At 42.8% G+C, this 72089-nt stretch overlaps 2 long non-coding RNA genes across 2 annotated transcripts; both read left to right on the top strand.

Annotated features, from left to right (window-relative positions):
- The first annotated feature begins 17740 nt into the window (after window positions 1–17740).
- On the top strand, window positions 17741–20838 carry LOC309340684. The gene is made up of 3 exons (XR_014156069.1): window positions 17741–18085; window positions 19814–19913; window positions 20331–20838. It is a non-coding gene; the product is annotated as an uncharacterized lncRNA (long non-coding RNA).
- A 20214-nt stretch (window positions 20839–41052) lies between these two features.
- LOC309339684 lies at window positions 41053–42928 on the top strand. The gene is made up of 3 exons (XR_014155533.1): window positions 41053–41284; window positions 42063–42140; window positions 42659–42928. It is a non-coding gene; the product is annotated as an uncharacterized lncRNA (long non-coding RNA).
- The last annotated feature ends 29161 nt before the right edge of the window (window positions 42929–72089 follow it).

The raw sequence follows: 72089 nt of genomic DNA on the forward strand, positions 1-72089 counted from the left end.
TCAGTTAAATATAAGAAAAAACCTGTGAGATTAGACCAAGGGTTCACCCAGCCAAGCATCTTGTTCTCCACCCAGACGCCGGTGAGAAGCCCATAAGCTGAATCTTCGTGCAACAACCATCTCCCCACCTGTGAATCCCAGTTACTGGCTTTCAAAGGTATATTGCTTCTGAAAACTGAATGTAGAATTTAACCAACTTGACTAATGGCCATGAGTTTGTCAAGTCCTCTTTTTAAAAAAATTGGTGGCCATCATCACATCTTGTGGGAGCAAATTTCAATGATGTCTTGTGTTAAGAACTTTGTTCTGCCCCCCCTCCCCGAATCTCCCAACATTCAACTTGATTAGACAGCCTGAGGTCCTAGTATGAGAGGAGAAAACTTCTCTGCTTTCTCTACAGTGTACATAATTTGTAAACCTCTGCCATGTCCCCCCCAACTTGCACCCCCCCTCAAAAAAACCCTCCTAAAAAGTTCCAAGTATCATAGGGGAGTTAATGAAAAGACAACACGGACACTACCCTTGAACAATTTGCAGTGACAAGGTAAACCTTTTTTTTTTTTTAAAAAAAATGATATTTATTTAAATTTCCAATAACAACATGTAAATACAAACAACAACAACCAAAACATACATAGACAAAAAACAACAAGTATAATTTCGAATCTTAATTTCTCGACCTACTTTTCTCGACTTCCTCATACCTCCCCGTTCTGTATTCTATTTTCATTATCCGAACAGTAAATCCATTCCCTTATTTCCCAAAGTTTTTTAATCAATTCCATTCCTTTTCTTAATCAACATCTGTGAACACCATATTATTTTTCAACCCATGTCATTCTAGCCTTCGTTAATTTTATAATATTTGTTAAGATAGTCTTTGAATTTCTTCCACTCTTCTTCCACTGTCTCTTTCTCCTGGTCTCGGATTCTGCCCGTCATCTCTGACAGTCCCATGTAGTCCGTCATTTTCAACCGCCATTCTTCCAAGGTGGGTAGATCTGGTGTCTTCCAATACTTTGCAATAAGGATCCTTGCTGCTGTTGTGGCATACATAAACAAAGTTCTGTCCTTCTTTAAAGGTAAACCTAATTTTGCACCCATCAACAGTTGAGAGAAATTTGAAAGAAGTACTAAAACTCATTGTGAATGTGGGAGAGAGAAAAATAGAAGTCTCTTTTGCAGGGAAAGAAACCCTTCAATAGATTATGGGACAGACTTTGGCACAAGACTATTCCTAGTTTCTCGCAAGGAATAAAGTCAATCTAACTTAATCATGACTAACTTTATGAGCATAAGGTTCTGTGTATAACAGTAATCATCCACATCATATTTTTATTATTTATATGCCACCCATTTGACTTGGCAGCTCCCAACAAAATAATAAAAACACACCAAAAAAATCAAACATTAAAAACTTTGAGGCTGCCTCCAGAGTTTGGGCAGCAGAAAAGTTACTGGAAAAAATCTCAACAGTTGTATTTCAGTTGCTCTGTTGATTCCAGAACGTTCCTTCTAGAACACCTGCAACGAAAATAATGTATTTCATTTTTAAAAATCAATACAATTCCTTCTGGAGTTAATTAAAATGAGAAATAACATACTCTGTTTGTCTGGGGACAAGCAGGTATTATCAGAATATCTACAGATAATCCCATGGCAAATTAAAGAGCTGAATATTTCGAGGATTGTAATCTAATTGACAGAATCCTTTAATGACAAATAACGTGGAAGGGAAACTACATTTTTATTCAGCAGTGTTCCTGTGAGCAATAACAGCACCTCAACTTCTTGGAGATGGCTTCATAAGGGACTTGCATTGTATGAAACAACATCTTCATAGTTGATAGGGTAAAGCAGAAAGTGGAAGAGCACAGTTCTGAACTAAAACTTTCTCCAAAGTCACAAAACTTGGAATGCTTGGAACCTGCTCCCCCCCCTTTTTTTAAACGAAATGTGTTAAAGCCTTGTTCTGCACCCAATAAGTGCAAGACACCATTGCCTGGTGGTGCTGTGACCCAATGACTGCAGCAAAATACCGTGCAAGGTTTTGACCAGTATTTTGTTGGTGTGGTGGCTTCGTGGGGAAAAGCTGTCCCATGAAAGGGCAAGGGCAGGCATGGGCAAACTCGGCCCTCCAGCTGTTTTGGGACCACAACTCCCAACATCCCTGACCACTGGTCCTGTTAGCTGCGGATGATGGGAGTTATAGTCCCAAAACATCTGGAGGGCCGAGTTTGCCTATGCCTGGGCAAGGGGAAAGCCTATATAATGCTGCTTGCCCTGGAGCTCAGGACCATCTTGCCTCAAGAGCTTCCTGCCCGCCCACCCTTGGGTTGGAGTCTTCACTGAGCAATTTGGGGTCGTTGGTGGACAGGGCCAGAAATGATTTTTTCCCCCTCAACCTGATTGGCACTTGGTTCCAGAATCAGAAATGGAGTTGTTGATGAACCTTTGGTACAACAATTTATACAAGCACTGCATTCCCATGAGGATCTAATATTTTTTGTCATTTGGGCATATCAAGGACCTATGGAACAAGCCAAAAAGATTATTTTGCAGAAGGAAACCAGATTTATTTTTCTGCTTAATACTTTACATCCAGCAGGCTTGAACACTGAACTAGATTACAGCTATTACCTATGAGTCACAATGTGTTAATTCTTAAAGGTACATCATAAATTTCTTTAAACATGAAAATATGGTCTCTTTCTTTAACATTTACAGAAATTGTAGTCACCTGTGTTAGAACTGATACTGCCTCTCTGTATAAAAAGGAACTTTGGCCAGTGATTGGATTAACTGAATTTATTTTGTTCCATGTTTCCATCATACAAGAATTTGGTATGCAAACTTGTTGTTTAATTTGTATGTTATGTTACTTAGTTTGTATAAGGATTGTGTTATATCATGTTTGTTTAATTTAGAGTATGCATGGCTGACGAAGCCCAGTTGGGTGAAACAAGGTATTATCCCAGTATCCTTGTTGTGCCATACCTTCAAGTTTTCCATCTGATCCGATACCTACATACAAGGAACGTTAGAATCCTCAAAGCAGCAATATGTGGAACACAATAAGATAAGCATATCATATTGTGGTTATTGCCAATATGCCAATTTAGGAACTGAATGGACTTTATCTCCTGACCATCCATTGGACTTTAATTTTTCAAGATATGTTCTGTTTACAGGATGTGCTGGTCTATGGAATTACACTTTGTGAGATATTGTATGTTGAATTGTGTTTGAAATAGAAGTTACATAGTCAAATACAGCCTGTTACATTGTGTGTGTTGTTACCACAACAAGGTTCGACATGGGCTGATTCCCTTGGAATGGATTTGGGAGCTCCAAACCCAGCAGATCTATTCCAACACACTGATCTTGCCCCTGGCACCATGCCAACCCTTACCATTTCTGCAACTGTCAATAAAAATTTGGCCTGGTTTTATAACCATTATTTGTCAGAATATTGTACAGTCTGGTTAGCTGCTGCTCTCGTGACTCATATAATGCACCTGCCTTGGCAATTCCTCAGATATTTAGTTCAAGTAGGAATCTCCTAATTTTCTTTGCATTTCACTTTAGGTGAAAGGCTGCGACCAAATAGGGCTGACCTGAGTGTTCTAAAACGAGCAAATTTTGACTTGAAAAGGCAGCAGAAGGTTTCTCGGGAGCTCCTTTTGTTCAGCTTTTTTGCCTTTTGTTTACCTTTCTGCTGCAGTTCACACCATGGTGCAGTATCCATGTTTCTTCCTTTGACTGTGGGTTAAAGCAGTAAGCACGCCCTTCCTCTGAGGGCCAAACTACCTGTGGCACCCTTCAAACAATTAACAAATTTGTGAGTGGCTTTTTCAAAGTATATTGCAGACTTGGTTGGTGGGTGGGGCTAGGATGCAGACTCTGGTGTGGGGACCATGAGGCTTTAACCTAGGCCTGGGAACATCCTCTTTCTCCAGCCTCCAAAAAGGAAGCTCCAAAGACAATGTCTCCAAACAGGGATTCTCCCCTATGGTCTCTGAATCAGGGGACATTCAAACAGTGTTAGATTATTTTTGTACTGCCAAATGTTGCTGGTTAAAGAATTGTCAGCTGGAGTGACAAGCCAGTTTGGGTACAGAGTTTGGATTTAATCTTAAATCCAGAAACTAATGGACTTCTCCCAAGATGCACTACATTGAATGAATCATTGAAACAGGACAGATATCTCCTCTCTTCACTTTTTTCTTTTTCTTTTCTTGCAGTATATTCCTATATGTTGTAGGAAGTGAGCTCAGGCCCTGGGAATACAATCCTCTCTAAAATTACATCACTTGTAAGCCAAACATCCAAATACACATGGGTTTGATTTTCTCGGTTTCTGTGAAAGTGTTTCACCCACTTAGAGGAGGGGGAAGGCTAATAGAAGCCTGAATAAGGTGTTAAATTGTCCATTCAGCCACCCAACTCCCAATTTGCACCTGTGAGGACACACATATACATTTTCTCCTTCGCTTTTGTGGCAGAAGATGCATCTATTCACGTGCTTCAGTTAGGTTGCTTAATGTTCTTGCTGTTGTTTTAATATGATCCATAAGGCCAGTTGGATGGTGGGGGGGACCAGGTCATAAGAAGTATTGTGAGTGCTGAGGGTTTTGTGCAGTCTTGGCAACTGTTTCTAAGGGAACTGGAATGCTGGGAGACTAACAGTTGGGGGCAACATTCAGCCATGGAGAGGGGCACCACTGTGGTGAGTTTGTGGAGACAATGGCAGATTATGCTCAAGTTCTTGGAGAAGCTGAGGTAGACTGAAGAGAACAGTGATGTGAGAGATAAAGGTTGTTGGAGGCTGGAGATGAAGCAGCCTGCAACCACCAAGAAACAGTGTGGAAGCATTGCCTCCCAAGACCATCCAGGCAACTCCATTGTATCCAAAGGCAAATAGGAGGTGCTGCTAATCTCCTCCCACTCCTAGGGAAGAAATGGTGGGGCTGCCCTCTGGGGTCTCCTGGGAGCTGCACCCACCTGGTGAAATTTTAGTGGGCCCCTTCCCTCCAGTGATAACCTTTGATTTCAGCTTCAACAGTCAAGTAAGTTTGATTTGACCCCTCCTCCCCCTTATTCCCAGTGTAGATTTTCACTTGCCCTTTCTTACCTGGTGTTAAATATTTTGAAAAAGTCAGGAGTCCAAGGCAGTATAAGTTCCTCAACTAAGTTTATTCAACATTTGTCAGTGACAGCAGCTCACTCATAGGAACACAAGAACCAAACTGACTGGACAACACAATAAAAAACCCGAGCATGAACTGACCGTTGACAGTTGAAAGTACATGCGCATACTTGCCATTAGAACGTTTGTCTACCAACGCATATACAACTGGTTAGAACGTGCCTTGTAACATAAAATGTGTTAAACCCAATACATAACACTCCTCCCCCCCAACTTCCTAACAAAAGGAACAAACATAGTCATCAAGGTGTGCCAGCCTTTTCCACTCCCGCTGGGACTGTCGCTGTTCTTGTGCCCGAGTGGGTGACCCAGGAGGTTCCTCCAGTGCCCGCGATCTGAGTGGGGCGATCAGTGAGGCCGGCTCTGAAGGGGTCACTGCCGATGGAGCCACTGAAGATTCCGGCCTGAAGTCACCCTGCTGAGGTAACTTAGTCACTGGCAACCCATCTGGTTCCCACCCTGGCCTGGGCACAGAATCTCCTGAAGTACCCATTTCTCTGTCCTCTGGTTCCACTTGAAGTTCCGTGTTCGGAGGTGCCCTGGCTCTGATCTGGTCGAGGTGTTTCTTCCAAACCAGTCCCCCCTCCAACCCTACCTTGTAGGAAACCGGACCTGTACAGTGGGCAATGATACCAGGGATCCAACCCTGTCCGGGCCCATCATTTCGGATGTACACAGTGTCCCCCGGGGAGAGCCCAGTCAGGGTGCATACGAACAAGGAGGGTAGTGAGCCTCCTCCCCATAAGCAACTCCTCCGGGTTCTGGCTGGTCACTGCGCTTAGGGTGATGTGTTGGGCCAATAAGAACTCTGCTAGCCAGAGAGTCCAATCTCCATGCACTATGCGCCTAAGCACATCTTTGGTAATATGGATCATGCGTTCAGCTTGGTCGTTAGTGGCTGGGTGAAAAGGAGTGGAATGAATATGGCGGATTCCATTCCTGGTTACAAATTGTTTGAATTCTGCCGAAGTAAAAGTGGTCCCATTATCACTCACCAGTGTGTCTGGCAAGCCGCGTGTTGCGAATAGCTTCCTGAGCACGTTTGTAGTTGCTCTAGCGGACACAGTTGAGGTTTGCACCACTTCGAGGCACTTGGACTGAGAGTCAACCACTATTAGGAAGTGTTGGCCCTGAAAAGACCCCGTGAAATCCACGTGCACCTGGGACCATGGGAACTGTGTGGACTCCCAGGTCTGTACTGGTGCCTTGGGTGGATCCAGCCAGGAGACGTGGCAGGGCTCACAACGTTTCACCCAGCCCTCTATCTCTGCATCTATGCCTGGCCACTACACATAGCTACGGGCCAATGCCTTCATCCAGATGATCCCCAGGTGAGACACGTGCAGCCCTTCTAAGACTTTTTTTCTTAATGGAGGGGGACTATAACACAGCTACCCCATAACACATAACCTCGGTGAGTAGACAGCTTGTCCTTGCGGCCTGTGTAGCATGAAAATTCTGGACCCGGCTTCCTGGGCCACTCCCCACCCAGTCCAAGACGCGGGACAACAGCCTATCCTTCACGGTTGCGGCAGCCACATCCTTCACATGCAAGGGCTGGTCCGGTAAGCCTTCCAGCCGCAGGATCTGGTGGGCAGGAGCAGGGTAAGGGCTGCTCTCTGACAGCAGCAAGCGGATGAGTACATCTGCATGACCCATGGCTTTCGTGGGTCGGTGCTGTAGCCAGTATTGGTAACAGGTCAGGAAAATGGACCAGCGCAATACTCATGGTGAAAGCACCTGGGGTGTCTGGCGGTCAGGTGCAAAAAGTCCTAGGAGTGGCTTATGGTCGGTAATGATAGTGAAAGGCCGACCATAAAGGAAGTCATGACTCCCTTAACTATTGCCAAACCCTCCTTGTTGATCTGGGAGTAGTTGTGCTCCGCCGATGTGAGAGTTTGGGAGAAGTAAGCCACTGGAACTTCCCTCCTGTGCAGAAGTTGGTGGCCCATTACTGTGCCCACTTCATAAGGGGAAGCATCGCAAGCCAGCACCACTGGAAGCTTTTCATCGAATTGTGCCAACACTGAGTTGGACACAAGCAAGTCTTTGACCCCTTGGAATGCCTTGGTCTGTCAAGGGCCCCAGACCCACGACACTTTTTGTCCAGGAGCGTGTGCAAAGGCTCAGCTACGGCTGCCTTGTATGGCAGGAACACATGGTAAAAATTAAGAAGTCCCAAGAAGGCTTGTAACTCTGCCTTGCTCTTTAGGTCTGGGAAGTCACAAATGGAGCACACTTTGTCCTCTGCTGGATGGAGGCCGTCCGCGTCAACCCGAAACCCCAGGAAATCCACACTGCTCACTCCTAACAGGCACTTTTTCTGTTTTACCTGTCCTGCTGCCTGCTGTCCTGCTGCCTGAAAGCGTTGGAGCACTATCCGTAATCCGGCAGCTTTGGAGCACTATCCGTAATCCGGCAGCAAAGTCCTCTCTCGACGATGCGGCGATCAGCACATCGTCGAAAAACGGTGTGACTCTGGAGATGCCTTTAAGGATATGGTCCATTAGGCTCTGAAATAACCCTAGGGCCACGCTAACTCCAAACTGTAGACGTTTGACCCTGAAAGCACCCCTATGAGTCACGATTCTCTGGGCGTCTGCGGTGGCCTCGTCAACGGTTAGTTGCTGAGCTTGTGCTAAATCCAGCTTCCCGAAGATCTTGGCTTCAACCAGGGTTGCTAACACGTGGCTCACCACAGGAACCAGGTACGCGTGGTCCTGTAAGGCCCGGTTCAGGGTGCATTTGTAATCGCCACAGATACAGACTGAGATGTCCAGCTTAACTGGTGTGACGATTGGGGTTTCCCAGGTCCCTGAAGCTACCGGCTCTAAGACCCCTTGGGCAACTAAGTGATCAAGATCCTCTACGATCCTGGGTTTAAGCGCAAATGGGACTCTACGGGCCTTAACCTGAATGGGTTGCACCGTGGCGTTGAGCCGTAGGGAAATTGAGGGGTCTGTTGTACAGGCTTACTGTGAGGCGGCAGGCAGCGGTGCTGCGGTGCAGTCTTGGGCCTCTGGTAGCCGGCGGGAGCTCATGTATCCCATTCTCATCGCCAATGTTAAATGTTCGGGAAAAGTCAGAAGCCCAAGGCAGTATAAGTTCCTCAGCTATGTTAATTCAACATTTTCAGTGACAATGGCTCACTCAAAGGAAAACAAAACCCAAACTCACAGGACTACACAATAAAAGCCCCAACAAGAACTGATGGATGACAGTTGACAGTTGAAAGCACATGCGCTTACTTGCCATTAGAACGTTCGTCTACCAATGCTTATACGATTGGTTAGAACACACTTTGTAACATAAAAAGTGTTAAACCCAATACATAACATCTAGGTACCCCATTCCACTCCCTCCCCTGCCACAATTAGTGTTTTGTGTTCATTAAAAATAGAGGTAAAGGTAAAGGACTCCTGACCGTTAAGTCCAGTCGCGGACAAGTCTGGGGTTGTGGCACTCATCTCGCTTTACTGTCCGTGGGAGCTGGAGCTTGTCAGCAGACAACTTTCGGGTCATGTGGCCAGCATGACTAAGCCGCTTCTGGCGAACCAGAGCAGTGCACGGAAACATGGTTTACCTTCTCACCGGAGCGGAACCTATTTATCTACTTGCACTTTGACATGCTTTTGAACTGCTAGGTGGGTAGGAGCAGGGACTGAACATTGGTAGCTCACCCTGTCATGGGGATTTGAACCGCTGACCTTCTGATCGGAAAGCCCAAGAGGCTCAGTGGTTTAGACCATAGCACCACCCGTGTCCCTTGTGTGTTCATTAGGCATGCCCAATGCTTACTGAGATTTCTGCCCCCCCCCACTTTAGAGTTTTCTTCTAATGTTTTGTTGTACCTCTGGAGACATTGGAGTTTCCCCAAGGCTGCTGACTCTTCCCTCTTCTGAATGGGTGCTACTGTGTTGGCTACACAAGGTTTGGCACTCACAAAATGAGTTTGATATAAACATATAGGAAAGGTGTCATCTCGGAGATCTAGTCTTAACTTGATTCCGCTGCTGCCATAAAGGTGGCACTGAAACACATGCAAAGAAGCAAGGGACCCCGTTCTGTTTGGAAGAAAATGTTCACAAGGCAGATCCATTTAGAGGCTTCTTGCTTTTGCTTTCTTCACAAAAGCACCCTCATCTGCCCTGAGTCTTCTACCAAGCCAATATATTGATACAATGAAGAAAAAAATAACCCCAGTTGTAAAAGAATTGCCATAGCATGGTCTGCCATGTTTAAGCATTGATATTGCTTAGAAGAGTATTTCACCCAAATTAGCTATTTTCTCATGTGAAAATACTTAATTAATTAATTAAACACCAACTATTGTTGCAGAAGGAAAATTTGCCAATGTTACTCATGCCCATTTATGTGGTGTTGTGACGTGGGGTTTGTGATTTCAGCTCTCTTGACATAATATGCTGGAGACAGTTCTCTAGTAACGCTTTATTAAAAGCAACAAGACTAAAACCTGAGGAGGGGAGAGCTACATTTATAGGGACAGGGAACTAGCTAGAAAGGATACATTTTGGAGGGAACAATATCAGGCAATCACAGTCCTGCCTTTTGGAGGCAACCAATAAGACAGAGGATCCAAATACAGCAGCTTAAATGAACCAATAGTAGCTGTACCCTCTGGAACCAAAAGGCAGTTACTTTACTCTAATGCAATTACAGACAATAATAATACAGATATAAAATCCTTTGACTCAATACACAACATGTGGCGCAAGAGAAACACTGGCGGAAGAAGAGGGGGTGGGGGGAGCGTACCGCTCCCAGCAGTGCAATCCCTGTGGGGCTCCATTGCGGCTGCCCCCCACCCGCGCAGGTTTCCCCACCCCCACAGGTGGCGTGCCATGCCCCCAGAACACATGCCCCGCCCCTTTGGGTGGCGCACCATGCGCCCAGGATGTGCGCCACCCCGCCCTCGCCTGCTCTCCGCCCCCGGTGCTGGAGCGTGAAGCTCCGCCACTGGAGAGAAAGAGGGATTCTAGAACATTCTCTCTAAAACTGTCCTAGTCACATGATAATCTGAGATCGCTCAGTTGGTAGAGCATGCGTCTCTTAATCTCAGGGTCATCGGTTGAAGCCTCACATTGGGCAAAAAAGATTCCTGCATTGCAGAGCGTTGAACTAGATGACCTTTGTGGTATCTCCCAACACTATGATTCCACGAAATGTCTTCCCGAGTTTCTGCTTGGTAAAGAAACATTTATTATTAAGCAATAAGTGTCTGCATATTTTAAAAGTCAGCAAACCTTATCTTGCTGTTCTTGACTCCCATGATGTGAATTGCCATCCCAATGACTATGACAAAAATAAATTTATCAGCACCTTTTCCTCCCTTACTTATTGGGACAATGTTTGTGAAATGGATTTTATTATTTTATATCATTCAGTATTGTATATTCTGTTGTGGGCCATAGCTAATGCAGGAGTAAAATCGAATTCAATTGGCATTATGCCACATTATATAACATAAAATGCCTTGCTGCAATGAATGCAGCCAGCAATAACTGCCCATGGTCAAAATCTTATAGGAGAACAAAGCATAATATCAGACAATAAAACTATGGGGATTAAGTGCCCTCAGTTTTCATAAAGCCAATGTATTTCCCTACCACCTTGATTTCATAAAACATGTCCTTAACAAAACACTACTGCTTTTCTCCAGAACACTTTATTTACAGGTTCAATTGAATCTAAAATAATGTGATATCAACAAGGCTTTCTCACATTTAACGTTCGGTCTTTGTAAGTAACATATGAAGACACCTGCTCAACATCTATTTGAAGAATGGTTCTCCTTGCCCAGATATTCCTTTTCTATTCTGATTTCACATTCAACCAATCACAACAAAGGAGCCAAGTCAAAGTATATCCTCTAGGACTCAACAGACTGCAGTTTGAGAATCACTGTAGTTTGGGGTTCGGGGAAGAGGTGAATTTTGGTAAAACATTCAGGGAGATGTTTGGTGACACTTCAAAGAGGCCCATAGATCTTTTTCACTTTCACTTTTAATATAAGTCCTCAAGCCCCTCACTAGCATCTACCTGGCACTCTATTAACTTAGATTAGAACAACCATAGGCGCGTGTTAAATCACTACATCTCTCACAGGCTGGGGGGTGAAAATGTATGTTTGCCCGTAACTGGCATAGATTTTATTCTGCCAGTTAGTGTCAGTGGCAGGGGGAAATTTTAAAATGGCTGACTCAGTATGGGGCAACCCCCATCCCCTTTCTGGCAAGGCTATGGATACATCCAATGTTCTCCCGCAGACCTCGACCTCCTGAGTGTGTAGGATTGTTTTGCCCATATAGTATAGCTGCTCTCATCTGTATGGCTAATGCCAGTGTTCCTGTACCAGGCAAGGCCCAAGCACTCTCCCTGGTGTTGACTTTCCATGCTAGACTGATTTGTATTCTGCATTTACCTCCAGTTTAACCCTTCTCTCCCCGGTTCTGCAATGCCATGGTTCCTTGATTTGTTCAAGTCTGTTCAGTCTAGGGCTGTGTGGTATTGCCTGGTGCACAATTTATTTTATTTTACTTTTTAATCACAGAGGACATAAATATGCAGTTGCTTCCTTCAGCTCTTCACCAAGGCTTAAAGCTCATGGAAGGCTCCATTTTCTGCTGCACCAAGCACATAAATTCTGAGCAACCAATCTGACAGTACTTTCTTGTAACAAGAGTTCTGATTACACTCCAACCCAATTCCTGTCTGCTTGCATTTAGCTCAACATATTTTGATATTATCTGGGGCTTCCTGATGTAAACTGAATTGCCTTTAGATGAAAAAGAAATCTCCAAAGAGAAGGCATACTTTTCACATTTTCAGTGCGAAAAGTTCAATCATCATTCCAGTCTGGCCATGGTATTGTGCATATGAAACAAGCACTGAGACAGAAAACATAAAATTATATGGTGGAGTTAATTGAAAATTATATAGTGGGTTTAATTGAAAACTCTGGAGGGGGGAAAAAACTACAACTTGTGCCTTGTACTTTAATTACCAGACACTGGTACTTTGAAAAGGGAATATAGTGAGTTTTTGAAAATTCAAACTTTTATTTTAAGGGAATCACAAACCTACAAATTATGCAAACTGTGGGCTTAAAGCTCCTTAACATAATATGGTAGGGTTTTTTTTTTAAGATTGTACGCTATAAGGCAGTTGCAATGTATTGTAATACAGTGCTGACCTTCAACAAGAGCAACCTGGGTCAAAATCCCTATTCAGCCACATGCATTTCAGTCCTTACAAACAAACAAATATCTGTTTGTTATAGGGTACCAGTAGGCTATCCATGGCCTGCATGCAGCTCACAGCGGTCAATTGCCACCAAACTCACTCCTCACTCGGTGCTCCCTAAGCCCAACAAACAGCTGCTATAGGGGTCAGCAAACTTTTTCAGCAGAGGGCCGGTCCACTGTCCCTCAGACCTTGTGGGGGGCCGGACTATATTTTGAAAAATAATAATGAATGAATTCTTATGCCCCACAAATAACCCAGAGGTGCATTTTAAATAAAAGGACACATTCTACTCAAGTAAAAACACGTTGATTCCTGGACTGTCTGCGGGCTGGATTTAGAAGGCGATTGGGATGGATCTGGCCCCCGGACCTTAGTTTGCCTACCCATGGATTGGGAGGAACACAATTTACATGGGAAGAAGGGTACATTCCCTATCTGTTCCATGCATCAATCACTGGGGAAGGAAGAAGTTGATGATGGGATAGCCCTCATGACTAAAAAGTTATCCACCCCTGCTATAGGGGATTAAAAGCAATGACAAAGCCACTCCCGAACTAAGGAGGGGGGGGTTTTGCAAGCTCATGCCCCCATCCACATTCTTTCAGGGCTGGCGCCAGCCCCGCGGAACTCAGGGATCTCCATTAGTATTCATCTTCGGCAGCGCCAGCCAATCGACTGGCGCTGGGGGCGGGCCCACCTGAGGGCACTTAAGGTCAGGGCAGCCCTGGCTCGCCCCTTTTCCTCCTTTGCAGCAGCCGCGGTTTCCCACCCACCCGCCCTTTAGGTGTGCATTCGGACTTTGCTATGGGCTTCGGCTGGTCGCCGCAAGGGCCTGGTAGGAGTTTTTCCATTTGGATAATTGGCTGAATTTTGAAGCCACTTGGTTTTTTTGCCTACCTCATAGCAAAAGGTCACAACTCCTTGGTTTTGGCGGTTAGGCATTGGCCGGGGTATTGTTATGCAAATGAGGTTAGGGGGGAGGACCGTCATCACCTCCCCCAATTCTTGAAGGGTAGTTCGTTAAAGGACTCCGGGGGGCGTCACCTCGTCCGAAACCTACGGAGGCTAGGGCCTAAGCCCGATCCCGAGCGGTAACCCCTTGGGGAGCACCTAGGGATGTGCATCTCGGAGACTCCCCCTGTTGGTGCTTAACCCTTCCCGGTTAGACTGAATAGTCTGTTAGGGCCAATGCCTAAGGCCAATACCGCTCTTACCTGTAATCAATAAAGTTGTGGCCATTTTTTGCCCATTAATCTAAATTCTGGTGTCCGGTGTCTTTAGTTATACCATCTGTGGGAGGGGGCGGGTATCGCCACGCAACAATGCTTTTAAAATGCATTTCTATATTTTTGGTCAAATTTTGAATTTCGCCAGCAAGGCCTGTGAATCTTGTCTTCTTGCTCTACAAATCTTAATTTCCTTTCACAAATAAAGATTCCAAGAGTTGAACACTGATCTAGACAGAAAGAGGTTGGTACATGCTTGGGTCCTTACAAAAATGGACATCAAATATTACCGTTTTCAATTAGCAATAATCAAGCCTTGGCTGAACTTCATTTTGTATCACCTCACAATATGGAAGACAATGAAAGCAGTTCATACAGTCAACTGCATGTTATCAAATGTTGACTAGTGAACATATGCATGAATATGTGAACTGGCCAGTAAGAGTCCTTTTTAACAGCCTACAAAAATGAGCTGGAGGGCACAAATGGAAATAATGTAATGGAAATAAGAATGAAATCCTATCTTAGGTACATTTGCTCAGACGTGAGTTCAATGGGGCTTGCTTTCAGGTAAGTAGGTATAGCACTGCAGCCCAAGTTTAATATACCTAAATGAATGCAGAATTATTGGCTATTACATGAAGCATTTTATCTGTTCTCTTTTCTCACAAAAGCGTTCCGATATCTCCAAAATACATATTTCTTTCAAAGCACTAGAAAACTCATTTTAATTACTGTTTTTTAAAGAGTGAATCTCTTATTAAAGTATGTATAAGTAATTCTAACTAAATGTGACAGGAAAATTGGCAAGACTGCACATGTGTGCACATACTACTTTGTGCTATGGAATAATCAATATAGCTAATTCAGGTCTTATAGTATTTGCTTAATTGATTGGTTCAAAATAAGCTCCAGCAATTGACATTGTAAGTCAGGAAGGGCCTTCTTGGATACATTAACATTGCGTTCTTGGACACCTGTTGAATTCTTCATTTTGTCCTATTGCACAGCACATACATACACAGTGGTACCTTGGTTCTCAAACGTAATCCGTTCCGGAAGACCGGTTTCCGAAACATTCAAAAACTGAGGCATGGCTTCCCATTTGTTGCAAGAGCTTCTTGTACTCAGTGGAAGCCGCATCACACGTTTGAGTTCTGAAAAAAGTTCAAAAACGGAAGCATTGACTTCCGGGTTTTTGGCATTCGAGAACCAAAATGTTCGACAATGGAGGCGTTCGGTAACCAAGGTACCACTGTATTCCCATTGGGAGAGGGCTCTTTCTCTGTCTTGCAATTTCCTTCATAGGGACAGAGTCATCATTAAGCATTCTATGGTGCTGGATAACACCCTTCAAGCTCTATAATTTTCAACAAACCCCAGATATTTGTGAAGATAAAAGGCTTGGCAGGTCAGGAAGTACACAAGGTCAACATTTCAGAGACTGCATGTTCAATGGAAAATGACACTATTCCTAGCAAGATTTAGTTAGGATTAAAACACACATCCCTTGAACATAAATATATTTTAAGAGAAGTTGTGGTTTCTTTTTTCTCTCATAATAACTAAAAAATGGACTTAGCTACACAGGTCAATTATAACGTTAAAATGCATTATAAAATGTGACACCAGGGGCGCTGTACATCAATCAAGGTAAATTTGCTTTGAGAACTATATAACGGTTCTTTTCTTAGCATATTTTTAGATCCGGGTAGTTCTAGCCAATGTTGTCAATAGGCAAGTCACTCATATAGTCTCACTTTTCATATCTTTTCTTTTAAACAACAACTTTTGTGACTGTGGCAAGAATGTTTGGTGCATAGTTTGATTTAACAGCAGCTTTTCCTGATGCAAATTGTAGCTTCAGAAGAAGCATTTTTGCTCAGGACTGCAGAAAGGAAGAAAGTGGTTAAATTGCCCCTCCATATTTGCTGTGATCTCGAGAATTATATTAAAATAAATAGCTGAACTGATGCTATTTGTGTTTATTTTAAAACTTGTGCATTAAATGCAAAGATTTGTTCAATGTTATGTTTAGTGTAGCCCTTATGTGAGCCTGACTCAGACTTCCTAAGTACAGTGGTACCTCGGGTTACAGACGCTTCAGGGTACAGACTCTGCTAACCCAGAAATAGTACCTCAGGTTAAGAACTTTGCTTCTTAACAAACAGAACAGAAATTGTGCGGTGATGGTGTGGTGGCAGCAGGAGGCCCCATTAGCTAAAGTGGTACCTCAGGTTAAGAACAGACCTCCAGAACAGACCTCCAGTTCTTAACCAGAGATACCACTGTAGTAAATAATATAGTTTCTTTGGGAAATGGAATGGAAGAGATAAACTGTTCTTATCCACTTATGTGCCCAGGCACCACATCACCTGCTGCCCTGTCTCATATAGAGTAACTGGACAAGACAACATACCTCAGGTCAAATAATGCCATAATTTTTATTGATTACATATGTAACAGGTTTGGCATACACACTGGGGAGAACCAGTGACCTCCAGCCTGCCTGCTGGAAGTATTTCCTGTATGGTCAGCCCAGAAGAGAGGGAGCCTATGACTTACATCAAGTAGGAACACCCCCACAGGATTGCTGCCTTGATGAGTGTTGTGGCCCTGCCTAAGCATCTAGACAGAAGCAACTCCTCCCAAATGCCTAGAATGGGGTACCTTTTCCTTCAGAGGGGCAGGCAGAGGCTACAACCTTCTCTCTGACGAAGACCAAGGCTCATCCAATGCCAAACCACCCAAAGTTGTGACAGTTGCTGTGAGGCAGACAAAACCACCAGGCGAGAGCCAATTGGCCTAGTGGGAAATTCCTGCCCGGCCCCAAATGCAGCGAGCAACAAAATTCATAGCAAGCTCAAGCACAGAAAACAGAAATAATACACAGAGAAGGAAGGAGTAAGTAACGAAACTTACTGAACGCTGTTGTTTTATGAACGTTCTGGAAGAGAAGTCGAGAGACAGATTTGTGTGTGGAGGAGCTGTTGATTTAAAAAACCCAAAAGCAATTATTGGCTGATGGGGAATTGACCTGAGACAAAACTATAAAGGTGGTAACTGCCATGGAAGCAGCTGTGAAACAGTTATAGGATTTGCATCTTGACAATTAAACAAAGCTCAGAATGAGTGTATAAACCAAGTGCAGGACTCCCAACAAAGGTTTCAGAATCTGGGTGGGTGTTTTCATTGTGGAGGAATGCATTCAGTTTCTGTATGTAAACAGAGAATGCCCCACTGCTATAAATCTTATTCTTTCTTCTTTGGTGATCACTTGTGACCAAGTAAGATTGTCTACACCAGATCCAGCTAAATGCCCAGTTTTTCTTTTAACTTTACATTGGCTTAACTTACTCCAACTTGCTTTATGCCAGGTTCTTGTGCATTGAATCGGTCCCTTAAATATTGTCTCCAGTTATTATTGCTTATTCTTGTGCTTTTCCTATCCAGCTTTGAGTTACCCTGCTAATCAACTAACAACCTCTTAAAGGGTAAAAGGACCCCTGACCATTAGGTCCAGTCACGGACGACTCTGGAGTTGTGGCGCTCATCTCGCTTTATTGGCCAAGGGAGCTGGCGTACAGCTTCTGGGTCATGTGGCCAGCATGACTAAGCCACTTCTGGTGAACCAGAGCAGCACATGGAAACGCCGTTTACCTTCCTGCTGGATGTATTTATCTACTTGTACTTTGACATGCTTTCGAACTGCTAGGTTGGCAGGAGAAGGACCGAGCAAAGGGCTCACCCCGTCGCGGGGATTCGAACCACCGCCCTTCTGATCAGCAAGCCCTAGGCTTTGTGGTTTAACCCACAGCGCCACCCGCGTCCCAACAACCTCTTATTCTGGGCCTATAAATTGAGTAACCATGCTGCATATTAAATAAGAATATTTTCATTGAGGATTCCTACTTGTACTAGAATTTAGCTCCAAACTTATTTAGAAAATATAAAAGAAAGCCCAATGGAGAGGAATATTCTCCAAAACACAGCAAGCAGTAATTGCAACAGTGAGTGCTGTCTGTACTGAGGTAATAGCACTTTCCAAGTAAATTTTTCACACAAGAATTTAATGGTGACATTAGGGGAATATAATAGGAATTTCTCTCTTGCCAATAGTGTCTGCTTGGCAGCTATGCTAAAAAGCTTGTCAGCTGCAGCTATTCAAGTTATATACCACCCAGAAACTTTTCCTCCCTCCTCTGCAGATTATGGACACACACAGAGAGAGCCATGTTATTTTGCACCCAAAAAGCAACCAATATTGTTTTGTCACAGGCAACACTTGGGATAAGAAAACCTTTCCAAGAGCAAGCAGCCCCACATCCTTCCCCATTCTGTGAGAAAAACAATTGTTTAGTGAGCAGAAGAGACTGCAAATAAGGTACACGCATATTGCGTGGACAGGCGGAGTCCCCAGATCCCGCGCGGTCCCCCCGTCATGTGGAATAACGACTCAAGACAACGTGCTATGGGATTAAATTGGCCACAACTTTATTAAATTTCAAATGTGGGTAGACCTTGGCTCAGGCATTGGGCGTTCTCCCTCCCCAGTCCCCAGCCGGGGGACCTAGGGAGCATCAGGGTTATCCAGTGTGTGGGGGGGGGATGGGCTGGCTCTGGAGAACATATGTTCAAGCAGAGATAGCCGCCCCCGTTACGCCGCCACCGCAGGGGAGAGCAATGACGACCTTTTGGCGTACGGCCAAAGCCTCCCTTCAAAAACCCCTTTAACGGGGAACCCTGGTATCGCCGCCGCAAAGAGGAAGATGGACTAAAGGATTCCACCCAAGGCCTGATACCGCCAAAGTTGTGACGTTTTGCTACGGGAAAGGCGAAACCTGCCAATGCAGGGAAATTCCTTTCCGGCCCTTTAACAGCGACCTTAACGTAGCAGCGCCCGCATACCTGTGAAGAAAAATTAACCTGCAAAACCTGTGAAGAAAAGTTAACCTGCAAAATGAGACATTAACTGAGGGTGGGTAGGGCGGGAGAAGCTCTGGAGCCAAGTGAGAATTCCCAGGTAAGATCCTCCCTCTATTGTGTGGGCAGATAATCCCTCCCCTACCTGGCCTGGTCTCCTTGTCAACACTTCCCCCTAGGTGGGATTGGACAACTGACTGAGGTAGGCGGAGACCTTCAGGTATCCCACCTGGGGGAAGGCAAAGCCAAGCCTATGCTGTTGGGGCCGCTCCAGATCTAGGGGCTGCACGTGTCCACGCAAAGGGCGCCCCCCGTTTTAAATGGGGAGCGGTCATTTGTGTACACTACACAGATATTTGTGTAGTATACAATGCCAACGCTATAAAAAATGCAGAAACAACCGCCACCAGCAAATTTCAGAAGTTGCCCCACATTCTGAAACCTTGAACAATAAGGGTTCCAGATTGTGTTACATTCACTGTATGGATGTTGGAGGCCAAGAACCATGAGGCGTAGAGGGCATCATTAGTGACATAACTTTGCTGCCCATACGTGGAGTGACACCATCATGTGGGTAACATAGCTGAGATGATTATAAGCATTAAGGAGGCTGGAGGTCTCTCTAGCATGTAGGTTTTCCTCTTCGAGAGAAATGTCTCAGTCTGGCCAGAGAGATTGTTCATTACTAAACAGAGGGTATCGCTGATAGCTCTCCACACATGGTGTTGCGACTGTTCCCAGTTGCCTACCAAATGTCCTTGTTGTCGATCTACATTAGATTTTTTCCATTATTCTTATTTGCTGCTTCTTTCAAATGAGCAACTGTGCCTGCTTTATCATAGCAGTAATTTTAAGGAACACTGCACATTAAAACATTGTGAAAATCACTAGAACACATTATGCCAAATCTAGTTTGATGAATAAGCTTTAGGGGAATCAGGCAGTTCCGTGTGAAGCTCTTTCCATAACACTATCTCCCTCAAACATGCTTTTCTCTTCTTATTTGACGTGAAAGAGATGGATATGGAGGAAGTGTTCATTTAAAATTTTCAGTTCCTAGCTGCCACTTGTGGCCTATTGTGTGTGTGTGTGTGTGTGTGTGTGTGTGTGTGTGTAGTTAATATCATTTTAAAAAATGAAATTGAGCTTTTTGTTAATATGTGGCTTCTGATTGGATTAATTACAACAGATACATTCTCTGGAAACTGGGGACAAAGAAACAATTTGCGTCAGCAGAAGCAGACTATATTTAAAACCTTCTGTTCACATCTCTGGAATATTACTGTTCTGTAAGTATTATATGCCCATATAGGAATAATATGAATAATAATCTTTATATATGTGGGCAGCCTCATGCAAGTAGACTTCTGCTCAGTCAAAATGACTCGCCATTATCTCTGGAACACATTTGCTGGGTGGAGATGGAATTTGTTCTACCCAAATCAGTCATGTGTATTTTTACCTACTGTAACATTCTGTTTCTATGAATTTGTGCAAATCAATACTGTACTTACCACTTATTTTGACTTGGGCATGATATAGCCATGATCTATTTTGAATCCACTGATTTCAATAAGAGGTAGAAAGAGATATGCTCTCTTCATTTGAAATCATTAATGAATTAAAGATGTCCCTTCCGTCTTATAAGTATTTAACTTTGACTGCATCATGCCCATATTTTACACTTTGTTGTTTTTGTTCCTTAGTTGGATCCTCAACATCAAATAATAATGAAAATCAAACCCTAATCTTTGGTTGTATTTCCCAGAAAGTTGGACTTTTCTCCTTTAATATATATTTCAATCTGAGAAAACGACATCTCAGCAAAATGAAAACAAATGACAGTGCTATCGCCAACGAGACAATGTATTATTTTAAAATGTATGAAATGGTCCATGCTCTGCCCTATGACAGTTAAGTGTTCAAAATGAGACAGCTAAAAAAAAATGTAGTTAACTCGTTCAAGGAGATATGAAAGTGAGGCTCCTTTATAATGTTCCTCCCTCCTATGTGTAGACAAAGAGGTACAGAGAAGAGAAAACCGTGGATTAAAATAAATGTTCTCAGTGCAGAAAATGAAATGAAGGCAGCAGGCTTTGTGTCAGAAAAGACAAATACTGGGTTTTGGAGGGTTGTTTCAAAGTCATTTAACACACACACATGCACACACAGATGCCATTGGATAACATAATTAATTAAAGGTACTAACAGATGGAAGAAGAACAGTTGGAAGTGAACTGAGAAGCAAGCACTTTTGAGAACATTTGCGCCAATTGGCCTATAGGCTTCATATTCACTGGGGTTTTCCTCGTTCGAGAGTGTTCAGGATTATAGCTCATGTTTGTAATTACTCGGGAACTGTTCCTAAAGCATGTGATAGTTTTAGATCCCTTCTTACCTCCTGTTCCTCTGATAGTGATCTGTCACTCTATTGTAGACTCTTAGAAATAGAACTTGTCACACACATTGACACCCTCCGTATGCCTCCAATTGTAAGATGTAAATAAATGTTTCTTTCTTTAATTAACATAGAAAGTTCACCAAGGATTTATAACAAAAAATTATGCATCTTTAACACTTCTGAAGTTGTACTGGGAGGGCAAATGTATTAGTATAATGATTCAAAGAGCTCAGAGAGCCAGTGACTTACAGTAGTTTGAATAGGGTTCAAGTCTCCATTCAGCTAGGAAGCTTACTAGCTGATTTGGGGCCACTGATGGACTCTTAGACTAACAAAACTGTGAGCAGAAAATGGGGAGGCGGAAACATCTGTATGCCAACCTGAGCTCCGGGGAAGAAAAAATGGAATATAAATATAATGCAGAAATAAATCTCATTGACCCATACAAGAATCCTAAAAATGCAACCCAATCACTATTGTTATTTAGAGTGCTTGTTTTGACCTGTTAAAGTTTTAATTCAGGAATAGGTGAGGTTTGGTTGGATGGGAAGATGGCTCAACTGGCTAGTGTGTGGTGCTAATGATGCCAAGGTTGCAGGTTCAATCCTTGTATGGGGTCGTTGCATATTCCTGAATTGCAGGAGGTTGGACTAGATGATCCTCAGGGTCCCTTCTAACTCTATAGTTCTATAAACATCCCTGATTATTGGCCATGCTGGCTGGGCTGATGAAAATTGGAGTCCAGCAGGCGTCTAGAAGAGTGACGGGCATTCAGGAGTTCCTCAAAAATGCAGCAGAGACACTGTGTGGCACATAAAGAAATGCAGATTCTGTAGACTGAAGTGACTGAGTCGGCTCTTATGGGGTCAAACCATATAGTGAAGTGAGATCATGACAGAGGCGAGATTTGAGGTGAGTCTGTTAGCCTCAGTTCTGCTCTTTGTATGGCATCACATTCCAGTCAATTATTCATTCTGTGATTCCTTTGTAACAAACTATCACAACTTTGCTAATCCCCACTCTCTCCTGAAGTGTAATATACTTATGGATAATCCCCCATTTGTTTTGGCTGCATGTTTCTCTAGCAGAAATAAAACGTTGCTTCTGCTGCTGAATTGGAAGACTGTTTGAAAGCACATAACACAAAGAACCAGCATTTTGTTTAAAAACGGCACATGGAGTGCTAGATTCTGCACTCTCTGAAGCCAGTTATGCTTCTTATGAAGTCTATAGGAACAAGGAGTGAAATAGTGAGGAGTTAAGTCAGACATCTAAAGGACCAAATATTTATTTTGATTTCCTAGGTTGTGGATATGAGATCCCAGAATACAGACTGGGCTATTCAGTTGAGCAAAACATGGCAGTTTATATGTGGAAAGGAATAGGATCCCCACTGTTTGCCATGCCTGTGATCTTGATCTGTGTTATTCTACCCAGCTCCTATGTTAGTGCAAATGATTTGCATGTAACATCTTCTTTGTGCTTTATCTGGAACCCTGCAAAATGCAGAAGTCCCTACATGGGGATCCTATATGCCTGAACTCCCTGTACACAGAACCATTCAAGAGAGCTGGATCCATAGCTGTCAACATTTCCCCGTATTAATGGGAAATTCCCTTATTCTGAATAGGATTCCTGGCAAGAAAAGGGAAAAGTTGACAGGTATGGCTGGATCAGTGTGTGGTTAGGTTTAGGGCCAGCAGGAATGACCTTAACCCTCCTCTATGATTGACCATCCCCTGTTTGGCTGACGGTTAGTTTAGGCATTCTATCAAAACCGTCTGCCACGGTTAGATAAACTAAAGGTATGAAACTGTTCCAATTTATAATGGTCCATTCCAGTCCACGGCTGTTTGGCTCATTTCCCTGTATCGACATTCCTCCTAGAAATGGGACTTTCCATATTTTCTCTGGAATTGCTATTTCACCTAAACTGAAATCCAGGTCACACGAAAACATGAGAAGAATTTTGAGGGATAGGAAAACAGCTTCAATAATTTCTAGAGTGTTTTTGCATATATTTAGGCTGTGAAATTTACTTTATAGGAGAAATATTTGACAAATTTTGACTGAAACCAGAATATCTTTTTTGTGGGGCACTGGAATAGCTGGTACTCCAAACAACTCATGGCTATCAACCAGAATCTTCTTCCTGAGTCAGAGGTTCTCAACAAAGCCTTGCTAACGTGAAATTTCAAGATAGGATTGTACTTCTCTTATTGTCCATTGGCATGAGTGTAGTTCTCAGACACATTTAGTTAGTTAGTTCATAAAAATTATATACTGCTTGATTGTAAAAAAAACACACCAAACACACCTCAAAGTGGTTTACAAAAAAAATCATACAAAAGTTAAAATACTAAAACAGATTAAAATTACCTCATTTCTAAGCACCTATGTCCACTAAACTGCTGTATAACTCAAATTATATGACTTTTCTGCATTGTTTTGATGAGTGACAGTCTTTGTCATTATGGTGAAGTATATAATATCCTTGAACTGACTCCATCTTTTGTCATTCTCCTCTAACATGTCTGTTCAGAGATTATTATTTTTTAAAAAAAATCAGCACTACAAATTTATCTTGTATTCATTTTCATATCCCCAGCACTAAGACCTACCCTTTGTCCCCCTTAGCACAGCTGGGCTTTGTTCTTTGCTATTCAGTGGATATTGCCACCAGCAGTATTGCTATGCAATATAATGAGAATGAAATGTGCCTGTTAAAATTAGCAATGCCTCTGCTTTGGGCTAAAAATGTAGGCAGTTTCAAACCTTGATAGCAAGTGAAGGGTGAAGACATTCTTTCTGTCTCCTAAGTTTTTGTCATCCATGTAATAGTAGTGGAGCATAGTAATAAAATAGTTGCAGGTAATGGGTAATTTCCTTTTTTTAATCCTCCAGAAATGAACTGCGACAGTAATCGAGCATTATGTTACATCAACTGCTGCAGAGAGAATAATGATAAGTTTTCTTGCAACTTAACAGGGATTCCATTGGTCTTTTAAAACTTCCATCAAAATACAAGCAATGCTTCTATTACTTATCTATTAAATAATGCTACAGAATTAAAGAGTCGGACATTTTGTTATGTGTTGTATGTTCTGTAAATAAGTATGTATGCTTAATATCCATATAGTTAAAGGTCTGTATAAAGCTATGGTTTTCCCAGTAGTGATGTGTGGAAGTGAGAGCTGGACCATAAAGAAGGCTGAGTGCCAAAGAATTGATGCTTTTGAATTATGGTGTTGGAGGAGACTCTTGAGAGTCCCATGGATTACAAGAAGATCAAACCTCTCCATTCTGAAGGAAATCAGCCCTGAGTGCTCACTGGAAGGACAGATTGTGAAGCTGAGGCTCCAAGACTTTGGCCACCTCATGAGAAGAGAAGACTCCCTGGAAAAGACCCTGATGTTGGGAAAGATTGAGGGCACAAGGAGAAGGGGACAAAAGAGGACGAGATGGTTGACAGTGTTCTTGAAGCTACCAGCATGAGTCTGACCAAACTGCGGGAGGCGGTGGAAGACAGGAGTACCTGGATTGCTCTGGTCCATGGGATCACGAAAAATCGGACACGACTAAATGACTAAACAACAACAATGCTTAATATTAAAAAACCATCAAAATATTGTCCGACTAAAGTAGCACAGGAAGAATCATCTGGATTCACCTCAAAATAACTTTAGCCATGACTTTAAGCTACATAATCATCTATCTTTAAATCAGTTGACATATGTCTCACTTCTTTCAATAGTAAAATGTACTATCTTATATCGCAATCTGAAAACACCATGTGCAAATATAAATTCCCTTGATTTCAGAGGTACTCCCCTTCAAAGCAGTGAATTTAGGGCAGGCCTGCATAATTTATGCCCACCAAACTGAACTCTCTCTATCCCTCTGTCAGTAACATGTTCCATCACAGTCTTTAGGGGAACAATCCTAAATCCCTGGGATGAGCTGCTCAGGGTCCATAGAATAACATGGAACTCCCTCTCTATAGTCAGAGAGGGAGACCTACGGTCAGAGAAGGAGGCTTGCCACTTGAGTCCTCCTCTGGTGGAAAGTTTCATCATCAGTGCTTCAATGTCAAGTGAGCTATTAAAAGGGCCATGACAGAGAAATTTAGAAAAATCATTGGATCCACAGGATTCAAAGCCTTCCTGTTCCCCTGATATGCTCCTGAAAACTGGTCACAAAACTATGTCAGCCCTGGAGGTAATGTAATTCAAATGAAATCAAATTAAATTTTACTATTACGGTCAATGATCAGCGCAAGAGTTGATGGAAATAATTGACCATCCAACTGTGGTGAATGGAGATGAAATTAACAAAGAAATCCTATGGCAGGGGAAAGGAGAAAAAGCAGTTTTCCTGCAACTTCCATTCTAGCCAGCACAAGCCTTTGACCCCCAAACTTAATACATCTGGACAATCCCGCCACATGTGCTGGTAGGTGCCAATTTATTGACAACCTCCAAATATTATTGAACTTCAGCTTCCATATAGGGATGAAGGAGGAATTATTTTGCTCTACTTTTTTTGCAGTGGAGCAACCCTATGCTTCTGTGCATGCTTGGGCATCAGAAAGCAACTCTCGGTTAGATTATATGCGTCTTTTGGATTTCCTGATACAGATTTGGTGTGTGGAAAGTGCACATAAAAACATATTCTATGTAGATGGAAAATGATTTATGTGATCTGAAGAGAAACCAGAATATACATGTAATATTTTAAGTACAAGATAAATATAAAATGCTTATTTTATGGATGAATGTATTGGAAAGCATTGAAAAGTACAGTGGTACCTCGGGTTAAATACTTAATTCGTTCCAGAGGTCCGTACTTAACCTGAAACTGTTCTTAACCTGAAGCACCACTTTAGATAATGGGCCCTCCCACTGCTGCCGCCGCGCTGCCGGAGCACGATTTCTGTTCTCATCCTGAAGCAAAGTTCTTAACCCGAGGTACTATTTCTGGGTTAGCAGAGTCTGTAACCTGAAGCGTATGTAACCTGAGGTACCACTGTACATATTTAACTTTTAAAGTGTATTTTATGCATACAATTTAAATGTGAGCTTTTGTGTATTTTTCTTTAAAATCAGTACAAAACAGAAGGGAACAGACCTATAATGAGACAGATATCAATGTTCAACTCATCTTTGCTTCCTTCAGCTCCAGCCAGTATGGCCAATAGTCAGTGATAACTGTTGAAGTCTAGCAACATTTGGAAGACCATAGGTAACACATTCCTGCCTCAACCTTTCCTTATACGGAAACTCTTCCAGTGGTTAAATTCTGATATTCCCTCACTCAGCTCATGCCCCAATGTCAGGATGGCAAGGTACATATTTGCTTTTATTCCCTGCAGTCAGTGTGTCTGGCATCCTTACTGGGTCCTTTGTAGATGGCCTTCTGTTGTGTTTTGTTTTCTAACCCCTTGCAGCTGCTGATCCAGTAAGGCTTCATCTACCATGTTTGAAGCCTGCAGATTCTCTTCCAGGTTTGTTTGACTATCATTCTGGCGTTGTGAGCACTTTGGATAAGTTAGACTGCGGAAACCATAATCACATCTGTGGTAGCAAATCTCACAGTTTAACTGTGCTTAGAAAAGATACAACACAAACCTGTCTTCCACTGTCGTCTTCAAAACGAGTTTGGTAGTGAACAAGTTGTATTTCAGGAAAGCTTACTTGCCATTACTGATCTAGTAAGCTTCCAAGCCTTGGGTGCCCTCACAGTTTGAAAGCAACTGGCCTAATACCCTGGCAACAGAGACATGCCATCATGGTTTGTGATATTGTGCTGCCAAAGTAATTGGTATGTCCCGCCCTAAAGCACTTCTTTTCTAATGTGGGAAGTTGTAGGATTCAGCCATAACAGTTCTGAACTCCCTCGGCTATTTTGACATTGTTCCCATATAAGTTGGACCACAGAATCCTAGCATCATTTATCATAGTCTGGTAGAAATACGATGCAGTTGTTTATAGTGCACAGAATCTATGTGACATATAATGCAGGGATGTGTATCTTTGCAAGAGCTGACTGGCAAGTGTGAAAAATGGTTCTCAATAGTGATGAAGACTTTTCTCATCCAGGAAAGCTCGGAGGGGATTTCCCTGGAGTACAGTTTGGAAAATCAAAAAACCGGGGCAGAGGCTTCAGCTAAGCGGAAAAGGAAGATTGTCATTAGCTGTTATATAGGGGGCAACCTTGTTGAGAAGGTTAGAAAAACTCAAGGAAGAGAACTAAGGATTTTTATGCTAACCAGGTAGCACTACTATGCAACTAAGTTTGAATATAATAGAGCTGTAGGATGGGACATGGCTCTCTCTGTGTGTGTGTGTGTGTTCTTACTGCTATTACCGTATTTTTCGCCCCATAGGACGCACTGAAGGAATGGGTTTCCCAAACCCAAAACTGACTGTGCAGGCATTAAAAATGTAGCCTTATTGGAGTTCACTGATTGGGTCTGCGTTGCTCTGGGACAGGAGGAAGGAAGTCAAAATGACACCGAGGTTGGTTCAAAGAAAGATTTTATTCTGCTCTCCGGATAGCAGAAGGCACCTGCGTGGTGAGTCCACAGCAAGTACAAAGAAATGACAAGTTTCATGCAGTATTTATATCCTCCAGGCACCCTCTCCCTCCTTCCAACCACGTCAGCCTATGTATGCAGGTTGACATCACATATGTTCCTGCTCTGGGACTCTCAACCATAAAAGGGATTTTCCTTCCTGCACTCCTGACCATAAAAGGATATTCCTGTTCCTACTCCTATCTTGGAGCAAAAGGTCACTACTTCCGAGAACATGCTCTGGCGTTAGTCCCAGACTTGGGTCTCCCTGTCATTTGTGGTCAGAACATAAGATATGTCTGTGTCTGTTCTACTGGTAAAGTCAAGGCCAGTCTTGCCGTCAAACTGATAAGGCTCCAATAAGGCTACAGCACCGGCCCACAGGATGCACCAGGTTTTTTTGGGGGAAAATAAAGGATTTTTTTTTTATTCCCCCCCCCCAGGCGCTTGTGGGGCCGGCAGCGGGGAGAAGCGCTCTTCTCCCCGCCGCCCGCCTGCAGACCAGGTCTGGGGACAGCGGGAAGACGCGCTGCGCCTCCTCGCTGTCCCCGGGGCTTGCGGGGCTGGTGGCCGGGAGAAGCACGCGTCTCCCCGCCGTCAGCCTCCAAACCACATCGGGAGACAGTGGGATGGCGGCGTTCCGCCTCCCCGCTGTCCCCCGACCTTGTGGGGCTGGCGCTGCGGCTCTCCTGGAGCCTGGAAAGTGAGAGGTGTCGGTGCGCACCGACGCCTCTCGCTCTCCAGGCTTCAGCGAAAGCCTGCATTCGCCCCATAGGACGCACACGCATTTCCCCTTCATTTTTGGAGGGGAAAAAGTGCGTCCTATAGGGCGAAAAATGCAGTAATTTACTTACTTATTTATTGAAATTATATATTGCCCTATACCCGGAGGTCTCAGGGCAGTTCACAAAATGAAATCAAAATGCAAAATACATAATCAAAATAAAAGTAATAATATCCCAATAACACCCCCTCCAACCCCCCCCCCCCACATTTTAAAAGGGCATAGGATGCCAATCAAATCAACCAAAGGCCTGGTTAAAAAGGAACATTTTTGCCTGGTGCCTAAAGGTGTATAATGAAGGCGCCAGGCAAACTTCCCTGGGGAGAGCATTCCACAGATGGGGAGCCACTGCAGTGAAGGCCCGTTCTCGTGTTGCCACCCTCCTTACCTCTCAAGGAGGAAGCACATGATGAAGGGTCTCAGAAGATGATCTCAAGGTCCAGGTAGGTTCATATGGAAGGAGGCGATCCCTGAGGTATTGCAGTCCTGAGTCTGAACTCATCCCTGCCATTGTGGGCAGATTGCTGCTACTGAGATGGCCCAACCTCTTAGCACAGCTTTCACAAGATCAGGTGCTAACAAAGGTGGGGAGCAGAGCCAGGATAGCATGCTCTATAGCAAGGGTGGGCAACTTTAATTGCAGGTGCCAGATGTAGCCCTCTGGCCCTTGGGACTTTCCTTCATCCATGAAGCCTAGATTGGCTGTAAAGTGCCCTAAAATAGCATCTTGCTTAGCACTACAGAAGATGGACCCTGTGTATGTAAACCTCTGGCTTCTGCATGGCTGGAGTGTAGGTACGTATACTCAGCTGTTTACTGCTGTTGGAGTACTCCTGTGTCCTGATTTCCAGGAGAGCAAGGATGTGCTGAAGGTAGTCTAATAGAGAGGGCCTATCCCTTACTCACATGTGTATCAAGCTTGCCACTGGATTATGACAATAGCCAGTGGACTCATGGAAACTTTCTAATTCCAGTTTAACATGGAGAGCAGAATACAGAGAGCAATCCAAACCCAAGATCTGCCAGCATGAGCCAAGTTTGGAACTGGTGGACTCCAGCTGATCTGGATGAAGCGCCTCCCCCTGGCTCAGCCAGAGATACACTGACATAAGTCTTCCATCCTGGCTCAGTTAGGGCTCAGCTAAGGCTGGGGCTCAAAGAGGGCCATTCTGGGGGCAGCACAGAGCAGAGAGAGACTCACCCCTAGTGCAAACTCAATTCTTTTCAATCATGTGACCTAGCAACCCAGCATAAGTTACCCTAGTAAACTATTTTAATGGCTTACTTTCCCTCTTCCAGACTTAATCTGGTGCAGAGTTTGGAACAGACATAAGTTACACTGGAGTAATTTATGAATTATTTTGGAGTAACTTGTCAATTATTTTGGCTTCCTGTAGTTTGGATTGTTTTGCTGGTTGTTCACTGGCTTTCCTACTTTCCAAATATTCATGTTCTCAGTTCGAAATAGCATCAAAGGAGATTTAAATGACAACTATTGAAACAAAATACATGTAGAAAACTATATTTAAATATTTTAATTTTAAATTGTATTTCTGTGCAAAAAAGTTCCACAGATCAATGCAGAAGCAAGACAGAATAGGCTTCCGATGAGTGTACAAATGTAGATGTGACAAATACAGGACATAGATGGATTTGCCCATCCTTAATATTTAGTAGTTGCTATGATTTGATGGATGACCTGGAAGAGTGTGTTGTATCCGACAGCTGGCATACATTAGAATTTAGAATTTAACTGGAGATGTTCTGGGTTTTATAGCTGACATATAATGGTATTTGAATATTTTAGCAGTGTTTAATAGATGACATGTAATGTTATTAATATTTACCAGTATTAAGCAGATGACAGCTTATGCGATTTTATATCTGCTATATCCAAAAAAACAAAGAGGAGAGGACTATGTACAATAGAGATAAAAATCATTGCTGCATTTTCTATGCATGTTATCTGCAACTGGGTATCAACTCAGCACCAGCTTAAGCATTCAGTAACTATTTCTCTACCCCTGTGTATCTAATAATAATATACTCAAACTTGCATATTATTCAGGGTATGTATTAACAACTACCAACTATTTACACCAGAAACAGAAATGTGCAGCATCTCTCATTATCATTACTAAAATGAATACCAACCAAAACACAAGCTCCTAGCTCCCTTTACACCCTGTGTAGAAGAGCACCAATGTGCATTCCACACACACAGGGCTTTACCACCTTCTCTTCAATGATGGGCAGCTTACATTCATTCTTTTCCTTGCATGAAGGATGCTAACAGAAGCCAACTCACACAAGAGTCCCATGTGTGCAGAGAAGAACCTGTGGAGTTTTGGATGAGGGTATTTTCCTAATTAATTGGGTCCCAATTAATCTCCGTACTAATCAGATGTCCACTGGGGAAAGCTAATAAAAAAAAACAGCCCGAGAACTGTTTTTTATAATCTAATATTTTATATTATTATAAGCACAGTATTTCCCACACAGCTTTAATGAATTATCCTACCCAAAGGCTAGGCAACAGTATCAGCGATATTAGCTGGCTGAACCCCAATGGATTATTCTTTCCCCACTTTTTTGAAAACAATTTTACCCAGTATTTTGTTTCTCAACTACATGGAAATCTCTAGCACATTAGAAGAAGCTTTGCACAACATGCCAAAAATTGTGAAAATGAACTCAGAATAAATTGCATTTCCTCTCTCCAGTTTCTCAACATACCCTTTGGTATTTTTCTTGATGTGCAAGAATATTGATCCAATTGTGGATAGAAAGAAGGGACAAAGACTTATAATGTGATCCATAAATAGTAAGAGGAATAATTTGGATTAAACCAGTATAGCCTCCTGAAAGGGATAACATGGGATGAGGTGGGCTGAAATCTTAATACTGATGACTGTGATAGATAAATTTGTTGAGCTGTACATGGTCTGTACTCATACCAGGGATCTGCAGGTGATATAATATAAAAATGGGGTGAGTTCAGGGAATAATTTTTTAAGCTGTGTTTAGGTCTTGGAAGAGTATTGAATATTCCTCAGTGAAATGCCTCCTGATCATGGGGAGCTTTTAGCTGAATATACTTTGAAGGTGCCTTCAGCCCTGTCTACTCAACATAGGAAGATCAGGTGCAGAGTGGGTGTGCCCAGCACATTGGCAGTGGAACTAATGAGTTTGTTGGGAAAATTAGGAGGTTCCCTTACTCAAGGTCGATAATAACAAGACAATGAATTCAAACATGTTTAAGCAACCCAGCTGTGGAAGTCACTATGGCGATTTGCGTAGCTGTTGGAATGGAGCCTGGCACACTTCCCTGTGCCGCTCTGCTCTCCGTCAGCTACTTGTAGCAGAGTTACCACAGCGTAGAAACTGTTGCAGTGTGTGTGTGACAAATTCAGACTGCACACAAGCGTTGTAGCTTTTCTCTTCAGTCTTTAATCGTGTAGAAAAACAACATAAATCAGACCCGGTGAGCGAGCACACATCTTGCGGTGTCACCGTCAGTAGAACGGAAGAACACTCTGAACGCGCAGAGAAAAACACTCCCCTCTGTGAAAACTGGCCACGCCTCAGGAATGTGAGATGTCACTCAGAACTTCTTAACCCTGTAAGTTCTGATTCTCTCCACAGTCACTACAAAGGATTCAAACAAAATACAAGTATAGATATAGCAATGTAAGTCTGCTGACCCTTCAGATGCAGTGGTGTTGCAGGGCAGCAAAGCCTCCTGGCACCCTCATCTGATGGGGGCCCCGGTGCCTGGGACTGTCCTGCTGGCCAGGGACATCTAGAAGCTCACCTCGCTGGCTGGTGTCTTGGATCCAAGCCTGCCTGCAAATTGGCCAATGGCAAGCAGGCTTGGAGGCAAGGAACTCTCAGGGGGCAGGTCCGACTAGGGTTGCCGTATTTCAAACAGTAAAAATACAGACAGAAAAGCTGTGGAGCTTTTTCTGGCAAAGTTGTTGAGCTTAATTGGCAAAATCACAAAAACACAAACCATTTTTGAGCTATTTTTATGGGAAATCGGCAAAAATGGCACTGCTGGCATGGATTGCCATGCATCCAGATTTCCCCAGACCCCCCCCCCCATTTTAAACCCAGACAATGTCCAGGAAATTCCAGACATATAGCAACCCTTAAGTTAGGCTCTCTTCTTGGGAGATTTAAAGCGGCTGTGCATTGGCCTTGGCACTTTGGTTTCTCTCTGTGTATTGTTTTTCCACACTTAAATTCACTTCTCCACATTTCCACATCAGATTGCGTTGCTTTTTAAAACAAAGTTCTCATGGAAATCTATCAGCATCTTTGCATGGATTTTTGCTGCAAAACATGTTTGTATGGAATTCTGCATAATATATATCCCCGCCCCCCCCAAAAAACCACACACACACACAATTAACGCTACTATAATGCATTTTTGTGCACTGTTTTCACTATTGCTCACAAACAGACTCAGATGACACCTTGGTAAGATTATACATGCAAACCAGTTTGGGTTTCTCCCAGGCCACCATATAATGTATAGGTAGGCAAACTAAGGCCCGGGGGCCAGATCCGGCCCAATCGCCTTCTCAATCCGGCTCATGGACTGCCCGGGAATCAGCGTGTTTTTACATGAGTAAAATGTGTGCTTTTATTTAAAATGCATCTCTAGGTTATTTGTGGGGCATAGAAATTCGTTCTTTTTTTTTTCTTTTCAAAATATAATCTAGCGCCCCACAAGGTCTGAGGGACAGTGGACTGACCCCCTGCGAAAAAGTTTGCTGACCCCTGATATAATGCTTCCAATCATCAGAGACTTCAGCATAATTCATTATATGTAAGCATATTAAATGTGAATTGAAACTAATTTCTCCCTCATCCAGAGGGACCACTAGGGGCGCATCAGAAGAAGGCTGACAATAACATCTCTCCGACCCACACGAGGTAAATTGGAGGCTGTGATGGGAGTAAATAGCCTCCCTACCCCCCCTAGGATTGTGGTGGGGGACTGCCCTTGCCTGCTGTGCCCTATACCACCCCCGAATTTGTGGGGATGGGGGCACTAGGCACAAAGCCCTCCTGTGGGATTCCGGTGCTCCTGGACGCCGTCCCTGATCCGCGCCACTAGCTGCAAGAACTTCAAAAGAAACAATTTGGATGAAGGAATGCACATATCTCAAGGAAAAGGGGGGGTAAAGACTGCTAACAGAAGAGATCTCTGATAAAATAAGACAAGTCAGAGGAACAAGTATAAATCATGAGAAGATACGCCAAGACTCGGTATGGCAAAGGGACTGATGGGGGAGGGGAAAAAAACTTTCCTTTCTTTCCCTTATGTGATTAAACAAGAATTCCCCTCCCCACAAGTCAGAAATGTCGTTTTAAGGACTTAAGCCGTGGATTTAAGGCTGTGTGGAGATAAACTTTCGAACCAAAGCATGTTTTAAGAAGAGCGTGGAATGTATAAGGGCTTTGGAATGACACAGTTAAAAATTCCGTCGCCATATTGGGAAGTTCTGTCGGAGGACTTAAGTCTCAGAGGAGAAATAGAGAAATAGAGCTGTTTTTATATTGTGGGTGAAACTCCTCAGTGGGACTTAAGAATGACAGTTCTGTAATTAATGATGGAAAGAGTGCTGTTATCTATGAAGGTGATGATATATGGAAACCATCTCGATTTGAGGATTGGAAGAATGGAAAAATTCACACAGGATTATTATTGGTGTTTATCGGCTTAAGGAGACTATCAGAAGAGATCATAAAGAAAAAAGAGAAAATATATGAACAAGATGTGATGTGGAAACAGCAAGATAAGACTGGATAGAATTATGAACTTTGTTTGGACTGATTTGGACATTAACGCAGTGGCAAGAAGATGATCAGAATCCCCCTTCGGATCTTGAAATATGGGTCCCCCCAACAAAATTTAAAATTCGGCTCTGTAATTCGGAATTTATGTGATGTGATGTGATGTGATGTGATGTGATGTGATGTGATGTGATGTGATGTGATGTGATGTGATGTGATGTGATGTGATTGGCCAGTTAATAAAAATTATTTTTTAAAAAAAAAAAAAAAATTTCTCCCTCATCCCAAGTTCCAACAGCTCTGACCAGATGTCTTCAGTGAAGTATGAATTTGGTTTCCACGCACACACAGATCTTCTGAAAAAGTGGGTGCGAGAGAGCTGAGAGGTTATTACAAATTCCAAAGATTCAAGTACTATCAAGCCTTACATTGAAGTCTTCTTATCCTGAGTTAAATAATACAATCAAATGGAAGAGAAGTTTAAGTGTTTATTAATAGAAATAACTTAGTACTGGTGCTTTTGTTTTTGACACCAACAATGTTGATTCACATTTTTAATCTTTCCCATTTTGAGCAATTATATTGTATCTTATCTTTATAAAAGCTCTTTCTGTGAAGCAAATCGTTTTTCACCTCATACAGTATTTACAGAACACATTAAGTAGTAGTTTCTTCCCCACACCCTAAGATCCAGTGCCAACAGAAATGAAATTACATGTCTTTAGAAACATCAAATTAGCTGTACTTGGGAACAAGCTAAAGCTTTGCCTAAATGTCGTAGAATGTATCTTTTCAATAAGTTAGTTATATTAATAAAATTATTTATTAAATTGCACACACACATATACTGCGGAGTGGGAGGGAATGAAGAATGCGATGACTTAGAAGAATATTTATATTAAAGGCCAGGCAAGATGGAATAGGCAGCCCAATCTTCTGCATGTGCAATTAAAAGTAAAGTTTACTAAGTACATTGGGACTTATTCCCAAATAAGTGTGCATTGGACAACAGCTTGGGCCACCTAAGCAACTGAGCCTTTGAATGTGCTCTGTTGTAAATGACCCAACCGTCACACTTGCCTGAACGCTCCAGGTCCAGTTGATCATCCCATATAAGCTTGGCAGGTCTACTTTTGCACCTTAGTCTTCCCTAAGCCATGCATTGCACGCCAGCTCTTTAACTCACCGTGGTACAATTTATTAAACCTTGGTGTTGCTTTTATCTCCGCTATGGTGTGCCTTTTCTGTTCTGCAGTCCGCTTGCCGCTCACAAATATCTTCTGCAAATGTATGAATGATACTGCTGACTCTAGCAGGTTAGATTGGATGACCTCTGAATGACTTCCAGACAGACAATTCTGTGATTAATGGCTGATAGCGTCTTTGTATTAAGGGCAGGGCGATTCCTCTTGCAACCAATAAGAGTATTGATTTATAAAGAGCTGACCTATCGATTTAGAGCTGGATCTTGAAATATTTACTGAGGAAAAACTCTTTGATGTGAGTGTAGCCATGAATGAGTAGCATAGGATAATTGACTGAAAATGCATTAGAGCAAGTTGGAAGATACCATGTGCTTTTTATTATTCAAACTGACATTCATTGTCATTATGGTCTGCTTTTTCAGCTGTAATCGGCTGAGAAGTACCAGGAGCTTTTGACAAGGCAACACATGGCTTATGTAAGGAAAAGCAGAGAATGAGAATTTTTATGTGGTGTCTGCAAATTGCAAGTACTCTTGCTGTTTAACATAAGTGCAGCTGGTCTACAGAAGCATCATGTGACTCAGTTATAGCTAGGTGATCTACAGAAACACAATGTATGTACTGAAGGATCATGTATGTAGGCTTTGGCATAGTCTAGGTGCACTGCTAGATAGGAGATATAAAATAGAAAATGGAGATAGAATAGTTCTAACCTTGGTTCCTAGGGTTGGGCTTAGTTCCAGGCTGGATTTCGATGCAATAATTGACATCTCGATCAGAGGCTGTTTGCTAGAGAACTACTTAAGAAAAATGTGAGGCTTGGAAGCAAAGAGATTTCATTGCAAGCAAGCAACATTTTTCAAAGATATATAACATTCAAAATTAACAGGAGCCAAATAACTGGGCATATCCAAGCAACCATGATTTGCCAGTGCAGTGCAAGCTTGTATTTGAATTATGATTTACATTCTATAAATAAGATTTTTTTTTTAAAAAAAGAAAGATTAATTACAAATTTACCTACAGAAAGAATCCCCTCCAGGTTTAAATATTGTATTATTTTTAAATGCTTGTCAGAAAACCCGATGAGTGCTGAAAGTGATTTTGTATTTGCATAGTTCTACAGATGGGATTTAGTTTCTTTAATCATTTTCTTGCAGTCTTTTCAGTGTTTTTTGTGTGCCTTTGAACTGATTTGATTCCATATCCATTTAATACCAGCTTTTGTTACACAAGTTTCATGTGCACACTACTCTTGAAGCAGACTTTTACAATTCATAGGTGCTAAGGGATGTTAAATCTGCTTTCATTGTATCTCAGTAAGCAAAAATCATATGCCCCATTTGCTCTTATTTATCCAATGGACACCAAAGGAGATAGTGCTGCATGGAGTTCTCAAACACAGTTGGCTCTCAAAGAATCTATTTTAATCAACATGAGAGGGTTCAGGAGCCTTCCAGTTTTAAGCTGTAGTATCTGCTGAAAGCCATTTGTCCTCTTACAGTTGCACAGCTTGCATACAAACTCTTTTGCTGTCTTGTATCTCCTGTATGACCTTGGCTCCCCTACATTGCCAAGTGACATGGGAAGGATGCTGCTAGGTCAGAAAAGACACTAAGAATGTGAATGCTGAGAGGCAGCTATTGTAGATGCCCTTAGAGAACGAAATAAGCACTTCCTGGGACTTCTGCAGAGACTCATTTACTCTACAAGAATATACAACTATCCAAAAAAAAGAGCTTTGATAAAATATGATGTGCATAAAAATTTCACTCTCAAAGAAAAGCACACTCTTAACCACCAAATGCCAGCCTTAATGACAAAGTAGACACCCCAAAGCAACAACAGTTGAAATGGGGTGGGGTGGGGACTTCAGGTGATGCTGATACCAGCCACTGGGGAGACGGCACTGTCATGTGGGAATTATCTGTAGTATTGGCTCATTTCAAAGGTCACCATGACCCAGCCTAATCAGAAGTAGCAACCATGGCCTGCAAGAAATGGAAAGTCCCTTTCACATGCACCTCGGAAAGCCAGGTTGTCGCTGTCTTTGTGTTTGTTCCCATGTTTCTAAAGGTCTAGGCGTAATATTTCCCCCACATAGTCTATGACCTGCATATTAGTGTACAGTACTAGGCAGAGTATGCCTGGAAAGTAGAACTACTTGCAGGTGGAAAGTTTTTGACTTGCAAGTGAAATGGCCTCCCCCAAATATTTAGGGGTACTCTCATTTTCTTACTCATATTGAAATACTTCCCCTCAATGAGGTCAAACTTAGATTTACAAAATGTTTAGGGGTATGCGTACCCCTGCATACCCCCCCCCAAAAGCACTGAAGAATGCTATTCTTTAACTATGAATATTAGCCTAAATGAGATACTGTCAAGGCTCTAGTCCCTTAGTTGTACATAAAGCAGGAACATGTCCATATATTTTGAAACAGTCTTGTCAGTATGACATATTGCAGTTCACGTCCACTGGAGAAATGATCTGATTTTGTAAAGGGAAGTGTTCCTGTGTATTAGACTCTAGTGTTTCTATTTGTTTAAGGACCGTTCCAGACATGGGACTCCTGCACATCTACATTCATTCAAGGGATGATAGAGTAGCACCTGGCTTCTTGGTATTGATTACTTCGTGGAAGCACTGTACAGTCATTGCCCTTTCATATGTCCTTGAGAGTGTCTGCCGAAATCCAATTGCCCTACCTCACCCTTTCCCCACACTTGCTGATCTTAGTTATTGTGTGGGTGAGGCCTGTGAAATAGCTGGTTCCTCATGGGAATGCTGATAATAGAAATTAAACAAACATTGGTACTGAAATAAGTTTCCAATGTCAGCAGTGGCAACTTGTATGCAGCTCCAATGGTCTATCAAGCTCGAATCTCTCCTGTAGTCCTAATATATGTTTGGCCTTCGGTGTGTTAAAAATAGTATTATCTGACTTTAAAATAAACCAACAACCATGACATTGACTTAGTTCCCAAGATCCTATTAAGTATGTCTACCTATCTGACAATATGCTGACCTGTCACTGGCCTTCTTCTTTTCCAGTTTAATTTCTTGGATTTATACAGACTCTAGAAATAGAACAGTTCCTGCCCCACACTAGCTAGAACATTTAACAGATTTTTTTTTTTAAAGGGGGAGGGTGCAAAACAGTGGCTAAAAACTGAGTTGTGAACCGAGAGGTTTTGAGTTCAGGTGTGGCCTCCTTCATGAGCTCCCTAGATGGGCTTAGGCAAGTCAGATTTTCACCCCCACCTGCAATGCAGGGATATTAATATTGAATATACTGATATACCTTGAAGGGATTACACAAGCAAGCCTACATATGTGGCTGTGGAAGCAGATTGGTAAAGAGGGGCAAAATATGCACAGATCCTTCTGTTCCCCAATCGCAGTGCATGTGATTAAGGCACATATTGTCATCTGTTCCAACTAGAGTTCAACCAAATTTCTCAGAAGACATTTTTGCATGAGGAAATTTCTGAGATCCCCCCTCCCTTTTTTTCTCACCTAGTAAAAGGTCCGTTTGTAGAGTTTTCTCAGAATATTCTACTCGTGTTTTGTGGCAGCTGCCATCCCGCACCCAATGTTCCTGAATGATGCTAAGACTAGGGCAAAATGGTGGCAGGTTGTCAACACAGTTGCTGCTGCTGCTGTCACTTGATGTAGCAACAAAATCGGGGGGGAAATGTCAGCAGAAAGAAAGAAGCTATGGCCACAGCCAGTGGTGAGCCCCATCTCAAGAAACTGTTGGATCATTTATCCTCCCTCTGAAGAAATTCAGTAAAATGGTGCCCTCAGTTTCTCTGTAAACAAATAAGGTGCATAATTTCAAACAGAGCTCTAGTGCCAACCTATATGCATTCATTAGAGTGTGTACAGGGAGCATTTGCACATTCCACTGTATGTCGGAAAGCTCCTGACACATTTTAAAATGCAAATCAGTCATGGGGGAGCCTGACGCTTACTTGCATATTCATTGTGCTTTCTTTCAGTACCTGAAAAGTTGGTTTAAGTGTCTCATCCAAATCATATATTTCACTATTGATACCTTTCGTGTACAATTCTGGATTTTGTTTACCTATACTTTATTTTCAACCTTACATAAATGCCTTTGAAATAAAAAGTTTCGTGTTACTCCATGTTCATCGAAACTACGTTTTTTACTCAGCTTCATTATTCTCTTGACCTAATCATGACCCTTTTTATTGTACCCCAGTAGTAGAATCCTATAGCTTATCCTCATTCAAACTGATGCATTATTTTTTAGTACTTTCACACATTCCCTTTTATTCTGATATGTGCCTTTCTGGCTCCTTCACATATGAGTTTCTCCATGGTCTTAAATGTGTGAGTGATTTGCGAGTGACAGGGATACATCTCTCCGCCCCCCACCCCCCACCCCGTCCATCAATTCTTTTTGCCTGATGCTCTGAAATAGAATTGCTGATCCCTCTTTCAAGGCTACAGAAAACAATAAAGCTCAAGGAAACCTGAGTTGTTTATTGTGCTGGAGAGTTTCCATGCCATTTACTCATTATGTAAACCTTCATCTTCTCAAAGACTTCGGATAAATGTCTTTGTCGATCAGATGGCAGCATTCAGTGAAAGTCTCATGGCTCAAACATCAGTGAAGGTTGTAATGGGGGGATGCAGGGAACAAGTCTCTGTTTACAGGGACTAATTACAGCTCAACAAGTTAAGGGGAGAGCGAGGCAGTTACGCTACCAGCTGCACAGACAATGGCAGCTTTAATTCCCACCAGTATTTCTCAAGGGGAAAAAATGCTTCGTGAATCTAAAAGCAACACATAATCAAGAAACATATTTGTCTATGAAAATAATCCAGTTACACACATCAAAATTGCCATTTATACCCCAACGCATCCCCCAGGTTTTAAACAAACAGCTTTCCGATATTCAGATAATTATATTATAGTACCTCGTAAAGGGCAATACTATAACAAGAGGCACTAGGATGATGCAGTGAATCTCTGGCTCAGGCAGCTGATTCTTGGCTTAGTTGTGCCCAGGCACAAATAAGTCCCCAACCCCAGCTCAGCTGGCAGTATGGAAGAGTAACCTGCTCATCTGAAGCTGGTTGATCTGAGGCCGGTGATCTTCTCCAAAAAGGGGCATTGCAGGGCCACGGCAGGACCAGAGAGGCAAGACCTAGGCTGGATCCTAAGCTCTTTCAGCTTGGTCACGTGACCTGACCACCCAGCGTCAAAGACTATTTTCAAAGCTTGTTTTCTCTCTGACAGGCTTAGGCCTTGCTGCTGAATGCAATTTGGATCTGATGTAACGTTAGGACCAATTCCCTTCCAAATATAATACAGCAATCCAAGAAGACAGTTTATTTCAATAATATTAACATTACACCATTTAACATTCATTACAAAATAGGCAGTGCGGAAGAGCCGCCCTCCAGCTACTGCCCGCCTCCTCCAGCCCCGCCGACAGGGGCGTCCTCCCTAAAAAACTATGGGAAATGGAGGGGGCGCTGGAGGGAGCTTTGCACTGCGGTGCCGGAGATGCTTAAGATGACCCTAGAGTCTGGAAGTTTCCAAAACTAAAACACCCTTGAATAGGGCCTTATAATCAGCCAGGCCACACACCCTCCAATATGGCGCTGAGCCTAATCTTAATCAAGATGTCTCCCACTACTTCCACCAAGAGAGTCACAAGTGTATTTTTCTTCTCCCTTTTCTCCAGATGAAGACAGAATAGCCCCCTCACCTTCATTCCACACCACAGCAGCAATACAGTATATGAGCCAGAGGCAGATTCAGGGGAGCATGACTGATTCACCCGCACTGGGTGCTGAGCTAAGAGGGCACAGCAGGGGGTGCTGCAACAGTGACAAACAACTGAAGGCAAGAGGTGAGGGCACCAAATTTTGGCATCACACAGGCACTGCTGAAATTTTAAAGCCCAAAGTCCACCACTGCGTGACTAAGCTATAGGACTCAGCTTAGTCATGTCAGACTGTTCGTGACCCCAGACACTCCTGTCTTCCACTGCCTCCTACAGTTTGGTCAGACTCACATTAGTAGCTTCAAGCTCCTTCATGGATCACTGCTTGAATAACTCAGAGAAGCTATGAGCTATGCCGTGCAGGGCCACCCAAGACAGACAAGTCATAGTGGAGAATTTTCACTAAATGTGATCCACCTGGAGCAGGAACAGGCATGCCACTCCAGTATCTCTGCCAAATTCAATGTGTTTTTCAAAATGTTTTCTAAAAAAGCATTTCCACAGTGCTTTTTAAAATATATGTGTGTGTAGATTCCACCTAGATGTTACAAAGCAGAGGCTCCCAACCTTTTGGGGCCCAGGGAGCATTTGGAAGTCAAAATACTCGTCTCTGAGAGGAAAACACAAAACACCATGTAGGAAACTTCAGGTCCAAAGCTTCTCCTTGCCCCTCTACTCTCCTGGCTGTTGGAGACTGCCCTGCAGCTATTGATGTTTCTCCTGTCTTTCTCCTTCTCTCTCTAATTCTAATAAGTACTTAAAGGCTCCTGCAGCGGCAAGCAGGGGTGTTGAGGCTCCTCACCCGAGTTCCAAATGTTCCTGCTGCTTTGCTGTTCTTAGTGGATATTGTTTGGTATAATGGGAAGTAACATTGCATTGCTTCTATATTCTTCTTTCATTACAGTTCTCCCAAAGTCTGCTGCTCATTTGAGAATTTGATGGGACTATAGTCATTGTCTTTTGATGCCAAACAACTCCTTAGGTGGGTTATGAATGTGGAGCTATTGCGACAACACACAGAGATTTCTGTGGTGCTACTGGGATCCTCAGCAGGGGATGAATTAAAGGGCAGGTTGCTTATTTCAGGTAAGACATGAGATGTTAACATTTCCAAATGTCATTTAAGAGAAAATACTCGCTTTCAGAAACAGTTCTTTGATGGTCAAAGAGAACTTTTACAAGATGCTGTAGAACAGTAGGAATCACAATATACTGAAGGAATCTTGCTTTAAACTACACTGGAAATTTTGAACTGAAGCAGGCCATTTTAAAAATACATCAAGAATGTCTTTGCTTTTAAAAGAAGTCATCTGCAGTACAAAAAAGATGTTGCTAGAAAATTTTGGGGTTTGGAATATCTGCTGTTCAAGAGGATGTGTTAAAGCCAAGCACATGTTTTTGTTGAAGCCATAAGTAATATTTAATCCTAGTTTTCAAAGCTTGACAAGTGGAATTCATTCACTCCTTCTTCTGCCTAATATTTTTTTGCTCACTTTCCAGCTTTCGTGACAATTACTATGCACTTTTTCTGGTTTTTGAGGACCGTATCTATTTCCTCCAGGGTGATAGGACCATCCATGAATTCCTGTTCCTCATCAGTTAAGGTAGGCATGGTCAGCCCTGCTAGGAGTTATCTGATTTTCTCCTCAGTCGGGTCGTGGGAGGTGTATAGGTTAGAGTAAAATCCTGCAAATTCTGAGGTTCTTTGGGGGAGAATGTTATGTTGCCATCTTTTTTGGTGATGCAATGTATTCTTGTTTTGAGTGATTTTTTTCCTACACCTTTTTGCTAATAGTTAAAAAGGCTCCTTCGCGTGGTCGGGGGGGGGGCGCAAACGGTGCCCGCCGACTCACCATGCCCATGGGTTTCAGCGCCCATGGTTTTTGAGGGTCCCCGCGTCGCCGGCGCGGTACAACCCAGCCCCTGCCGAGCAGGCTCCCTCCGGAGCTCGGAGGGAGTCCGCCATTCGGCGATGGCGCCAACCCGGAAGTCCCTAGTGCTTTTTTGCTAATAGTCTGGAGTTTTTCCCTCCATACTCATAGAACCGTTGTTTAGATTATAGAATGTTGATCATTGTTTTATTGATTTCTAGGGAGTCTAGTTCCCTCCTTTTTCATTCTGTAGGTTTAAGGAGGTTTTTTTAGCTCTTGTTTGTTTGTAGCATGATGAGAGAGCCATGATGTCTTGTTCTATTTTGCTAACTTTTGAGGTTTGTTTTTTTAAGGGATCCACACGTTCCAGTCTGGACGCCAGGGCACCGTGTCCAGACTGGACAGCATTTTGCTCACACAAGGTTTGATCCCCTTGGTGGAATCAGCGAACATAGGTAACATCAAAATCACAGATCACGCCCCAGTAGAAGTTACTCTTAAAATAGGAGAGGGAACACAAACCACCCCATCATAGTCCTTCAGTCCTATCCTAACCACAAATAAGCACATTAGAGAGGATCTCACAAAAACTCTCCAAAACTACTTCAGAGAAAATGATGTAGACAATATAACAACCCCCTCTCCTGTGGGAAGCAATGAAAGCAGTCACCAGAGGAGCCTGCTTAAAAGAGAAAACATCCCTTAAAAAACTGTACCCCTTTTCTGTCACAATCAGTATTGGCTTCTGCACTCTAAACTTTTACGGAAAGGCTTCCTCTTTATCTTCAGGTTTAGAGACCAGTGCTCAATATCTTCAACAGCTAAAATAACAGGTCAACAGTGATTGAAGTCCTACCTTCATTTTTGTTGCTAAGGTGTATGTCTGACTCCCTTTTACGAGAAGAGTGGTTGCTTTCCATTGTTAACAATTAAGTGATGATTGCAAGAAGCCAGAAGTATGGATTTGCGTGGGCTTCTTTGTTTTGTTTTGCCTGAACCACAAGTTAGATGTTTTAATTATATGCAGCTGTATTATTTAGAAAGAAAGATTTATACAACCTGAAGAGAAACCAGAGTATTTATGTTTCATTAATTAATTAATTTGTTTAAAATATGGCACCTAAAATCTTGGGAACAACTTGATTTTATAGCAATGTAACAAAAGCAAGGCCTGACTTAAACTGGTTTTGTTTGGAAGACCCTTTTGTGCTTCTGAGCTCCAGAGACAAAATGATGAAAAAGTTTCAACAGAAGAAAAAAATACCTTGGGGTAAATTGTAGCTAGGGGCCAACAATATGATAATGGAAAGCCCGCAAGCAGGACACAATCTTTTCAAAGAACTAGTTCAGATATATTCAGTTGTGACATATGAACTGCTGAATAATCAAGTGAAATATCAGACCGTTTTAATCATGTTTGAGAGAGACCTTGGTGACTGGCAGTTGAATGTGAGTGCTAAATTGACTGAAATGTCTTGCATTTGAGTTGACATCTTGCAGCGTGAAGGTTCTGGTATAAAATTAAACTGATGATGTCTTGTTTGCATATGCAAGACCTCCGTTGATTCTGCTAATTATGAATGAGGCACTAAGTGACCTCAGTAAGTTTCACTGAAATAACCATTTCTAACTGGGTTGCACAGGTGGATTTAAGAGCAAAATGAATATTCTGAAATCAACTTTCTTAAATGGAGGGAAGGTGTGGGTGTGATGGAACTCTTTGTTTGCTCTGGTAGCTTTGTTGGTTACAAAGGGCACAATCAATAGTCATTAACAGCAACAGAAGTCTTGCTATTGGCTTCAATAAATTGTGCACTGCATCTTGAATTAGCAATGCAGTCACAGATTTTAATTAAAAGTTCCTGGTAAAACTTCAGATTTCTTCTTCTGAATTATCAGCTTTTTCCCTGTATTTCACAACATGCAATGACATGTGTGCATCATGTCCTATATTTCACAGGCAAAGCAACAGAGCTTTGATTAGACACACCATATTCAAAGCTACACTGAGAAATGACAGTGCTTTCTGCATTTTTAAACTTTCTGTGCATTTTCTACAAATTCATTAGCTTTGTGGCAGCCATATCTTTATTCTGAAGAGACCAATATTGAGCTATTTATTCCTTGTGAAAATTGTTTTGTTTGCTATTATGGTATGCATTTTTGTGTTTATATATTGCAAAACACCCTGTGATCTTCAGATGAAGGGCAGTATAGAAATTGAATAAATGAATAAATAAATAATATTTCTTTCTTTCTTTTTTAATACTCCAGTCCTGTAGTTTAATGGTTGGGAACAAGGTGTGATTCAAAGATAGTTACAGTTCAGCAAATCCTGTACTGTAAAAAGAAGCTAGAGAACCTAAAACAGACATGATAAGGAATGTTGTGAAAGGAAGGGGGGATGAGTCAACTTTCAGGACTACATTCAGCTAAACCATATGCAGAGCAGGCACACTGAAATTAATGGACTTAAGTTGGTGTTGTTTGAAGAACCACCTACACCCATATGAACTTCTGGGCTCTTTGATCAACCTCTGAGGCCATGATTTCTGTCCTACTACTGAGGGAAGTCTGGTTGGTGAGTACCAGAGATGATGCCTTCACACTGATTGGATTCCATGCCTCAAGAATGTTGCTTGATCCCTTCTCTTGTGTGTTTTAAATGCTACTTAAACATTTTGTTACCCCACTAAGCTTTTTATTGATATTATGGCATGCCCCCCTCCAACACTTTCCTGTGATTAACAAAATATATATTTTATTATGTGACAAAATGTCTCTCATTCTGACTTTGTCAGCTGCTCTGATAAATATTAAATGACGCTTTTCCCAAGGTGGCAGTTATACAGTCTGGGAATGTTCCGAATGGCTTCATTTGCTGGAACTAAGTGATATTTGTGTGATCCTTCAGTATCCATTGTGTATGTTCAGAAGTTCTCTCTCTTTGCCAACTTTGTAGGATCAGTTGGAATCACTAAGCAAGGCTGAAAGCTGTCGTTATCACAACTGAAATGTTTAGCAACCACAAGTCAAAGCGTTCTGCCACATAAATGAAATCTCTGTTTTGTTAATCAAAGTAACCTATATATTATTTTTGTGATGGACAAAATCCTAAATTGGATGTAGAGCTGGCTTGTGTGAAATGCTGTTTGGTGCTTTTAATTGTAAGCCAAATTGTAAGGCTTTGCCTTAAATGATAGTGCAGGTGTTAATGATTACTAAGGACTGATGGGCCTGCCTAGTACACTTATGAACCGCCGTCCAGAAAGGTTCCTTGTGATGGCCTGGGAATTAGATTCAGAGGCTGAACCCGAGGAATCCCAGCCTGCACAGGAGTCCCCCCCCTCCAGGGCCGGCTGAGCCGGGGCAGGGCCTTGAATCTGAAGCGCCTGCACCTGTGCCGGATCCTCAGGAGCAGACACCAGCTGAATCTGCTCTGGCTTTGGAGGTGATCGAGGACCCATTACCTGCAGGTGCTCCTCTCCCAGCCCTGTCAGGGGAAGGTGAGGTTGCCTCTGGGTCCAGTAACCCTCCAGCCTCTCCTGAGCTGCAGAGGCTCAGGGCAGAGAGGCGGAGGGAACTAAGTTCTCGCAGGAGGACTGCTCGCCTCCAGGCCAGGGGAGGTGAGGCACCTGCGGACCGGGGCCGCCCTATGCCTCGGAGGAGATAAAGGCCAGCCCACCCAGTCCCAGGTTGCAGGAGCAACATCGTTGGTAACCTGTTCCTGCTGGCATCCTGACCTGCTCTCCTGAGTTCCTGACCACGCCCGACTCCTCGCTTTGGACCTCGCTTCGCCCCTGACGGACAGCCTCCTTACCCTCAACCTAGGACCAGACTTAGACCATGCCGCACGGTAAACACCTCCCCCCCGGACCAGCACATTCCTCCTCAAAGCCCCACCCCACCCCACCAAGCCCCCTTCCCAGTTACTACTCACCAATGTCTCCTCCCCCTCCCCCTTGCCCAAGCCCCCTCCCCTAATTCCTCTCTAAACTTTCACAGCTCACCCCTGCAAGCACACCACCCTCTCTCTTCACCTGCCTCCCCCACAAGCCCAGATCACTTTTCCATTCCAACCACCTGCTGAAAGTCCTTCTTGCTCCCCCCCCCCCCCCCCCCGCTGCCTGCTTCTCCCTGGTGTTTCCCTCCCTCTGGGGGATAAGCAGTCTTTTGCCAGTATGACAACAGACTGGTACAAATATTGTACAGAGAGAAATACAGCAGCTGCTTGTCACACATAACATGTTGTTTCACCTTCAGACACACTGCAGTTTTGATCGAAGATAAACTAAACATATATTAAACAGACAAACAAGAAGTCCAACATTTTCATCTGGCTCCATTGTCACAAACTGAACTGATGGGAAAACAACAAAGTCTATCTGAATTTTTAGAAAACCTTTTCTCCTTGCTCAAATGCTAACGTCTTGAGCGCTATCTGAAAGCAAAAGTAGACAGCTCAGATTTTGTTACTTTTGAGACAGTTTGGAATCAACTACAATACATTACTGACTGCATATATAATTCATTATTCATGCCATTATTTTCTAAATCATTCTGGTTTGTTTGCTGGTTATTGACATTATTTTCTACTGTAAAAAGTGAAGCATTCACCAAATACCTTGAATGAACAGGTTAACAGTAGGCCTCTCATTTTAATCTATACAAATTTCCTTTTCCATTTAATTCACTCCTTTAAAAATAATTTCTTTGCTTTTCAACCAATATGACAACTTTATAATTAAATGTTTTGACATGAAAAAGCTTTATCCATTTTCCTGATAAATCAGCTAACTAAGCAAAGGTCTTTATCACTAAAAGCATGGGGAAAGATAGGAGGTGTTATGAATACTGAGTAAATCTTCTTAAAATGATTAATGGAGAAAATACATTTATGTAGACTTGAAATAGAGATGGACAAGACAATTTGATATTTCATTATCACTCAGCCATAAGTACATTCTTTTTCCGTTCAATAAAGACAAGCCACATAGTCAAGCTCACTTTATTTGGAACAAGAAAAATGTACAAAATAGTGGCCCAAAAGGGCTAGGGTATAACATATATTTAGTTTAACACACTTCCAAGGAGATCAAGCAAAAAATGACCGGGGTGTTTTTTTTTCCATATCAAGACTGTAATGTGGGTTATATTGACTGGGCTGATGTATAATGCAGTTATGTGGAAGCTCTAAATCACATATCTCAAGTAATAGTTGCATGAAGAATGCAATTCTTTCACATATAAACATTTCCCATCATGCCACTGGCACTTCACAACAGCTTTGGGTGAAAAGCCATGAGGAAAGGCATGTCCATTTTATAGTGGCTGTGAATCAACCTACCTATATGGATTAGCTAAAGTCCACCCAAAATACTTTTGTGACTAAGCAGGAACAGGCAAACTAAGACTGTGCAAGAGACATGACTTTTCCCTCCCTTTCTGCTTCCTAGACATATGCTTGGATGAAAGGAAGTCAGGAAGAGACGTAGCTGGCTTCAGTTATTCATTGTGGAATTTACTTTGGTTTTAAACAAAACCCTGGAATCCATCAACAGGAGCCAAGTGTAAAATAATGACCATACTGTAAATTCAGGAATCAAGCATGTCTGAGCACATGCTAAAAGAATTTGCTTCCAGTACCTGAACTGAACTCACAGTTCTTTCACACAAATACCCACTCCAGGTGTGCTCCCAAACTTTCTTCATTTTTGTTGCCCCCATTTTTTTGCAGGGGTTATGGACTTCTTTTTTATTGCAATTGGTAAAATGATTGGGGATCAAAAACCTTGTGGATCTGCTGCAAATCACCCAAGATCTATCAGTGGGTTCAAATTTATCTTCTGGTGCTGTCCCTGCCCTGACAGAATTCAGTTCTGTTGGCTAAAATAGAGGGTCCTTTGGGCTTATAGATTAGGATGAATCTCTTGAAATCGAGTAGATGGCTCAGTGTCATATGGTAGAATCGAAGCAAATCCAGTTTTGAAGCCCAATAGTATTTGACATGTCTAAATAATGTATGAAACCGTCTATACACTTGAGATGTACTACACTTTTTTTTGGGGGGGGGGAGATTGGCAGAGAGGAAGAAAACCTGCCTTGCCCCTCATTTTTCCTTGGTGACTCGCCCCAAAGCCCCGACCCCCCAAAAATTTGCCAACCAGCCCCCTGCCAGTTGACTGGCAACCCTGGTCAGGAAGAAGGAAAAGAACAATTGTCTTTTTGAGGTGGAGGGGGTTAGAGAGTTCTAGATTATTTGTCTCTGGAGGAAAATGAATGAAATGGTAGGAGGAACGGTGAAAGCAGGTGATGTGCAATAAAAATAGCACTCTAACTATTTAAAAATAATAAACCCAATATATTTTCCTAACCTTTAAAAGTGCCCCAAATGTTCCACCTGAAGGAACTGCCTTATTCTACCTGATCTTAGGGTCTGTCTTCCTTGCTGACTTGTGTGTTGTGTTGTCCTACTTGCTCAAGAGTGTTACTTATTATGCACTGCATGCTTTCTGGAGAAACTACTAGACTGAATAAGTACTGTCCAAAGTTAAGGCACAGTTAAGAGAAGGACGCATTCACAAAGATCGCCAGCCTGCATGTATATCCTTTAAAATGTTGCTTTGATTACATTTTGAATTACTCCAGCATCTCATAAAGGTATAAGTGTCCAAAACTGGGCACCTTTAAAATGGGGAAACAGTTCAGAATTAACAATTCCACCATATGGACACACAGACTAGTCAGAAGGGAAAAATCCTTTAAAGGGATAGCAGTTTAACGAAAATATCTTTGCTGTTAATGGTAAGCACTGAAGTAGGTTTCATTTATAGCAATTTAATGGCTCTTCTGTGATGAGCTAGCTGAAGCTATTTCAACACAGAATATTAAGTTTGTACTTAAACTTCAAATTATAACAGAAAATGAACAACCAGAAAAACCTCCTAGCCATTAAAATGTTTCAGCAACGAGAAGTGACCGTTAATAGTGAATGTGAAACAGACAGGCATATAAACTGTTGAGATAAGAGTTAAGACTTATTTAGAGCCACTTTCCCTTTTCCTTCTGGTAATCTTGCATGCCTTTCGGGTTTATAGATGAAACATTCCTTAAGCCCCATAAATAAATATTTATGTTTTAAACTGAAGAAGCCACAAAAACTCTACTTAAAGAAGAATCTTCTTAATTACTTAGGAAAACAGATAAGCCATGATGATATTTGGCTGAGGCCTCACCTTCTTTCTGCCCATCAGGGGCAGAGGAAAGGGGTGGGTGGTGGGTGCGGACCGCCACAGGTGTCACCACTGAGGGGGTTGACAAAAGGCTGGGTAGCACCCACCGTGGGGCCTGCAGCATGTCCGAGCCACGTATCTCTCCTGGGAGAGACCTGGTGACTTGGGTGCGCACAGGCTCCACGCTGCCCAAATGGTCCACCCGCTGCCTCCCCCCCCCCCCAGCTGTAGGGTGGCTGACTGGGAGGAGGCAGGCAGACTCCGGAGGCCCCACCCTCGCCCCAACCCTGTGGGCGGCTCGCCCCATCCCTGGGCATGCCACCCAGGCGCCCAAGCGGCTTCCTCCACCGCTGCTGTCCATTGATTCCAGAAGATGTTTGATAATGCATATGGTGCCATTGGGATTGTGCTGGCTTGCCCTATCATCTCCAGTGAACCCACTCTTTCTTCTGATTGCAAGTTAGACCTAGCAGTTGTGAAGCATCTCCCTCCCCTGATCCTGGTGTCTTCCTTAAGCTAGAGACATAGATTTCAAGTTTGCACAGCTTCTCCCCATACTCTCTGCATCCACACCCTGGCATTTTCTATATTTTGTAAGCTTAGGGACACAGTTTTGCTTTTAATGCCATTTTTGTCGATGTCTGGATTGCTGAGGTGTCGCAAAGCACCACCAGTTTCTGTGCCTCAACTTGCATGACCTCCTACAAAATCTCACTTCACCTCAGACAAGTCCAAAATCACTTTGAGCTACCTTGTTTCCCGTTGGGATTCAGGATCTATCTGAATCCTATCCACAACATGTGCCACTTTCTGCCCATATAATGTTTGTTGTATGACCAGCTGAGTTCTGTACGAAAGCACACAGTGAATGGGTGTCTTTTATTAAATGGAATCCTTAGTGTTTATTAACAACTCGTGTAAAATATATCAAGAAATTCTGGCTTCCTTATGTTTGCAAGAGTTATTTTTCATTATCTTGACTGAGGCTAGAATATCAGTTGTGGAATCCAGACGCATGCTGTCAACATTTATGCACTGAACGTGCAATGAGAATAATGCGCCTGAGGTAGAAAACAAATAACAGATAAGCAACAGTTCTATATTAAAAATAAGCTTCAGAATGGAACAAATATGGCAGACGGTTGCAGTATATACGTCTTGCTGGTTGTTCATTTTATGTGGACAAAAACCTTTAATGATGTTCAGGAAGGAGATCTAGACTTCTAATGCCGTACAGGGGCTCCTACTACCCTTATACAGGACAACAGCTGCAAATCCAGTTCCCCACCTGAGTTTGTCCCCTTAATGGACCTGAACACTATTTACTTGAAGGCAAAGTCCTTTGGTAGCTGCAAAGCCAGCTGGTTCTGCAGTACCCTTGGACAAATAAATACCGGTACTCCAATTATCCTTTGCCATCACACATCTTTGTGATTATGTCAGGAGGCAGCAAATACCTATGTGTGCAATTGTTTTAGAGCTTTAACATCTGGCCCTTTATTAATATCAGTATAACATGTGTTGTGGAATCGGTTGTAGAATAAGCTGTGATCCGGTGACAGCCAGTGCTCTCCGGTGCATTTTCAGGTGGTCCCCAAGACTACAATGAAACTAAAAGAGGAAAGTTCTAAAGAGCCAGTTGGTACTGTAAAGTTTTCCCCATCTGCTCAAAAGGCAACCCACTTTTCAGCTCTTTACCCCCCCCCCCCATTGAAACTGGAATTGTCTTATCTTTCCAGCTTTAGAAACAGCTGCAGTTGAAATGCCCAACAGCTTCTTACCCACCCCAGAGCTTTGTACTCAAATTGTCTCCATGTGCACAAGCGGTAGTTGAATTTTAACACGGAAACTGTTCAAACGTTCTCCGCCATAAAGTAAGAAAATGAGGTGTGCAGCAGAGTAAAAGTGGAATACTGGGCCACAGTGAAACAGTTTGAGAGATGCTTGTGTAAGGCATTTGCCATTAAAAAAAGCAGATCTCACAAAATGGTAGTTTGCATAAGTGCCAAGTTAAAAATTCTCAGCATGGTTTAACAAACCCTCTTTACAGGGAATTCTGGAAATTGCAGCTTTGTAAGGAGAAAGGGAGTCTCCAAACAACCCTCAGCACCCTTAGCAAGTTACATGCCCTATAATTCTTTGGGGGGAGCCACGACAGTTTAAATACATGGTGCAAATGCGACTTAAGTGCAGAAAATCATCAGAATAGTCCAAATGTTTGGTGAAGTGTGTATCTGGGGATACATTCTGTGGATGGGCTGAATACTATAGTTAGGAACAAATACTTGAAATCGGTGAATATTAAAGTGTGGTCCCAGTCTGGACTATCTGTCTGATATAAGAGGTCACATAACCTGATGCTGAATGGCAAACAAAAATGTCATTTTATGTGCAGGTTTATAGAAGAAATACTAGGAACATACTCCAGGCCTCCAGGAAACAAAATCCCACAGCTTGTTATTTGGACTTAGGTACAGAAGTGTGTTTCATAACCTCTTTTTTCTAGTCTTCTTCTTACATAAAAAAAAGCCCTTCTTAAAGTAATTTTATTTTTTCTTCGCTGTTGCTTGGCAATAATAAATAGCAACATTGTAATGACCATGAACAACTTTGGCTACTGCAGTGTAGAGTGCATCAGTTCCATAACAAATGTTGTATGAATTTTTGTAATGCAGTTTAACACAGCATGAGAGCTTCTTGTGCTTGATGCCAAACCAATTTGATCAGCACAGCTCCCTAGAAACTTGACCTTGTAAAAGAAAATGTAACTTTATCTTGGTGAAAGAAATAAAATGTCACACGGCTGAGCAAGTTCTGTGTGTGTGGGCTAATGGTAGGAGTTGAAATGAAGGATCAAGTTATCAAGCAAACACTTCTGATTGGAAGTTAATTAGTATTCTTCACTGCCCATGCCTCAAAGACTGTTTAGGGAGCCCGAGAAGACATTGCTTTGTTGGGAGCGTCTCTCAACACCATGAGGCATCAGATGAGGCAGATAAAAAACTATTCCAGGGGGTACAGTGTCAACCTATTACCCCTTCCCTAGTGTTTCAGGCCAGATAATATTGGTTAACCCATTGTGAATATTCATATTCTGTGAATATTGTTGAAAGCAGCTGAAAGGGCTTTGAACTAGGTTTGTATGCCAACAGCACAGCCTTTTTCCTGGACAGGATAACTGTTTGAATTGTGTTGATAATAATGCTGCAATTATTGTGATGCACAAGCAGATTATCATGCTACTAAAATACACTGTTTTCCTGTCACTAACCCTGCAATTACGTGGTCTTGGAATGGTGTCCCATAGGAAGCATGGGATCTCCCTCTCTCAGGGTAGAGAGAGAAAACTGGTTTCAGAGAGGGAGACCCAATACAGGCCGACACTTTCCCGCCACTGTCTAAACCTCTGCAGCTTTGTTCTTCCAGCAATGGTCCTCTGATGCTGATATGGCCAAAAGAAGGAAGTGGCAGGGTGCCTGGGATCATGCTCAGGTAGACCAGGAGAAGTCATGGATCCAAAGAATCCTAGTCTTTCCCAGTCCCCATTCCTGTCCCAAACCACTGGGAGGGAAAGGAAGGGGGGAACAAAATGATAATTGCAAGAGTGATTCCACTTGTGCAAGATTGACAGGCCATGGGATGATGTGGTTCAGCTGTGTTTGGCTCTCCTTCTCCCCTAGTTCTCCCTCTCAAATATGTTCAAGAATAGGGATTTGAAAATTGCTTTGAAGCTTGCTGTTAATCATCAATATTTCTTTCCTCCCAACTGAAATCATAAATGCCAGGAGAGAGGGTGCCAATCAGATGAGAATATCTGATTTAACCAGCCCCACCTATATTGCTCAATATTAATGATTCGCTGTGGGACTGAAGCTTGTTACAGATATGGGGATGCATGTGAACTGGCCTCTAATCTACAAAGTATAGAACTCAAAATCTGCACTTTCTTAACTACCATTTTTTATTTTCATTGCTGCATTAGTAGAAATACGTAATCTAAACTAGGACATATGCAAACGGTGATGCAATTTACTTTTCACTCTTTCAATTTTCTGCATATATGAACTTTCAGAAATAAATACTCCAAATTATCATAAAAATATTAAGGCAATGACAAAATCTTTCCTCTTTCTCTCTCTCTCTTTCTCCTCCTATCAATATTTCCATTTCAGTTTCTTAATTCCAAATATTTTCAGAAATGACATTCAGGTAAACAACAAAATGTATTTTGATTGATTGGTTGATGGTATTTATGAGTTGCCTCTCTGCCCAAAGGCATTAAAGAGAATGTACAACATTTTACCTTACAATACCAAAAATCATCTAAAATGTACTAAAAATAATAGGTAAACAGCAATTGTGCAAATATACCGTAAAAAAACCAAATCTGGCATTAAAAATTCTACAAGACACAGCAATAAGAAACCAAGCTAATAAAATAGAATCAGCAGTAAAATCAGTAATAAGAAAATGAAAATGGCAGCAATAAAGACATAACAATAGACTAGGAGCAGCAAAAAGCAGTAGCCCAAATCCAGGAAAGGATATCTGCATGTGGAGCTGGAACTAGATGTGCATCATCTGAATGCAGAAGTCATCCATCCACTCTGGATTTCTCTTCAAGTCATCAGCAGGAATGATTTTACCTGTTCAGTCCACATGCCATTTCACAGACCCACAAGCACCATATTCTCCATTGCAGTACATCTACAAAAGTGGGTGATGGATTGCTATACCTAGCATAACCAGCCCAAGAAGAAAGGTTTAAACATTTTCTCTTTCTTGGGTGTGGGATAATTTGCAGATTTGCATTTTAGCGCACAAAAAGAAAATGAACCAAAAAGCAAATGCAGACTGTGGAAAAAATAATTGGAGCAGGGAGGGACTAAGTTGCAGACTATGTGATGGTGAAGAAGCATGGTGAGGCAGCAAGCCATATAATTTATGAAGAAGCCAATGTCGTTTAACACCCCACCCCAACAACAACAAAAATTTACCTCTTTGTCAAGGAAGAGGAATGAGGGGGAGCAAATCTGTCTGGTCCACTTCCTCTTCTGAACACCTTGATCTGTAGAATTTCAGCCTACTGAAGGGGCTTGTGTGGCATGCAATGAGGAAATGCAGAGGAAGCAGTGCAAAAAAGGCAAAGCTTCCTTAGCTCCACCAGCAACTGCATATCACAGAACATTTTTACCTGCACCAGGAGAGCAAATCCTTCTTTGCCAATCCATGTTAAGTATAATTGTTTAATGTACATTATTGTACAGCGGTGCCTCGCAAGACGAAATTAATCCGTTCCGTGAGGCTCTTCGTCTAGTGGTTTTTTCGTCTTGCGAAGCAAGCCCATTGACAGCTTAGCGGATTAGCGCTATTAGCGGTTTAGCGGCTTTTAGCGGATCAGCTGATAAGCAGCTTAGGGCTTAGGAAAAGGGGGGGGAGGGAAAAACCCCCGCAGGAACTCGCAAGACATTTTCGTCTTGCGAAGCAAGCCCATAGGGAAATTTGTTTTGCGAAGCGCCTCCAAAACAGAAAACCCTTTCGTCTAGCGGGTTTTCCGTCTTGCGAGGCGTTCGTCTTGCAGGGCACCACTGTATACTGTGTAGCATGGCTGGGAATTTCCATGGAGCTGAAGAAGAGTCTGCCAGGTTAATCTTTAAAGGGGCTGTATCATGAGACTATATCTCTGCTGGCTCAGTCACAAGGTGCTTAGAGACACAGGAAAGAGATAGTATTTCAGGTCTATGGATATGCTAATCTGGAAGGCATCTATGTTGGGTGTGTAAACTCTTTGTTCCAAGCTACAGGAGAGAATGGATGTGTGAATCTCTGCCTCCAGCAAACAGAATGAGGCTAATGGAGGCTGCAATGGAGAAGAGAAAGAGCTTTGATTTTTAGCTCAGAATGCAAGATATTTGTAATTAAGTTATCATGCCTTATGCTGGGACCAGTATAAGAAATATACAAGTAAATGAATGCAACTTTTGAAGCTTTTTAAATATATTTTTGGATGGGAGAATTTTTATTTCAATACAAGAGTCAGTTTTTGTTCACCCAATAGCTTCCATATGTACAATATTAATAACCTCAATAATTCCCATATGAAAGTCTGGTCTTGTGATTGCATAAAAAGTTTTTGGGGGAACCTAAAAAATCAGGCCTTTAAAAATGTGGGTGGACCATAAAGAAAGTGATGGAGTTGAAAGGTTTTGGCAGCAATATTACTGGGATTTTACAGAATACCTGCGCGAATGCAAGAAGTATTTTGGCTTTGTTTTGTCTGTGCAGAAAATGTCTGGTGTGGAAGCATGACCAGAGTGGCTATATGTGTGAGTAGAAGCCCTACATTCCTGGAGGCGTTTCCCCTACAGGAACACTGAGAGTGGTAAGTGAACACTGGATGTATCATGCTGGTGATTCAAAAGGTTCAAAAGTAATTAGGAATCCTTTAGGAATTCAATCTTTCCAAAGTTTAAAATGAACTGAACTCTAACCTTATCCACTCCTCTCAGATTCACCTGTAGACTGAAATTTAGTTGACTTTTCCATTTCCTAAATATGCCATCATAGTTCCCAGCACATAAAATATAACAAAACGCATGATAATAATAATAATAATAATAATTTATTATTTGTACCCCGCCCATCTGGCTGGGTTTCCCCAGCCACTCTGGGCGGCTTCCATAAAAACCAGAAATACACTAAAATATCACAGATTAAAAACTTCCCTGAACAGGGCTGCCTTAAGATGTCTTCTGAATGTCAGGTAGTTATTTATCGCTTTGACATCTGATGGGAGGGCGTTCCACAAGGCGGGTGCCACTACCGAGAAGGCCCTCTGCCTGGTTCCCTGTAGCTTTGCTTCTCGTAATGAGGGAACCGCCAGAAGGCCCTCGGCGCTGGACCTCAGCGTCCGGGCAGAACGATGGGGGTGGAGACGCTCCTTCAGGTATACTGGGCCGAGGCCGTTTAGGGCTTTAAAGGTCAACACCAGCACTTTGAATTGTGCTCGGAAACGTACTGGGAGCCAATGTAGGTCTTTCAAGACCGGTGTTATGTGGTCTCGGCGGCTGCCCCCAGTCACCAGTCTAGCTGCCGCATTCTGGATTAGTTGTAGTTTCCGAGTCACCTTCAAAGGTAGCCCCACGTAGAGCGCATTGCAGTAGTCCAAGCGGGAGATAACTAGAGCATGCACCACTCTGGCGAGACAGTCCGCGGGCAGGTAGGGTCTCAGCCTGCGTACCAGGTGGAGTTGGTAGACAGCTGCCCTGGATACAGAATTGACCTGCGCCTCCATGGACAGCTGTGAGTCCAAAATGACTCCCAGGCTGCGCACCTGGTCCTTCAGGGGCACAGTTACCCCATTCAGGACCAGGGAGTCCTCCACACCAGCCCGCCCCCTGTCCCCCAAAAACAGTACTTCTGTCTTGTCAGGATTCAACCTCAATCCATTAGCCGCCATCCATCCTCCAACCGCCTCCAGGCACTCACACAGGACCTTCACCGCCTTCACTGGTTCTGATTTGAAAGAGAGGTAGAGCTGGGTATCATCTGCATATTGATGGACACCCAGTCCAAACCCCCTGATGATCTCTCCCAGCGGCTTCATATAGATGTTAAAAAGCATGGGGGAGAGGACGGAACCCTGAGGCACCCCACAATTGAGGGCCCAGGGGTCTGAACACTCATCCCCCACCACCACTTTCTGAACACGGCCCAGGAGGAAGGAGCGAAACCACTGTATAACAGTGCCCCCAGCTCCCAGCCCCTCTAGACGGTCCAGAAGGATGTTATGGTCGATTGTATCAAAGGCCGCTGAGAGATCCAGCAGAACTAGGAAACAGCTCTCACCTTTGTCCCTAGCTCGCCGGAGATCATCAACCAGCGCGACCAAGGCAGTTTCAGTCCCATGATGAGGCCTGAATCCCGATTGGAAGGGATCCAAATGGTCCGCATCCTCCAGGCGTGCCTGGAGTTGTTCAGCAACCACGCGCTCAATCACCTTGCCCAAGAATGGAAGATTTGAGACTGGGCGATAGTTGGCCATACTGGCCGGGTCTAAAGATGGTTTTTTAAGAAGCGGTTTGATGACCGCCTCTTTCAGCGGATCTGGGAATGCTCCCTCACAGAGGGAAGCATTCACCACCCCGCAGAGCCCATCGCCCAGCCCTTCCCGGCTTGCTTTTATTAGCCAGGATGGGCAAGGATCCAGGAGACAGGTGGTTGGTTTCACGCGTCCAAGCAGCCTGTCCACATCCTCGGGGGTAATGGATTGAAATCGATTCCATGCAACTTGACCAGACAGAGCTCTAGCACTCTCCCGCCCCAGCCCTGCTCCCACGGTGGTGTCTAGCTCCTTCCGAATATGAGTGATTTTATCTGCAAAAAACTTTGCAAAATCGTTGCAGGAGATCTTGGGGTCTTTACAAAGCCCCGGTGGTAAAGGTGGTTCCGTTAAATTACGAACCACCTGAAAAAGTCTCCTGCTACTATTTTCTGCAGATGCAATAGAGGCGGTGAAGAAAGTCTTCTTCGCCGTCGCTATCGCCACTTGGTAGGCTCGACGTTGAGCTCTAACCTGTGTCCGGTCAGATTCGGAGTGAGTTTTTTGCCACCGACGCTCTAGCCGTCTCAGCGATTGTTTCATCGCCCTCAGCTCCGAAGAAAACCACGGAGCTGTCCGGGCTCCATGCAATCGGAGAGGGCGCTTCGGAGCCAGACAGTCGATAGCCCTGGTTAACTCTGCATTCCAGCGGGCCACCAGGGAATCAGCTGAAAGGCCATCAACATGGGATAAGGCATCCCCTACCACTCTCTGGAAACCATTTGGATCCATTAAGTGGCGGGGGCGGACCATCCGAATTGGTCCCACCTCCCTGCAGAGGGGAAGGGTCGCGGAGAAGTCCAGTTGCACCAGGAAGTGATCTGACCATGGCACTTCTTTTGTTTCACTTTTACTTAGTGTCAGATCACCCACATCACTAGAGGTGAACACCAGGTCTAAGGCATGTCCATGACTATGAGTTGGGCCAAACTTATTCAGGGACAGCCCCATGGAGGCCATGCTTTCCACGAAGTCCAGAGCAGCCCCTTGTAAGGTCGTGTCGGCATGGATGTTAAAATCCCCTAGGACAACCAAACTAGGTGTCTCCAGGAGAAAATCCGCCACGACCTGAAGCAGCTCAGACAGGGAATCCTTGGTGCAGCGGGGAGGTCGGTACACCAAAAGGAATCCTGTACTGCCCCTATTGCCCAACTTCCAGAACATGCACTCAGAAAACTGGATCTTCCCAGTAGGACGCCTGGTGCAAGCTAGTGACTTCCTAAAAATCACTGCAACCCCCCCTCCCCGCCCACATGACCTGGGTTGCTGTGCGTAAGAGAAACCTGGTGGGCAAGCAGCGGCAAGGACAGGCCCATCTGCTTCCTCCAACCAGGTCTCTGTCACACATGCCAGGTCAAGTCCTCCATCCACAATCAGGTGGATGCATGAGTGTGTTTTTGAAAAGAAAAACAAATCTTAGGAATAGTTATTTTGGAAGAAAATTACGTTAGGCTGAAATCTTAGGCTCTTGTCAGGAAGTGATTTCACTGACCTTGGTGGGGCTTGCTTTTGAATAGACATGGATAGGATGGCACTGATAGAAATGGGTATTTTGAGAGAAAAAATGCTTTGAAGTATACATTTAAATGATTTCTTTGTAAATATTTTTTTTTAACAAATTGCAGGTTAATGTGAAAGTTGGAAAGCCTTGTGAGCTAACAATGGCAAAAGTGACACAGACTGAAAATAGAGTGGTTTTTCTGTTTCTACTAGCAACCACATTGCACTAATCTCAGATAACAGAAGTACAGGTCCTAGAACTAAGGCTGGGAGAGAATTTTCAGTGGGGAATCAACCTGATTTGCTGTTCCCAAACCTGTTTGCAATTTGGAACACAACTATCCTCCAGATTATGCAGTTCTCCAGATTTTATAATAACAGTTTTGGTTCTAAAAAGTGTGCACAAAATACATTTTTTATGTATGCATATATTGGGGAGAAAATGCACTGAAAAGCACTGGAATACGTTTAGAAATGTATTACCACCGCCCAGTGTATAATTTGCATGAGGGTTTGTTTGTGTGTTTTGTGGTGGAACTCTGCCACTTTCGGGTTCATTCTCTAGTGGAAACAAAAGCCGAAAACAGCCAACAGGAAAGCAAAAGGATTTTATTATTGTACAAGAATGGTGTCTCACCAACCTCATAGTAAAGATGACAGACCCGATTACAAATCACGCATATGCATTTATAATTTCACAGAAGCATCTTGATGCCCCACTCCCAGCTTGTCTCACCTTGATGTAGTAGCTATAACCCAGTCATAAAACTCCACAAACCACTTCCAGTCTTCCTTAAAGATTCTTTCTCCCTGGTCTCTTATTCTAATATTTAAAACAAAACAAAATCCTTCCAGTGGCACCTTAAAGACCAACTAAGTCAGTTCTTGGTATGAGCTTTCGTGTGCATGCACACTTCTTCAGATACACTGAAACAGAAGTTTCCAGACCCTTCTATATAGTGAGAAGGTGGGGAGGGGTATTACTCAGAAGGGTGGTGGGAATGGGTGATTGGCAGATAGCTGTGATGAGCCTGTTGACGACTCTTAACGACTGCAATAGGTCTTACAGGAAAAAGCAAGGGGTGAAAAGGTGAAAAATGGCTTTGTCATGTATAATGAGATAAGAATCCAAGGTCTTTGTTCAGACCAGGTTTCTCCATGGTTTTAAGTTTGGTGATAAGTTGTAATTCAGCAGCTTCTCTTTCCAGTCTATTTCTGAAATTCCTTTGTAGTAAAACAGCTACTTTGAGATCTTGTATAGAATGTCCTGGGAGATTGAAGTGTTCTCCTACTGGTTTCTCTGTCTTGTGATTCCTGATGTCCGATTTATGTCTGTTTATTCTTTGTCGTAAGGTCTGGCCTGTTTGTCCAATATAGAGAGCTGAAGGACACTGTTGGCATTTTATGGCATACACAATGTTAGACGATGAGCAATTAAATAGTCCCGAGATGGTATGTGTGATGTTGTTGGGGCCAGTAATGGTGTTGTCCGGGTGTATGTGGCAGCAAAGTTGGCATCTAGGTTTATTGCAGGCTCTGGTGCCAGTGTCCGTGTTAGGTCTGGTTGTAGTATTATTGTGGGTTAGGAGTTGTTTAAGACTGGGTGGCTGTCTGTAGGCAATGAAAGGTCTTCCTCCCAGAGCTTGAGAAAGAGAACTGTCATTGTCCAGGAGAGGTTGTAGATCTCTGATGATGCGTTCCAGTAGCACCTTAAAGACCAACTAAGTCAGTTCTTGGTATGAGCTTTTGTGTGCATGCACACTTCTTCAGATACACTGAAACAGAAGTTTCCAGACCCTTCTATATAGTGAGAAGGTGGGGAGGGGTATTACTCAGAAGGGTGCCATTTCTGCACATTGCACCAACTTCATCCGCCATTCCTCCATTTCTGAGCATCTACCATTACAAGTCTTGAGTTCTGTTCTCCATTCTCCACTGGTCAGCTTTGGGTCCACCCCTGGACCACAGGAAAGGACTGACACTGGAGCACCAAGGTAACATGTATGTGCATGGAGGCTGCAGAACATGTTTGATACGTATGTAGCCAAGGGACCTTCAGCTTCAATCCTGTTACTCCCTACCTGGGAGTAAGCCCCGTTGAATTCATTGGGACTAACCTGAGCAGAGATTAAGTATTATATGCTATAAGCATATGACTTCCAGGCTTTTTGGTGCATAAGTGAATTTGTAAATGTCTTAACTCTTTATCTTAAACTGGGGGGGGGGGACCCAACCAGAATGACAAACTCATGCTGCCATTGCTTATCCCTGCATTTGAATCACAAGTTACTTTTAAATGAACATGGTGGGGTTTGCCCATTGGTATCTTTAGTTTGTTGTAGTCATAAATACTGCCTGCAGTTCAGTCCTGGTAGGCATCAGAAATAATATACAGCTTGTTTATGTTCATTTACACATAAAATAAAATTAATTCTGCCAAACAGAAAGCTCAAAATTGAATCTATAGAAAAGAACATGCTGTACATTAGTTGGCAACATTCTGAGACAAACACAATGGTTTGCAATTATATTCAACCTATGTTGTTGCCTTTGGCAAATAGCCCACAGCTGTAAATGTAGCAATTGGTTGAAGGTGATTTAGTGGTATATATTTTAGGAAGAGTCCCAGAGGAGCTCATAGTGTATGAAGCAATAAATGTCACCTATAGATCTGATAAATAAGGCATCTTGCTGAGCACACCACAAACTGCTCTATAATCCTCGCTTCTAATACTGGAAAGTTTTAGCTGAAGTTTTAAAAAGAAAATTATTTTTTGGCTTGGGAAATGTTTAGTTTAAAGACAATAAAATCTGGTCATTCCAGTCTGTGAAAATGACTCAAGATCACCACATTAAAAACAGAAAAAAGATATGTGTCAGGAAGTTCAGGGTAAAACCTGTTGGCATAGTAGTGGTTCTATAAATCAAGATCTCCATTCTAGGTTGAGAAATAGGATTTGCTTCAGTTATTATTACCTACCATTTCTTACAATGAGCCTGCATATCTTACGACTCACTGTGCTAAGCATAACTCACCAGCTTGAACCTGGAAAACCCCTTGTTTTCATGGTCCCTGGCAGGCAGTTACCAAAGCCCTGGTAGGTCCCATAGATGATTAGTAAATTGCATTGAACATGATGTGCTACAAAGCTTCTTTACAATGTTCAGAAGAATGCTCTATGAACCAACTATATTTGCAATCTCACATGTGTAAACCTGGTGGCGGGCATGGAGGAGAGCTGTGGAGCTCAATTCCTTGCCCCCCAGATTCATTTTCTTGGGCGACTCAGCCTCCTTGGGCAGCTGCCAGTGCCAAGCATGTTGATAGGCTCACATGATGACGTCAGCTATAATAGCAGCTGCAGCACTGGACTGACCCATTGTTCTCTTTTGTGTCATACTACAATTTCCACAATTCTTGTTTGCCAGCATTAGTTTGCTTATGTGTGTGTGTGTGTGTGTGTGTGTGTGTGTGTGTGTGTGTGTGTATATATATGATTTTATACCCTATCTTAAAGGGCCCATGGCCCTCAAAAGGCAGCTTAGTCCTAAACCCAGGCGACACCCAATTTCTTTGGAATAACAGACTGCATGGTCTCAGTTGGGCCCAACAAATTGCAAAGCTGTAAAGGAGATTTGTCCAAGAGCTTCCACAATATTAAATGTAAATATGAACTTCTACTTATTTTATAGGGACAATAAACATTTTGTCACAGTTGGGAGGGGTGTTTCAGTCACCCTAAAAGACAGCAATAAAGAGTCTGTGGGACTTGTCAAACTGTTTTTCTTATGGCATCTGCATTTGTAGTCCAAATAGAGAGAGAGGGAGGGGGAAAAATATTTACAGGAAAATGAGTCGTCTTTAAGCTATGTGTTCAGAAAGCAAAATATATAAAATCCCAGTGGCATGAATGTTGGGGAAATGAGGGCTATCATGATGTACTTTAGAATTAGGAATTGCTCCCCACCAAATGTACTTGCACTCAGTTATAGATCACTTGCTTAAGAGTCTGAAATGTAAAGAAGATGGCTACTGCCTTGAATTCTCTACATTGCTCAGAAACTGTCTTAGTGCACAGCAACTGTTTTGCATTCTGCAGCGGCTCAGAGACTAGAACCATACCTTTACCAAATAAAGGCACCCGTGATACTCTAATTTAGTCAATTTCTCATTGCTAAGTCGCTCTTCTGAATGAAGGAGAAACAAGACTCCTGGAATTGAATGGCCAGGAAGTTTAAAATGTCCCCCTACAGACTTTGTGTGTGTAACCTTTCTTAATGTCAAATTTGTGTCTATTTATTCTCCTGGGCAGAGACTGTAACAGCTTGTCCTTTGTGCAAGCAGTTCTAAAAGTGACCATCCTAAAAGTGACAGAACACAGCAGGAGACCGCTTAGGTACCACTATAGCCACTGGTCCACACCCACTTTTTCTGTTGTAGCATCTAACACTTTCAGGAAAGGCACAGAAGAAATGAAAAACAAAAGGAATGGAAAGAGGAAGGTTAAGTTCAGTGAACTAGAATTTGCCTTTCCGCCCCCACCTCCACACACCCCACCTCAAGGAAATTAGCCTAGATTTCCAGGAGCCCCACTCTTCTAGAATAATTTGATTTCTAATATTTGCAGATATAAATGTGTTTCAATTACTGAAAGATGAATTATGCTATGGAAAACTGATTAATATGTTCATCACTCCCATTACCTGCCTGCCTCTTCCCTTGAGAAGGGGGTCTTTTATTATAACATATGCACTCGATTTCAAGACACTTTTTTGTGCTTCAGGCAGAATAATTATATAATTTCTAGCCAATTCAAATGAGTAAAAATAGGTCAATGTCCTTACCAAATGTTATCACTCTCTTTCAGCTAAATTGATACACCTGGGAATATGAGATGTGTAATCTTTGGTCTAGCAATCTATGAAGCAAGCGCTGCATAGGTTAGGTAATAATAATACTCTGTTAAATACATTCCATAAATAAATTTCAGTGGAATGAATATAATAACTTTGTTAAACTGTTCAGAAGATTGTGCAGAAATTTGTCCTCCCCCCACCACCAGAAGCCCTCAAGTTTCCAATAAGAAGTTGTTACTCCTACTCTATTTAACATCTCATTACGTTGTCGCTAGATTTTTTCCCCTTGCCCTTCAAGCACCTGAGGCATTCCCAAGGTATTTCTTGTTTCTTGTTTCAGCTTCCTTTTATATTGAACAGAAGAACTAATCTATGGATCTTTCTGCTTCTGGGAACGGATGCTTAAAGAAGAAGACCTCAAGGTATCTGGAAGCCCTAAGGTTCTGTGATCTTTGACATCTAAAAAGTTTGTATCTAGTTTCACGTATCTGTTTCTGCTTCAAACAAAGGATGTTTGAGGGATTTGATTCATGTGAATACTGATGCAAACTGACCCAGTCCACACCTGCTAGACTAATGTGCAGACAGATTGGAAAGTTATCATTTTGATGTCACTCATTTCTGGATTTTGTACTACAGGTAACTTGCAAATTAGGCAGGGGTTATGCTCCTGGCCATGATGTGTATAAGCAAAGTCACATAAAGCCAGAATGCCCCCTAGAAAACCATTTAAAAAACTGCTGCACTTATTGGTGAGGAACAAATGTGACCCTTCTTCTTCCTCCTCCTCCCTGAATGATGCTTCAGATGCTATGAGGACCAAGGGGATTGACCAGTAACCAGAAGAAGTGCTTGTCTGTGGTTCAGATCCAGAGGTGGGTTGCATGGGCACACCTGCTGTTGATGCTGGAGGTTTCTTTGTCTGATCTTTACTGCTGAATTCAAGCAGATGTCAACTGGATTTTCTTCAGATTGACATCTGCTCTGATTTATCACTAAAGAGCAGGTTTTCCAGGGGAAAGTGGAGGGGTAAGGGCAAAACTGATTCCTAGGCATGGGACAAGCGGGAGTGTGGATGAGCCCATAGTGACCGCATGGGAGTAATTATAGCACTGCTTCTTTTTGCATCATCAAAGTAACGTGCATGGGCGTTGCTCATGATGTAGCTTTGCCCTAAATATTGCCCCAGTTTCTGGGAGGTGCAACGCTGCCATGGGGAGCTACAGGATGGGTGTCAGGAGTCCTGGCTTCCGACTTCATAACACAGCAAGCGTGGTTAATTAAAAAGGAAGATTTATGGCAAAAGCAAACAGAGTTATCCAGATGGCTCTAACATGCCGCCAACCTCATCAATCATGATGACCCTTCTGAGCTTTCCTTCCGGTTACAGGAGATATCGAACTTTCTCACTTTACGCCTTTTGCCTTGTTTTCGGTCTAACAACCCTCCCCTTAGCCTATTCTTAGGAGGGATTGGCTCAGCTCCATTCTCTTTCTGTTCTGACAAACGGCTGTTCGAGCCAGTAGAGTGTTGGCTGGGTTCCGGCTAGCTCTCCGCCATTCTCTTATCAACGGGCATTCCAAGGGGCGGGGGCATTGGCACTAGTCAATGCTCATCCTGCCTGGCAGTTAACCCTCTCTGTTCCTGGTAGCTTTCTTCAGCTTGTTGCAAACCTTCACTGAGATCTGGTTGCACCTTCACTGGTGGCTGGCTCATCTGTGACAATGGGCTCCCTCAACATTACCTTCCATATCTTAGGTGGCTTTCACAGTGCAATTAAGGAGCCACACTGCAGTGTGATGTGTGCAGTGTCAGATTGTGGGTAGTATTACCAATTTTGAATGCTTTCTTAAATACAAATCCCTCTATGTAGAAAACCTACTAATTTAATATAGTCCTCTCTCTGGAGCTTCTTTTGCATAGAAAAAGATGGCCAACATCCTGCATGGTTTGATTATTGCAGTCTACCAATCCACCTCAATCTGTGTAACTTGTAGAATGGCTCTGATATTTGTTAGTTCTTCCTCATGCATAAAGGTTTTTTTAAAATTCTTCTTTGGCTAGTGTAAATTCCGGAAGTGTATTGATGGCAGGTCATGGCATGCATGACATTAGAAGCTGTGCATGCCAATGAACTTTTGACAGATTTAAATTGTAGCTTAAATGCAGCACCACACAAAGCTACTAACCTACTGTTTGATTTTTTTTTTTTTAATGGTGTGTGTCTCTGCATAGGAAAGAAAAAGAGAGAACATAATGGAATGTACAGAAGAAAAGACAGTGTTTTAGGTTGCCAGAACAGGCATTTTACAAACAACAGTCTGGAAAGATTTGGTCTCTGCTATAGGGACTCCACTAATGTGAATTCATGCCCTGAAATAAGGGACAATAACTAATGATAATTGCTGCTGGATTGAAAATGTGAATTCGTTTTTCAAAAATAAATAGCATATTGCATTTTCTTGTTTAAGTTTTCTTTTTAAAATAATAATAATCTAATTGACCAGTCTACTGGGGAAATAAATAAATTTCCAGATAAAGCCAGAAGGATACGCAAACCTTTTTGCTTTCAGTTTCTTGTAATGGCTGGATGCGAAACGAAATCATATACATTATCATGTGTCAGCAACCCTGTGAAGGTGTTTCCAATAGGGGAAAGTAAACATGCGGGGAGACAGTGCACTACAGAGCATTTCATGCAACCTAGCTCTCACCTCAAATCAGTCATCATCAACAATTAGTTCCGATGTTCCCAGACTCTCAGAGTTGTGGCTGATGACCCTTTGATCCAGCTGGAGAATGAGACAGGAAATCCCTCGGCCAAATGTCAAGGAAAAGGGGCTTGACAGGGCATTTTCTAGAGCCAGCTCTTCCTAACAAATCCCTCAGTTTTCTTCTAAAAGCTATTTGAATGCATGAAGCTGAAGAGCTGCAGGGAATTCTCTGATCTCTTGTTTTGGTCACCTAACAAACAAATCATCACATTCATTTGTCATCTGACCCTTACTTGCCATCTGCACCGTTCCATTGAGGATCCTGGAGAAAAGTAAAACAAGCATTTGATTTGTAAATCATTACTGCAGGGGTGTTTGGAGACTGCAACACCAGTGTTTACTGCAGATTGAAACACAAATAAGTTGATTCTGATCTAGCATTTTTCCCTACGGGGGAAATATACGTGGAACATATGTGGATGGCAAATCCACCTGGAACTGTTCAGGTAAGATTCATCAGCAAAATGAAACAATAACTGAGGATGCATTCCTAACCCCTCACCTGTTGAGCTTTGCAGAGGGGCAGAGTTACCACCCCATCCCAGCCACTTATGGCAGCTGCAGCAGAAGGTGAGGAGCAATGGCAGGATGGTCACCAGTGCCAGCTGTAGACTAGAGCACTGAAAGGGGTTCTAGGCTTGTGCATAGAATTAGGATGTAGGCAACTCCCAATTTAGGAGCATCTACAGTGGAGCCCCGCAAGACGAACGCCTCGCAAGACGGAAAACCCGCTAGACGAAAGGGTTTTCCATTTTGGAGGCGCTTCGCAAAACGAATTTCCCTATGGGCTTGCTTCGCAAGACGAAAATGTCTTGCGAGTTCCTGCGGGATTTTTTCCCTCCCCCCCCCTTTTCCTAAGCCCTAAGCCGCTTATCAGCTGATCCGCTAAAAGCCGCTAAACCGCTAATAGCGCTAATCCGCTAAGCTGTCAATGGGCTTGCTTCGCAAGACAAAAAAACCGCTATACGAAGAGCCTCACGGAACGGATTAATTTCATCTTGCGAGGCACCACTGTAAATGACATCTGATCATGGTACTGAACCTGAAAGTAGCCCCAAAACATCATAAAGACATCCATGAAAAGGGGTGGAGCAGGGTGGGGCAGGCTTACACATGCTCCATCAGTGTGTGTGGAGGTCCAGAACGGAGCCCCAGACAAACCGAGGATTGCATGTACAAGTTTCCCGTCATATGCGATACCTCGGGTTACAGATGCTTCAGGTTACAGACTCTGCTAACCCAGAAATAGTACCTCGGGTTAAGAACTTTGCTTCAGGAAGGGAACAGAAATCGAGCGGTGGCGCATGGCAGCAGTGGGAGGCCCCATTAGCTAAAGTGGTACCTCAGGTTAAGAACAGTTTCAGGTTAAGTACGGACCTCCGGAACGAATTAAGTTCTTAACCCAAGGTACCACTGTATATGCAAAGGTGTGCACTGTGCAAAAACATTTCAGTATGCAAATGTCTGGTGAAGCTTCCTAAGCCTTAAGCCATGTTAACGAGTTCTAATGTGACTTGTGTTGGTGGCAGCGCCTCAGGCAAAGAGATTTCTCTGCCAGGGCTCGAAGTAGATCAAATCAGGATGTGCCTGGGATTACTTGATTAGGCTAGATGTCAGGCAGGAGAGAAAGACATTTGCCATTTTTGGACTTCTCACACCACAATGCAAGAGTCCCTCACTGATCATTGTAAATTGAGCAAATTTAGTCTACAGCCTTTTAGCCCTGGGTGTCTAGATTTTCCGAGTCAAGGTGCCAGGGGCAAATTTAAAATGACAGGCTGAGTTCTTTGGTAGCACCTCCCTGTACACTGAAGCTGAGTTACTATACCATATGGACTTATTTCAGGAACATGAGGCCTATTCATACCTTATGCTCATGCATTAGTAGAACATGTTAGTGAAGATGAGTTTCCTCTACTTTCCCTTCTCAAATGTCCTATGTGCTGAGCAGCATAATGCCCAGATAGGGTTACAGCATTATCGGCAGAAATGTGGTAAGATAAAATGGCCTTCTTATCTTATCCCAAGTGTAACAATTTGTGACTATCTTGCTACTGGATAATATTAATTATATGAACCAGAACAAATGCCCAACTGACCCAGAAGAAATCATGCATTTTGTTACAAAATGAGCATTTGTATGTGGTTGTTTTTGTATTTAAGACTTTAAGAAAAATCATGAAAAGGGCAAGATGTTCCTAAAACAGGTCTCTTAACTTTGAGACCTGCCAAGTTCAAGCTGAAGCTGTGAGGCATAGGAGACCATCAGGAGCTCAAGAAAGCCCCTGGTTTTGTTGCCTGCTGGTGACTGCAAAAATGGGGAGAAACAGAAAACAAAACAAAACTGTTGTCATCATCAAAATGGCATCATCCATGCACAAAACAGAAGTATCAGCAAGTATAGGGGCGGCCAAAGGTTTGCAGTTAAAAAATTTCTAAGGGAAAGCTCAGTGAGGATTGAGCATGCTCAATAGCGAAAGACTGATGGGAGGAACAAAATGTCCAGACACACTGAAGAAAACTGGATGATGGTGGAGGGACACAGTATCCTTTTAAAAAGTGCGGCTGTTCAGAGCACGCAATACTGCAACATTGACTTGAGTGTCATTGCATTTTTCCATTTCTTTTATACGGGGAACTGGAAGTATACTTTGTGCAGAATAGCCAAGGACACATTCTTCTTTATTGTCCAGTGCGATATCTCTAAGGAGTTATTTTTAAACCTTGGAATAAGATGAGCAAATTTAGAATCAATATTTTCAGGGTGAAGGATAGGCATCCTGGCTGGGTAGTTTGGAATAATTCAAATATCACTACCCTCCTGGTAATTAGCGTCTACAAACTTCCGAGCGAGAGCGTCCCTTCTCTGGTCTGAGAATTGTGGAGCCAGGAGCACTTCCTGGCTATTTTAAGGAGAAAGTTCACTGTACTTCACCATTATATGAACAAGCATGGGACAGAATCTTGTAGGAACATTTTGAAAGGAAGTTTATTCTGCAGAAGCCAGGTTTGAAAAACTTGCACAGGAAAAGCTGCACATACACCAGGTGGAATTAAGCAGGTTTTTACTCAGTGTAAACCCACTGAAATGAATGAGCATGACTCAGTTAGGTCCATTAATTTCAATGGGTGGGATTCAACATTGTGCTATGTTGGTCATTCCATTAGCACACAAACATTACTGCTTACTAGATGGGATGATCTCCTCTCCCTCTCCACACTTCCATGAGCTGTCCTTGGGCTACTTCCAACCTTGAGCGGGTTTAGAGAGGATATGGGGGTGCATGGGCAGGGGAAACCCTGTTGCAATAGTGAGACTCATTGCACTGGCTTCTACTAGCACAGTGCCAGTTCCCAGTGACTGGAAGGGAGCAACACTTGTGGGAAGGTGGGTGTCTCCTTCCAGTTGCAGCGCAGCAGGATAGGTTCTTTCTTGCCTCCCTGGTGATGCTGGAGTCAGGGAGCGCTCGCAAGGCTTCAATAGCAAATGCGGGATCAAGCAGGCTTCTTTGCGCATGGAGCTTCTGAGCAGACCAGAGAGGAGACTTGGCCCTCTCTGGTCCTCCCTGAAGTCACAAAGGGAGACATGTTGTGTGGCCGGCACTCCAGTCTTCACTGGCCTTTCCCACTCGCTGCCCTAGATTGCTGTGGCTTTGGAACAGCTCAGTGGTAAGTGGGCAGGCCCACTCTTGACCTTGCTATGAATATGTTCAGTCATCATATTCAGAGCATGTATATGAATTTGCCTTGCAGACAAATTGGCTGCTTATGGGTTTTGCCTCCCTCGTAGGTAGGTTTGGAATCAGAGAATGATTTAGTTCATTGTAAGTTATACATCTTATTTTGCCCTTTTGTTTTGAATTGTAGTTTTGTGTTAAATGTATTGGTTCTTGGATAGAAGAATTGAAAAGAGCTGTATTAGCAATTATTTGATATTCAAGCTGTTGTGAAAGGAAGGCATACCTCTGTAGTGTTTTATAGCATTCCATTAGTTCAAAGTTTTAAAAATTGGAGACTTCTCTTCCTGAAAACCAGCATTTATGTAAAATTGCATGTGCTGCAGGTATTAATAAAATGAAACGGCAAAGGCTTTAATGGAAACTCTGACCTTTACAGTGGACATAAAACTTGCCCTAATGAAACAAAATTATTAAGAAAACCCCATGAATAATAGAAAGTGAGAGGTGACATTTGCTATCTGTTGAATCCCATGTTGTGCTCTAATGAACAATATGTCCTTTTGATACGCTAACTATTTCATACAATAGTATGTTAGTGGTGGAGGTTTTTTGCTTTGGTATGATATAATCTTGGTGGTGGTGATAACATATTGTGAAAGTTTCCAGGGCAGGGGTGGGGGCATCAGGAAAACTTTGTAAAAAAATCCTGAGTCCGCCTGGAGGCACACAATCACATTTTGCTTCTCTTAACTCAGTACAGTCGTACCTTGGTTGTTGAATGCCTTGGTACTCGGAAGTTTTGGCTCCCAAATGCCGCAAAAAAGTGAGTGTTCTGGTTTGTGAACATTTTTTGGAAGCCGAATGTCCAACGCGGCTTCCATGGCTTTCGATGGAGTGCAGGAAACTCCTGCAGCCA

The sequence above is a fragment of the Podarcis erhardii genome (genome assembly GCF_964252035.2).
Source record: "Podarcis erhardii genome assembly, chromosome: 4".
NCBI lineage: Eukaryota > Metazoa > Chordata > Lepidosauria > Squamata > Lacertidae > Podarcis > Podarcis erhardii.